General features: G+C 41.5%; 1 protein-coding gene across 1 annotated transcript; it reads left to right on the forward strand.

Annotated features, from left to right (window-relative positions):
- Positions 1 to 19,480: 19,480 nt before the first annotated feature.
- On the forward strand, positions 19,481 to 55,089 carry LOC140727290 (NXPE family member 3-like). The gene is made up of 5 exons (XM_073044550.1): positions 19,481 to 19,630; positions 35,095 to 35,870; positions 37,942 to 38,015; positions 39,385 to 39,594; positions 54,536 to 55,089. Exons 1-5 carry the CDS (start codon positions 19,514 to 19,516, stop codon positions 55,087 to 55,089), a joined length of 1,731 nt encoding a protein of 576 aa, XP_072900651.1. The 5' UTR covers positions 19,481 to 19,513.
- Positions 55,090 to 72,089: the final 17,000 nt, after the last annotated feature.

The raw sequence follows: 72,089 nt of genomic DNA on the forward strand, positions 1-72,089 counted from the left end.
ACATTTTCATACCTTCTTCTCGAGGCAGCTCGCTAGTGCAACATTTAAATTAACATTTGCCAATGCTCCTCTCTTTAAGAAGAGAGAGAGGCAAAAGACAGGGAAATCTAGGCCAGTTAACCTAATTTCAGTGATTGGCAAAATATTATAGTCCATTACTGAGGATGAGGTTTTCAGATACTCAGAGATTCAGTATGTGATAAAATAGCCCAATATTAGTCAAGCCAAGTCAAGTCAACTTTTATTGTCATTTGGACCATAACTGCTGGTACAGTACATAGTAAAAATGAGACAACATTTTTCAGGAACATGGTGTCACATGACACAGTACAAAAACTAGACTGAACTACGTAATTAAAAAAAATGCAGAGAAAGCTACACTAGACTACAGACCTACACTGGACTGCATAAAGTGCACAAAAAACAGTGCAGGCATTACAATAAATAATAAACAGGACAGTAGGGCAAGGTGTCAGTCCAGGCTTCAGGTATTGAGGAGTCTGATAGCTTGGGGGAAGAAACTGTTACATAGTCTGGTCGTGAGATTCAAATGCTTCGGTGCCTTTTCCCATACGGCAGGAGAGCGAAGAGATCGTATGAGGGGTGCGTGGGGTCCTTCATACTGCTGTTTAATTTGCGGATGCAGCGTGTAGTGTAAATGTCCGTGATGGCAGGAAGAGAGACCCCGATGATCTTCTCAGTTGACCTCATTATCCGCTGCAGGGTCTTGCAATCTGAGATGGTGCAATTTCCGAACCAGGCAGTGATGCAGCTGCTCAGGATGCTCTTAATACAACTCCTGTAGAATGTGATGAGGATGGGGGGTGGGAGATGGATTTTCCTCAGCCTTCACAAAAAGTAGAGACGCTGCTGGGCTTTCTTTGCTATGGAGCTGGTGTTGAGGGACCAGGTGAGATTCTCCGTCAGGTGCACACCAAGAAATTTGGTGTTCTTTACGATCTCTACCGAGGAGCCATCGATGTTCAGCGGGGAGTGGTCGCTCCATACCCTCCTGAGGCCAACAACCACCTCTTTTGTTTTGTTCACGATAAGAGACAGGTTGTTGGCTCTGCGCCAGTCCGTTAGTCGCTGCACCTCCTCTCTGTAAGCTGACTCATCATTCTTGCTGATGAGACCCACCGCGGTCACGTCATCGGCAAACTTGATGATATGGTTCGAGCTGTGTGTTGCAGCACAGTCGTGGGTCAGCAGACTGAACAGCAGTGGACTGAGCACACAACCCTGGGGAGCCCCCATGCTCAGTGTGATGGTGTTGGAGATGCTGCTCTTGATCCAGACTGACTGAGATCTCCCAGTCAGGAAGTCTAGGATCCAGTTGCAGAGGGAGGTGTTCAGGCCCAGTAGGCTCAGCTTTCCAATCAGTTTCTGATGGATGATTGTGTTGAATGCTGAACTGAAGTCTATGAACAGCATTCAAACGTATGTGTCTTTTTTGTCCAGGTGGGTTAGGGCCAAGTGGAGGGTGGTGGCAATGGTGTCATCTGTTGAGCGGCTGGGACAGTACACAAACTGCAGGGGGTCCAGTGAGGGGGGCAGCAGGGTCTTGATATGCTTCATGATGAGTGTTTCGAAACACTTCATGATGACGGATGTAAGTGCAACGGGACGGTAGTCATTTAGGCAGGACACTGAAGACTTCTTCGGCACGGGGACGATGGTGACAGCCTTGAAGCACATTGGAATGATGGCGCTGATCAGGGAGATGTTGAAGATGTCAGTGAGAATATCTGCTAGCTGGTCTGTATATCCTCTGAGCACTCTACCAGGGATGTTGTCTGGTCCAGCAGCCTTCCGTGGGTTGACCCTGCGCAGGGTTCTTCTCACATTGGCCATGGTGAGACACAGCACCTGGTCATTTGTAGGAGGGGTGGACTTCCTCGCCGCCATGTCATTTTCCACCTCAAACCGGGCGTAGATGTTATTCAGTGCATTTGGGAGGGAGGCATCACCTGCACAGTCAGGTGATGTTGTCTTGTAATTGGTGATGTCCTGGATGCCCTTCCACATGCGCCGCGTGTCGCCGCTGTCCTGGAAGTGACTATGAATTAGCCGGGCGTGTGCATGCTTTGCCCCTCTGACGGCTCGGGACAATTTGGCCCTTTCTGTTGTTAGAACTGCCTTATCGCCTGCTCTGAAGGCAGAGTCGCGGGACCTCAGCAGCGCACGCACCTCTGCGGTAATCCATGGCTTCTGGTTGGCACGTGTAGTGATGGTCTTGGACGGAGTAACATCATCAATGCACTTGCTGATGTAGCTGCTCACTGATGCTGTGTACTCCTCTAAGTTGGTAGAGTCGCCATCAGTTGCAGCCTCCCTGAACATGTGCCAGTCAGTGTACTCAAAGCAGTCTTGAAGAGCAGAGATGGCTCCTGCTGGCCAGGTTTTCACCTGCTTCTGAACTGGTCTGAAGCGCCTGACGAGCGGTCTGTATGCTGGGATTAGCATAACAGAGATGTGGTCTGAGTATCCGAGGTGGGGGCGGGGCTCTATCCGGTACGCGTCGGGGATGTTTATGTAAACCAGGTCCAATGCGTTCTCCCCCCTTGTTGCAAAGTCCACTTACTGATGGAATTTGGGGAGCACTGACTTAAGGTTCGCGTGGTTAAAATCACCGGCGACGATAAACAGACCATCAGGGTGTGCGTTCTGCAGTTCGCTAATAGCCCCGTACAGTTCACAGATGTAGTCCATTTTATTGTCCAGGGAGCAGACATTGGAGAGCAGAATGGATGGGAGAGCCGGCCGGCTAGGGTTTGCTTTTGGCCTGGCATGGACTCCTGCCCGTTTGCCTCGCTTCTGCTTCCTCGCACATCGCTTTCAACATCTTTTCCATCTCCGGTTACCAGCATCAGGCAAGTCTGAGGAATGTAGGCCCGTTCCCCTCAGCAAGCCGATGTCCCGTAATTCAGCCAGCAGGTCTTTGTGGAGGTTTGTTTTTGAGCGATCTCTGTATTGTAGTAGTATCTGGCGATGGTAGATAGCCGCTCTGTTACAAACTTCAAATAGAAAATTAAATTAAAGTAATACCAGTGTCGTTTCCTTAAAGGAAAACATTGTCTGACAAAACTGTCGGAATTCTTTGAGGAAGTAACAGGAAGTATAGACAAAGGGCAGTCAGTGGATAATTTTTTCTTGAATTTTGAAAGGTTTTTGACAAGATGCCCAGATGAGGCTGCTAAACATGATAAGAGCCCATGGTATTACAGGAGGTCCTGGGTAATGCTATTACCCGAGTAATCAAATTGTCAACAAATAAGCTTTTCTCAGGCTTCCAGCTAGATATGGCCATCGATTTTAAATGACATTTCGATAACAAACTCTGTTTTTCATTGAAACATTGGTTAAAACTGATAACTGCACCCGGTTGTAAGCCCGAGAAGGGTTTATATACATATACACTGGGAAAGCACTAGATCCTTCGTCACATTGTCAAGTTCGTTGATGACACAACAGTGGTGAGACTCTTCACCAACAACAGTGAAACTGCCTACGAAGAGGAGGTGGAAGAGCTTGAGGCCTGGTGCAGGCAAATAACCTCTTTCTCAATGTCAACAAGACAAAGGAGATGGTTATCAACTTCAGCAGAACTCGCAACACTCACACCCCTCTTTACATCGGCAGCACAGCAGTGGAAACTGTGAGCAGTTTTAACCTCCTGGGAGTGCACATCTCACACAACTTCTCATGGTCCCAGAAGACATCCCTCACAATCAGGAGAGCTCACAACTGCCTCTACTTTCTGAAGAGGCTGAAGAGAGCTGGACTATGCACATCTATATGCATATCATTCTACAGATGTGCAGTAGAGAGCATCCTAGGATGGTGGATCACTACACAAGGCATAAGCTGCAGTGCAGCAGACAGGAAGGCTGTATGACGGGTAGTCAAAACTGCCTAAGGTATCACCAGCACCAGCCTGCCCACCATCAAGGACATATTTTCAAACACATGCCTGAAAAGGGTCAGTAGCATCATGAAGGACCCCGCCCATTTGGACCATTTGCCCCACTCCCATCAGGGAGGAGGCTACATAGCATCTATGCCAGGGCCACCAGACTCAAAGAAGAGTTATTTTCCCCAAGCAGTAAAACTGATTTCCACCTCCACCCATTAACCAACCCCCACACCCACCCCAGCAGCACTATATCATTTCCTGTCAGAGTCACCTTATATACGGACACTCCTGTGCCTCGGGTCTCTCTGTGGACATAGAATTAACGTATGTATGTAACACTTACCCAACAGGCTGGTATATGTCTAGGGGAAAAGGAGATCCAGCCACTCACCAACCCCACCTCCCGTACAAGCAGGTGCTGTGAGAATCAAGTTTATGCCGCGTGCACACACACCATATCAAACTCACACCAGATACCGTTATGGAATACACTTTAAAGATTTTACTAAAAGAGTACTATGCAATACAGTATATATGAAGGAAAAGAAAATAAAGTAAAAGGCGCCAACTTATCAAAGTTCAGTCAGTTTAGTGCACATCGTTGGAGCTCAACCATCGAACCATTCGACCCCTCGTCACTTTCCTCCGACCTCCACGTCCTCGCACCTGGGACCACCCTGGTGGTCGACCGAGCAGTGCAGCGCACGTCCACCTTCCTCAGCATCTTCTTCCCGACTCCCCTGAAAAGACCGCGAAAACCCCCAAGCTTCGAGCCCCACAAGACAAAATAACATTCCCCCATTGGTTAACAAATGAATACAACCCCGATATCTGCAAGTCTAAAGCTAAACGACTGCGAGAGAAAGCACTTATCATACAAAGAAGCATTCCTTCTCTTAACAGAGAAGCCATTTTGATTAACATACACAGTACATTGTACATGTGTAATTATCTTATATATTTACATTTACTGTGTTTTTATTATTTTTGTGTTCTTCATCTAATTGAGTTTTTATTTGTTTACATATCATTTTGTTCTCCTCTACGCTCGTGTACTGGAAATGACATTAAACAATCTGGTACTTGAAAGATATTAACACGGATTGAAGATTGGCTGACTGGCACAGAATGGGAATGAGGATCTTTTGTGGCTGGCTGCCAGCGACTGGTGTTGTTTCCCAGGGGTCAGTGCCAGGTCTGCTACTTTTCACATTATACAGTAATGCTTTGGGTGATGAAATTGATGGCTTCGTGGCCAAATCTGCAGTCGATACAAAGAAAGTTAGATGCTCACAGATGTTTAAAGAAAGCTAGATGTTCACACATAGAGTGGTGGGTGCGTGGAATGTATTGCCAGCGACGATGGTGCAGGCGGACACAATAAAATCTTTTAAGGGTCTCTTAGATAGGTACATGCAGCTTAGAAAAAATAGAAGGCTATGCACTAGGGAAATTCTGGGCAGTTTCCAGAGTAGGTTACATGGTCGGCACAACATTGTGCGTCGAAGGGCCTGTAATATGCTGTAGATTTCTATGTTTCTACGTTTTTATGTATTAAATTGAATAGAATTGTCTTTATTATTTACATCCTTCATATACATGAGGAGTAAAAAATCTTTACGTTACATCTCTGTCTATATGTGCAATGTGCAATTTATTATAAATAGAATGCGCCACAGAACAGTCAATATAAAATAGAAATACAGTTGTGTCAGCAAGAATCAATTGTCACTGAATTACTACACGGTGAAGCCTCTTCCAGAGATGCCCACCTTCAATAAGATTAAATCTTCCAAGAAGGTTTTTAGCCCCAAACATCGACTGTACTCTTATCCATAGATGCTGCTAGGCTTGTTGAGTTCCTCCAGCATTTTGTGGAGATTCTCTGCAGATTTTCTCCTGTTTACAATATGTTTGAGTTCAGCTTGAAATTTGAAAGCAGAAAGTCAAGATTGACGAGTAGTTTTTCAGTGGAGTAATGGAAATTACATTGGTATGAGAGAGGAGTTGGCCAAAGTAAATAAGAAGGAGGTGCTGGCAGGGATGACAGCAGACAAGCAATGGCTTGAGTTTCTGGGGAATATTTGGAATGTAAGATAGATGTATTCCAAAAAAGAAATTCTCAAATGGCAAAATAATACGACCATGGCTGACAAGGGAAGTCAAAGTTAATGTAAAAGCCAAAAAGAAGGCCATTCAACAAAGCAAAAATTAGTGTGAAGTCAGAGGATTGGGAGACTTTTAAAACCCTACAGAAAGCTACTTAAAGAATCATTCGAAGGGAAAATATGAAATCTGAAAGCACAGTAGAAAACAATATCAAAGTGGATACTAAAAGCATTTTCAAATTTGTGAAAAATAAAAGCAAGGTTAGAATGGACATAGGACCGCCAGAAAATAAGGCCAGATAAATAATAACGGTGGACACTCTGGAAGAAACTACAGGGTGCCGGAAATTGACGGGAGTGAGGGAAGAGAAGTGAGTGCAGTTACTATTACAAGGGAGAAGGTGCTCAAAAAGCTCAAAGACCTAAAGGTACACAAGTCACCCAGATCAAATAAACTGTACCGTAGAGTTCTGAAAAAGGTAGTGGTAGAGATTGGGGAGGCATTAGTATTGATCTTTCAAAAAATTATTGGACTCTGCCATGGTGGCAGAAGACTAAAACAATGCAAATATCACTCCACTCTTTAAGGAAGCAGGAAGGCAGCAGAAAGGAAATTATAGACCAATTAGCCTGACCTCAGTGGTTTGGAAGACGTTGCAGTCAATTGTTCAGGATTTAGTTATAGAGTATTTGGTGACACAGGACAAGATAGGACCAAGTCAGCATGGTTTCCTTCAGGGAAAATCGTGCCTGACGAACCTGTTGGAATTCTTTCAGGAGATTACAAGTAGGATTGATAAAAGGGATGCAGTTGTATTGTTGAATATTTGGACTTACAGAAGGCCTTTGACAAGGTGCCACAAATGAAGCTGCTTACGAAGTTAGGAGCCCATGGTATTACAGGAAGGTTACTGGCATGCTTCATGTATTTGGCTGATTGGTAGGAGACAGTGAGTGGGAATAAAAGCATCCTTTTCTAGTTGGCTGCCAGTCACTTGTGGTGTTCCACAGGGGTTGGTGTTGGGACTGCTTCTTTTTTTGCTATATATATCAATGATTTAGATGATGGAATAGATGAATTCGTTGCCAAGTTTGCAGATGATATGAAGATTAGTAGAGGGACAGGTAGTGTTCAGGAAACAGGTAGGCTGCAGAAGGGAAATGGGCAAGAAAGTGGCAAATGAAATACAATGTTGCTCAGAGATAGTGTCACTGCTGCAGAAAAGGAAGAAGTCATGGAGGGGTTGTCTATGGAGTCTCTGTGGGTGGAAGTTAGGAATAGGAAAGGTTCAATAACTCTACTGGGTGTTTTTAACAGACCACCCAATAGTAACAGGGGCGTCGAGGAGCAGATAGGGAGACAGATTCTGGAAAGGAGTAGTAATAACAGGGTTGTTGTGGTGGGAGATTTTAGATTCCCAAATATTGATTGGCATCTCCCCAGAGTGAGGGTTTTAGATGGGGTGGAGTTTGTTAGGTGTGTTCAGGAAGTTTTCTTGACACAATATGTAGATAAGCCTACAAGAGGAGAGGCTGTATTGATCTGGAATTGCGGAAAGAACCTGGTCAGGTGAAAGGTCTCTCAGTGGGAGAACATTTTGGAGATAGTGATTACAATTCTATCTCCTTTACGATAGCATTGGAGAGGGATAGGAACAGACAAGTTAGGGGACTTTTTAATTGGAGTAAGGGGAACTATGAGGCTATCAGGCAGGAAGCTGGAAGCTTAAATTGGAAACAGATGTTCTCAGGGAAACGTACAGAAGAAATTTGGCAAATGTTCAGGGGATACAGGTGTCTCCCCCTTTACAAAGTTACAGTGTTCCTATGAAACCTTTCTTAAGCCAAAATGGCGTAAAGCGAAGAACCGTTAATTTATATGGGAAAAATATTCTTAAAAGTGAAAATCATCGTTGTAATGCGAAAACAGGTGACTAATGAAGGTCTTTTGTCAAATCGAAGTGGCATGAAGTGAACATTCGTAAAGCGGGGACACCTGGATTTGTGTGGGGTTCTGTGTAGATACGTTCTACACAGGATATAAGGTACAAGGAAAGGATGGTAGGGTACAGGAAATGTGGTGTACAAAGGCTGTTGTAAATCTAGTCAAGAAGAAAAGAAGAGCTTATGAAAAGTTCAAATAGCTTGGTAATGATAGACATCTAGAAGATTATAAGGCTACCAGGAAGGCTACTATGAATGAAATTAGGAGAGCCAGAAGGGCCAATGAGAAGTCCTTGGTGGACTGGATTAAGGAAAACTCCAAGATATTCTACAACTTTGAAGAACAAGAGGATAGGACATGAGAGAATAGGACCAATCAAGTGTGACAGTGGAAAAGTGTGTATGGAACCGGAGGAGTTGGAAAAGGTACAATGAATATTTTGCTTTAGTATTCACTATAGAAAAGGATCTTGGCGATTGTAGGGATGACTTGCAGCAGACTTGAGCATGTCGATATTAAGGAAGATAATGTGCTGGAGCTTTTGGAAAGCATCAAGTTGGATAAGTGACCGGGACCGGACAGGATATACCCCAGGCTACTGTGGGAAATGAAGGAAGAGATTGCTGAGCCTCTGGCAATGATCTTTGCATCATCAATGAGGATGGGAGAGTTTCCAGAGGATTGAAGGGTTGCAGATTTTGTTCCCTTATTCAAGAAAGGGAGTAGAGATAGTGCAGGAAATTATAGACCACTGAGTCTTACTTCAGTGGTTGTTAAGTTGATGGAAAAGATCCTGAGATGCAGGATTAATGAACATTTGGAGAGGCATAACATGATTAGGAATAGTCAACATGGCTTTGTCAAAGGCAGGTCATGCCTTACAAGCCTGATTGAAATTTTTGAGAATGTGACTACACGCATTGATGAAGGTAGAGCCGTAGATGTAGTGTATATGGATTTTAGCAAGGTATTTGATAAGGTACCCCATGCAAGACTTATTAGGAAGGTAAGGAGGCTTGGGATCGAAGGGAACATTGCTTTGTGGATCCAGAACTGGCTTGCCCATAGAAGGCAATGAATGGTTGTAGGTGGGTCATTTTCTGCATTGAGGTCGGTGTCCAGTGGTATGACTCAGGGATCTGTCCTGGGACCCCTATTCTTCATGAGTTTTATAAATGACATTCTGGAGGAACGTTGTCTCATTTTTTAACTGATTGAAATTTTTGAGAATATGACTACACACATTGATGAAGGTAGAGCCGTAGATGTAATGTATATGGATTTTAGCAAGGCATTTGATAAGGTACCCCATGCAAGAGTTATTAGGAAAGTAAGAGGGTTGGGATCGAAGGGAACATTGCTTTGTGGATCCAGAACTGGCTTGCCCATAGAAGGCAATGAGTGGTTGTAGGTGGGTCATTTTCTGCATTTAGGTCGGTGACCAGTGTTGTGACTCAGGGATGTGTCCTGGGACCCCTATTCTTCATGATTTTTATAAATGACATTCTGGAGGACCGTTGTCTCATTTTTTAACTGCATTGCATTTGTGGTTTCTAAATGACAATAAACTGAAACTGAACTGAAAACTGAACTGGATGAGGAAATGGAGGGATGGGTTTGTAAATTTGCTGATGACATAAAGGTTGTGGATGTTGTGGATAGTGTGGAGGGCTGTCAGAGGTTACAGTGGGACATTGGGCTGAGACATGGCAGATGGAGTTCAACCCAGATAACTGTGAGGTGGTTCAGTTTAGTAGGTCAAATATGATGGCAGAATATCACATTAACGGCAAAACTCTTGGCAGTGTGGAGGATCAGAGGGATCTTGGAGTCTGATTCCATAGGACACTCAAAGCTGCTACGCAGGTTGATTCTGTGGTTAAGAAGGCATATGGAGCATTGGCTTTCATTAGTTCTGGGATTGAGTTTAAGAGCTGAGAGGTAATGTTGCAGCTATATAGGACCCTGGTCAGACCCCACTTGGAGTGCTGAGCTCAATTCTGGTCGCCTCATTACAGGAAGGATGTGGAAACCATAGAAAGAGTGCAGAGGAGAGTTACAAGGATATTGCCTGGATTGGGGAGCATGCCTTATGAGAATAGGTTGAGTGAACTAGGCCTTTTCTCCAAGGAGCGACGGAGGATGAGAGGTGACCTGATAGAGGTGTTCAAGATAATGAAAGGCATTGATTGTGTGGATAGTCAGAGGCTTTTTCCCAGGGCTGGGAAAAACATCCTGAGCAGCTGTATCATTGCCTGGTTTGGAAATTGCACATCTTGGATCACAAGACCCTGCAGCGGATAGTGAGGTCAGCTGAGAAGATCATCGGGGTCTCTCTTCCCGCCGTCATGGACATTTACACTACACACTGCATCCACAAAGGATACAGCATTATGAAGGACCCAATGCACCCCTCATACAGTCTCTTCTCCCTCCTGCCATCTGGGAAAAGGCTCCGAAGCATTCAGGCTCTCACGACCAAACTATGTAACAGTTTCTTTCCCCAAGCTATCAGACTCCTCAATACCCAGAGCCTGGACTGACACCTTGCGCTATTGTCCTGTTTATTATTTATTGTAATGCCTGCACTGTTTTGTGCACTTTACACAGTCCTGTGTAGGTCTGTAGTCCAGTGTAGCTTTCCCTGTGTTGTTTTTTTTTACATAGTTCAGTCTAGTTTTTGTACTGTGTCATGTAACACCATGGTCCTGAAAAACGTTGTCACATTTTTACTATGTACTGTACCAGCAGTTATGGTCGAAATGTCAGTAAAAGTGACTTGACTTGAAATGGCTAGCAGAAGAGGGCATAGTTTTAAGGTGCTTGGAAGTAGGTACAGAGGAAATGTCAGGGGTACTTTTTTACACAGAGAGTGGTGAGTGCGTGGAATGGGTGCTGTCAGCAGTGGAGGAGGTTTTTTTAGAGATTGCAAAATGGATGGATGGAGCTTAGAATAATAGAGTACGATGGGTAAACCTAGGTAATTTCTAAAGTAAGTACATGTTCGGCACAGCTTTGTGGGCCGAAGGGCCTGTATTGTGCTGTAGGTTTTCTATGTTTCTATGTTGGAAAATGCATCGTCATGTACCTTGGTAGAAGAAATAAATGTGCAGACTATTTTATAAATGGGAGAAAATCCAAAAATCTGAGATACAAAGGGACTTGGAGTCCTAAAGGTTAACTTGCAAGTTGCGTTAGTAGTGAGGAAGGCAAATGCCATGTAAGCATTCATTTCAAGAGGTCTAGAATACAAAAGCAGGGTTGTGATGACGAAGGTTTATAATAATGGTCGCCAACTCGTTGATCGCGATCGACTAGTCGATCTTGGAGACTTTTCCAATAGATCTCGGAAAAAAAAGAAAAATAAATACACAAATACTGTTGAGAGACTGTTTCAAGGTTGCGGGGTTTTAGTTCCGTTCTTTCCGTCCAGCACGCATGCGTGTAGCTCCCCCACCCCCGCACTACACAGTGGTCCCCAACCACCGGGCCGGAGGAAACAATATGAGTCAGCTGCTCCTTTCCTCATTCCCTGTCATGCCCACTGTTGAACTTGAATACACGCAAGGTCATTACCCAAGCGAGTCAGGGATCACTGGTTGGCCTCGGGTAACCAGCTGGTGAGAAGTGCCTATGCTACCGGCCCGGAGTGCGGACAGACGGGCGCCGTCTCGGAACCTGTTTAGCCCTCTGAATGTTCGTGGGGAACCTGGTACTAAAATATTCACAGACCTCATTCGGACTCAGGGTTTCATATGCAACAGAGCAGCTACCTCGCTGCGATCTACTGAAACAAACTTTTGTCGGCCAATAGATCCTACAAGGGGGGCGGGTGCGCATCCGAATGCACTCCTCGCTCGGTCGGTCGGTCGCTCTTTCTCCGGACTGTGATCGCCGCAGCCCCGGTACAGGAACAGACGCACCTGACCAAGGCGGCGGGCGAGCGGGCGGGAGGCTGTCTAATGAGGCAATGAAGCCCTCAAAACTGCTTCGGTACCTTGAGTCCAAGCACCCCCCACTGAAAGACAAACCCATTGAGTTTTTTTTTCCAGTGGAAAAAACGTGAACAAACGGAACAGGAGCTGAGAGCCACGTCAACTAAATTGCAGAATAGACTGGACATAAGGAGCGTGCTTCGAGTATTGCTGTATTCCCGTCGCGTTTAACACCAACCCCCGCCCCGCCCCCCCCCCAGTCAGCCGGTCCACAAGAACATTGTCAATATTAAACCGGTCTGCGGTGCAAAAAAAAAGGATGGTGTTTATACATTATTTCTGCTTCTGGGTTGCAGGGTTTTACTTCTGGTCTTTTCTGTCCCAGTGTGCATGCGTGAAACTAATAGATTTGGAGTCGATCTTGTATTCACTATGGCTGAAGCAGGGGATCTTGGGCTTAAAAAGGTTGGTGACCATTAGTTTATAAGGCACTAGTGAGGCCTCACCTTGATTTTTTGATTAAATGCTTCCGTCATCTAAGAAAAGATTTGCTGGCATTGGAGAGGGTTCAGAGGAGGTTCACAGGATGATTCTGGGAATTAAAAGTTATCATACAAGGAACATTTGACAGCTCTAGGTCTGTACTTGCTAGAATTTAGCAGGATGATGGAGATCTCATTGAAACCTTTCAAATGTTAACAGGCCTAGACAGTGTAGATTTGGAAAGGGTGTTTCCTATGGTTGGGGAGTCTGGGACAAGATGGTACAGCCTCAGAACAGAGGGGTATCCATTTGAAATGATGCGAAGACATTTCTTTAGCAAGAAGGTTGTGAATTCATGGAATTTATTACCAGAGGCAGCTGTGGAGGCCGGATTATTGGGTGTATTTAAGACAGCTTGATTGGTTCTTGATTGGCCACAGCTTCAAAGGTTACATGGAGAAGAACGGGGGCTGCGGCTGAGGAGGGGGAGAAAAGGATCAACCATGATACAATGTTGGAAAATGCATGGTCATTCACTTTGGCAGAAGAAAGAAATGTGCCAGCTAGTGAAGTTGATGTTATCATTTGTTAAGGTACTCACTTGATACCAATTCCATAACCAGACTAAACTGTATTTAAAAATTACTATTGCAGAATCTTAACACACTGGATCATTTATGGAACTTTAACCTATAACTTTTATCCAATGCAAGGATCACTACATAACTGAGTAATGTACTAACTGCTTACTGCTACCATTAATCATGTACAATTCTGAGAAAATTGTTGGTTATTTCAGCAACCGTGCTATTAAAAAGTCAGCTCCCCCAATGTTTACTTCAAATACAATGTTCTTTACTGATAATTTTCATCCTTTGCCAGTGTCACTAGATAAGGTTACTTCCAACAATGTGCAGTGCAGGTAAGTAAGTTTGATGTCTTATCTGATTTTGCATTTACATCCTGTTCTCATATACTATAAAGAAAAATTTGGGTATTATGGCTTTCTTTAATCTCTTATCATAATAGCAGCACTGCTTTCATCCTACCTCCATTCAAAAATTTATTGAATAATTTATTAACTGCCTATCCCTCCCTCTCTGTAAATTAAACCATATCTTATAGCAATTGTCTATAATTCTGAGATAAATTGTGCTTATTTCAGCAACGGCCCTTTTAATAAGTCAACTCCTTCCATGTTTAAGACCATAAGGTATAGGAGTAGAATTAGGCCATTTGGCCCATCGAGTCTGCTCCACCATTTCATCATGGCTGATGATTATTCCTCTCAGCCCCAATTTCCTGCCTTCTCCCCGTATCCTTCATGCCCTGATCAGTGAAGAATCTATCAACCTCTGCCTTAAATATATATAAAGAATTGGCATTCACAGCTGCTTGTGACAACAAATTCCACAGATTCACCATTTTCTAGCTAAAGAAATTCCTCCTCGAGGGGTTGCGGTGATGTCATTGTCCAGAATAGCAGCTTAAGTCAATAGCTCCTCCAGAAAAATGCATATTTTGCCCCGTTAATCCATCAAATATAAGATCTTTCAAAAATATCTGAATTGATAAAGGGGGCAAGAATGGAGATAAAAAAGTGTCACTGTGGAGCCTATGGATGAGATGAAACAGCAACTAAATGATATCAAGTCAGAGCTCGCCAACATCAGTCAAAAAATAGCGGTGGCAGAGACATGAATTGAGAAGGTGGAAGATCACGTGCAAAACATGGAACAGATACTAAGTAAGATGATAAAAATATTAAATCAACAAGAAAGTAAACTGCTTGACCTGGAGGGAAGATCACAACGGAAAAATATCAGGATATACAATGTTCCTGAAGGAGCGGAGGGTTTGTCCGTGATGGAGTTTTATGAAAGTTGCTGCAGGACACGCTACAGATTCCTTTGACTATGGAGCTTGAAATTGAGAGGGCACATCGTGCACTCGCCCCATGGCCTACTGGAGACAGAGAAGATAAGCCACGCTCAATAGTAATTAGATTCCTTCAAGACAATACCAAGGCAGAGATTCTACAAAGGGCCTGGGGAAAGAAATGGGTGTGAAATTGAAAAGGATGGGAAATTGATATACTTTGATCGGTTACCCCCCAGTGGTCCTGCAGAGATGTAAAGAATACTCTGAAGTAAATTGAATATTAAAGCAAGGGAAGTATAGATTCCAAACCCTGTACCCTGCTAAACTGCGAGTGTTTTATGAAGATGGGATGCAACTATATCGGACAGTGGAAGAGGTGAGTACAGACGTAAAGGCCAGAGAGTTGCCTGTTAGTGGGATCAAACCAAAGGAAAGCCTGGCTGAGCAGTTATCCCGATCTGCTTGGGAAATAGTGAGAGAATCGAGAAAGCAGGGGACGGGAGGAGGGCGAGAAAAGTATATCAGGAAGAGACTGTGAGTTTTCTGAAGACAGCACTCACCCCCTCCAGAAGAGCCGTAAGGTTTGGCTAACTTTAAAATATTGAGAAGCTAAACGGAAGCAAAAATAGATGGTGATATACCTATCTGGAGAAATACTTATTACAATGTGGATTTTATATTACTCAATTATTCTTTTTTATTCATTCATTCACTCCTTTTATTCCCACCCAAATGAGAATATATATATATATATATATATATATGATGGGAATACACTGGGAAATCTTTTCTGTGTAATGGATATAAATTTATTCACTTATTTTTATGGGTACTGCAATGGGGGCCCTCAACTCACAGGTAGGAGGGGCTATCCCCCACAGCTAGACATTTCATCCAGCTCAACCCAGGGTCATATACTAGAGACTTCAGGCTTGGAATAACTCCTTTGTTGCCTTTTTTTAATTATTTGCATTTCTTGGTTCTTATTTGTTCAGGGAGTAGATCGATTAAGTTTTATTCTGCTAATTTAAATGATATATTGACAGATAAATACACATGGCTAAGGACGAAGTAAAATTCATTTTTTAATGTTGATGGGCTATTAAATCCAAGCAAACGTAGTAGAATTCTATCCAAGATGAAAAAAGAACAAGCCCATGTAGTATATTTACAGGAAACTCACTTAAGTGATATTGTGTATGGAAAACTAAAGAGAATGGGCTTCACTAATTTGTTTTTCTCCTCATATAAATTAGGACATAGGAGAGAAGTTGCTATTCTGATCTCAAGCAAGCTAAATTTTGAAAAAGTATTTGAAATGGGAGATAAGGAGGGCAGATATATTCTGGTAAGGGGGAATATAGACAGAAATTCAGTTGCTCTATTGAATATATATGCACCCCAGGAAGTGATACTAGTTTCTTTCAGAAAATTACAAATATTATAGTAACAGAAACAGAGGGTCTCCTGATATGTGGGAGACACTTAAATTTACAATTACAACCAAAGTTAGACTCTTCAAATAGAAAAACCTATGAAACAATGTCCTTACATAAGAAAGTTAATACACTTTTGAGGGTGTTGGTCTAATTGATATATGGAGGGACCTCTTCCCCAACAGAAGGGATTACACTCATTCTTCTGCCCCCACATTCTGTATATACAAGAATAGATTATTTGGAAAAGACAAAGACAAAATAAACACCTGTGGAATTGGGACAATAGATGTAAGTGACCATGCACCTATATATTTATCTGTTGATTTTGACCTACAACTAAAGAATACCATTTGGAAACTAAATTCAAGTCTACTCAATAATCCCTACTTAAAGGAACAAATTAAAAAGAAATTGGTCTTTACTTAGAGTTCAATGATAATGGAAATGTTTCACCTCCCATTCTATGGGATACTCTGAAGGCTATTTTAAGAGGGAAAGTTATAGCGATATTTTCATTTAAGAAAAAAATAAGGAATAAAACATTAGAGGAATTACAAAATAGGCTGAAGGAACTAGAAAAAACACAAATTGAATTTGGCACAGGATACACTAGAGGATATTTTTAAAATTAGGAATGAAATTAATAGTTTGGCTACACAAGAAATTAGGAAAAATTTAATATTTCTGAAACAGAGACATTATGAAATTGGATCGAAATCTATGAAAATACTGGTGTGGAAACTGAAAAAAAAGCAGAAAATGCAATTCATAGAATTAGGGACCCAAGAACGAAAGCAATAAAAGATAAGCTAAGTGAAATTCAAGAAGCTTTTGAAGTGTTTTACAAAACTCTGAATTCTAAGGTTCCAGGGGGAAGCATAACCCAAACTGACACCTTCCTGAATTCTCTAGAGTTACCCACTTTAAGCAAAGAACAAAATAGAACGATGACTGCTGACATAACTGAAGTTGAGCTAAAAGCTGCAATTAGTATGCTTAAATTAAGCAAATCACCAGGATCAGATGGGTATATCGCAGACTGGTACAAAGAATTTAAAAATTAGTTAATTCCTGTTTTACTCCCCACACTGAACTGGGCTCTTAAAAAGTCACAAATGCCAACCAGCTGGAAGGAAGTGATAATCTCAGCTATAGCGAAAGAAGGCAAGGATAAAATGGAATGTGGGTCAGTTAGACCAATATCCGTTCTTAATGTAGATTTAGAAATGTAGATTATTTACCTCCATCATGGCCAAACAATTAGAAGAGTCTCTACCCATACTGATACATAACAATCAGACTGGTTTTATACAGCAATGCCAAACACAAGACAATATATGAAGGCCACATCACATTAAGGATTATATACAAAAAAAAAACAAAGCAATAGCGATAAGAGTGGACACAGAAAAGGCATTTGATGTGGTTAATTGGAAATTTCTTTACAGAATTTAACATAGATCTGGTTTCCATGACACAATTATTAAAACTATACGGACACTATATGACAACCCTACTGCTAGGATTAAAATCAATGGATATTTATCAAATAGTCTTAACCTAGAAAGGGGCATGAGACAGGGCTGTGCATGGTCACTGCTACTGTTCGCATTATATCTGGAACCATTAGCTCAATACATCAGACAAAATGAAGATATCAGCCGAATTACTATTAAAGGGGCAGAGCATAAATTGGCTTGTTACGCAGATGACATTTTGATCTATCTAGGGTAATCAACTTACTCTTCATATAACTATAACCCACGAAGAGAAATTTAAAGTAGATATCGCTGGGCATGGCAAACAGATTCTTTCAAATATTTGGGCATCATTATGCCAAAAAATTTGGCAACATTATCAGAATGCAATTATCAGCCTATATATAAAAGAAATTAAGGAAGATATAACAAGAAGGAACCTAATTCCTTTTTTAGTCTCAGTTCAATGATTGAATCTATTAAAATAAATATACTGCCCAGACTATTATATCTCTTTCAGATCATACCAATAGAGATTAATCAAAATCAATTCAATGAATGGAGCAAAATGTTATCAAGGTATATATATAGGTATAGGACTTATAAATCACAAGGCTACCCAGTGCTGTGTCACTCTCATCATTATCAGATTTTTATCAACAGCATGCTGATTAGTGCTGTTGTTGAAACTGCAACTTGACATTTTATCTTTATGTCTTCACTGTGCAGTCCATATATTTTTGTCAGCCCAAAATATTCTTCCTATTTTATTTAATTTCTGCAAGTTTTGCCTTTAAACCTGCATCTGTTTGCTGTAAGCTAACACAATTGTTCAACCAGGCAGATTTCTGTTTAGATGTTGCAATTTTGCTCACACTCAATTCCATTCCTGTTTGCAACTCAGATGTGTCTCTCACTGCTATTTCTATTGATACATTGATTCCAACTGCTCTTTTAAATGTGAGTTCTTCTTCAGTTAGGAGCATTTAAGAATGCTTTCTTGTAAGACTACACAAACTATACAATATCTTTCTGCATCATTAAGCCCATCACTGAACTGACAATGCTCTGACAATCTCTTCAATTCAGCCTAGTAAGTTGAAATATACTTCCCCTTCCTTTTGATTCCTCTTACGAAACCTGAAGCATTCTACAATCAACAATGGTTTTTTTCCCGCATGATATTAGCAAAGCATATTTCAGCTAGTTTTGTTGGAGCAGTTAAACTTCGAAGCAAACTGTATATTTTTCCACCTATTGTATGCAGCAAAACTGGCATTTGCTTTTCATCGGCTATTTCATTCACTTCAAAAATATTACTCAGCTTGTTCAGTATACATTATCCATTTATCTGTTGTGCAATCAAACACGTCTTTCTTTATGATGCAGCCAGCCACTTCTACTTTATTTATTTATTATTTTTATTATCATCCAGTACTCACTGTTTATGAACCCATGAATTTTGTCCATTTTATGCCTATTTTTTAACTCGACCATCTTTCTCCCCATCCAAAGACATATATGCATACTATTTTAAACTCTAAAATCACTCCCTCTCCTTCTTCTTCTGAAGAATGAAACATAGGTAGTAACCTTGGGCTCATTTTAAAACTACCTTGTTGCCATCATTATGTTTTGTAATTCCAAAAACTAATCAAAAGAAAAACACAGGAGTCCAGGGATAACGTGTCTACTTTGTTTTATTTTAGTGGGTGTGCACATACAACAGGGTGGCATAATGACGTATGCCATTCACACTCCTCTTACAGATAACCAATAAGGCATAACATATAAAATTATGTATAACAACAAAGAATGCTTAATCAAACAATATATTTACAATATTACTTAAATGTTATTGATATATTAAATACACAACATATCCTGCCTGTTATTTCCTCAATGATTTCCAACAGATTTGTCAGGCAAGATTTCCCATTAAGGAAACTATGCTGACTTTGGCCTATTTTATTATGTGCCTGCAAATATGAAGAGAGAGAGAGAGAGAGTGCAGGATTCGACCAAGTGAGATATTGAAGGGCACAAGGAATAAACAGAGTATGGGATTCAACAAGCAAATGTTGCAAATGTTGGAAATCCAAAATAAAAACAGAAATGCTTGGATTCATTTGAGGAAAGACAAGAGTATTCGTGGATGACAAAATTGTTTGAATGTTTGTTTGTAATGGTGCTGCCAATTAAAATGAAAATTTGCATATGAATTACCATTATAGCATTGTCAGACTGGGTTTCAATGTTTGTTCTGTGCTATTGCAGATTTAAGCTCCAGAAGTGATTACTAACACAAACTCACTGTGAGCTCCAAACATGGAAGATCAACACTCAAAAAAGTCCACCCCCTTTTGTTCACCTTTCCGTTGGGGTTTTGTCCTGTTGTTACTCATTGGATTGATGGCGATGGTTCTAAATTTTCAATGGATGAAGGTGTGTAGAATAAATGCAACAATATGTTCATGATGTAGATAGATGAAACAAGAATTTGACATGTTGAGTATAACAATGCAATGTTTATGTATGGTGACTTCTTGCTGCAATCTGAATATTTGACTTTGTGTTAAACCTTTTCATTGGGATATCTGATTTAATTACACATACTGTTTCTACAACTTAATATCTGATTGAAATGTGTTACCTGTCTTTTGCCCATATGTCTTTATATCTCTCTCTGTTCACCTATGCAAATTCCAAACTTGCATACTTGATTTTCCGAAATTCACATGGTCTGTGCCTTCTTTCTGTTTCCACTTTCCCGAAATTACTGTATAACTAAAATATATTTGCTTAAAGTTCTCTGGATTTGGAATTCAGAATACAATATTCTCATTTCCTTTTTTAAAGTCTTTGGAAATCAACTGTTCTACAGAATACACCCTTCTTTACTATAATTGGCCCAGATTTTTCAGTTGTAATGATGCAATTTTCCATACTTACACAGTGAAATGGTGAGCACCTTCAGGATATCTGCTCATGAACTTGAGTTGACAATCCTGAAGTTTCAGCCAAAGGCTTATTGTTTCTCAGTAGATTATGCTCTTTTGAATCTTTCTGCAATGTAATCAAAAGAAAAATAATCTGAATTGTCAAAAAAGAAGTCTTTATGAGCCATTTGCTGTTAAATATCCAGAACATTTTAGGTGTTTGTTGTGAGGTCTCAGAATTTAAATGCTATAAGAGCAACAGGCTTTCTTCTTACAGAAACATCCGCATGATGATAAGCTAGAACACATCATCAGTGATATTACCTGGGGTCATCAGGTGTTTCGGCTCTTTCAACATCATACACCCTCACCCAGTCGACCCGACCGGGGTTAATCAGATCCCGGCCTGTGCCGAAGTGGATCTGCCCTCTTTATCCAGAGCATCTTGACACTTTCTCTGCTGCGTCTGTGGTGATAGAAATGGCTCCTCTTCTTGTCTCTCCCATGATTCCAAGTGCAGTGTATACTTTGCAGAGTGACTTTAATTACTGCTTACAGTGAGATGCTATGTATGTGTATTGTAATTTCTTCACACAAATAGCTATAAAGACAAAAATTGTAAGGTTGGCTGTATTTCAGCTTTTATGATACAAATATTCAGTTTTAATTAAGTGCTCCTTTAAATATTTAAAATATCAGTTTCCTTTCCTTCTTCATTGATCCCTTTCTATGAGAATTCTTTCATGTGTTTGGCTGTTCAGCTGTTTTTTGCCTGAAGTCGATTGTGTGAACATGAAGAAAAATTGTAAAAGGTCAAAGTTAGAGTTCTTTGCCTAAATTTACCAACATTTTGTAACAAGTTAAGTGAACTGATAGTAGAAACAAGCATAAATATGAATGAATAGATATTACAGAACCAAGATAGCAAGATGACAAACTGGATACTGAACATTTTGGATAATTTAACAATTTTGAAGAATATGCAAAAATAAAAAGGAAGTTGTGAGCTTCTGTTAACAATGAATGACGGTGCAGGAGTGAAAAATGATGGTCATTTGGAAGATCAAGTTGTAGAGTCACTTCGAATGAAAGAGAAAAATTGCAAGGGAAAGCAGCTACTGATGGCAATGATCTATAGACTCTCTAGGGCAGAACATAAATCAAGCAATTACAGGAACGGTAAGAAAAGTTACGGCAATAATTGTGGGTGTATTTAATCTTCATATATGTCAATCAATTGGCAAGGTAAACATGGTGTGATGTAACTTTACAAATTGTTCATGATTCCTAGTACAATGCATTGTGGAACAAACCCGGTATGAAATATTTTAGATCTGCAAGTATTCGATATACTTTATAATGATACAGAATCAGTGATGGTTGCTTAGTAAAGAGTCTTCATGGAGAGAAAAGGATTTCATTTTCACTTTGAGAATAATAAAATTAGTTCTACAACTAATAATTTAAAATTGAAATAAATTTACAAAGGTGTAAGGTATAATTGCCCAAAATAGACTGTGAAAATAATTAAAATAATAAGGAGGGGCAAGTATTCACATAAAATCTCAATGAAGGTGTATAAAATGAAGTACAAGGAGGATGATCAATCCATGACTAAGTAAAGAATCAGAATCAGTTTTATTATCACTGGCATGTGGCATGAAATTTGTTAACTTAGCAGCAGCAGTTCAGTGTAAAACATAATCTAGCAGAGAGAGAGAAAAAAATAAAATAAAATGTAATAATAAATAAACAAGTAAATCAATTGCGTATATTGAATAGTTTATAAAAATGTGCAAAAACAGAAATACTGTACATAAAAAAGTGAGGTAGTGTCCAAAGCTTTGTGTTCCAAAGAATTGTGTTACTAACAAAATAACTGTGAATAAAAAGTAAGTGCTACAGCACACAAATATGAAAGTACTGAGACAGTGCAATATGAGTGCAATACTGCTTAGCACTGTGATGTGAGGGTCAGCAGGGTCACAGCCTCAGGGAAGAAGCTCTTCCTGTGCCTGCTGGTGCAGGAGCAGAGGCTCCTGTAGCAACTACCAGATGGGAGGAGAGTAAAAAGTCCATGGTTAGGGTGAGATGCATCCTTGATAATGTTTTTCACCCTGCCCAGGCCGCATTTATGGTAGATGATCTCAATGGTGGTCAATTGGGTGCTGATAATCCACTGGGCAGTTTTCTCCACATGCTGGAGTTCTTTGTGGTCTGATACGGGACAATTGCCATACCACACTGAGATGCAGTTGGTGAGTATGCTCTCAATGGTACAGCGGTAAAATTCCGTCAGTATCCTGGGACAGGGGTGACCTTTCTTGATGCTCCGCTGGAAATAAAGGCGCTATTGTGCCTTTTTGATTAGGATGGAGGAGTTCAGGGACCAGGTGAGATCCTCGGAAATGTGTATACCAAGGAATATAGAAGTTTTTGATTGTATTTGTTGACATTCCAAATCTCTTCAGACACCTAATAAAGTATATCCGCTGTCTTGCCTTCTTTATGACTACATCGATGTGTTGGGACCAGGTTAGATCCTCAGAGATCTTGACACCCAGGAGTTAAATCAATCACATAGTGACATATAAAACAGAGCACATAAGGACAGCAGATACTTTCTGAAGGATGTTATTAAACAATGGGTTTGTACACCAAACTGGTATATGAGAATATTGGAAAAACTAGCCTCTTAAGCTGCATTTAATTTACTGAATGTAAATTTTTGTGCTGTCATGATGGCATTTTTTAATAAAACTTTGATCATTAGAGTTGTTTTGCTGAAATACAGTATCTGCCGACTGTTCACAACAGGAACAGTGCAATGATTGGAACAAAATATCTACTTTTTACAATAACTGAACAAGTGTTCAAACAAGTGGTTACCGAAACCAGTTTGTTTCCTAAAATATAGCTGAGCAAATACAGTCAGCTGGGGCAGTCAAAGAACATGTTCATTTGATTTCTGGGTACCCGAGACAGTAGTTGAATTGGAATCGGTTTATTATTGCCACATGTACTGAGATACAGTGAAAGGCTTGTCTTACATACTGTTCATACAGATAAAATTATTACACGGTGCATTTAGACAGAGCAAATTGGAACAAGAAATGCTGAATAAAGTGTAGCAGGTAAAGGGAAAGTGCAGTGCAGTTAAGCAATAAGGTGCAAGATCAGAACAAGGTATTTTTGTGGTCAAAGAGTTCATCTTACCATATCAGGGAATCATTTAATAGACTTATTAATGTGGAGTAGAAGCTGTCCTCGACCCTGATGGTACATGCTATCAGTTTTTTAAAATCTACTAAAAAAAACACCCTGTATTGGTATTGGGTTTTCTGACCATGAAATTCTAAACTCAAACTAAGATCTTAAGCCCTATCCAATATAGCTACAGGTACACTCACAAAAGGGAGGTTATAGAGTAGCCCCCTACTCTTTAAAGTCTAGATCATGTCCCTGTTTATCCTCCACTGTGGGCTTAGCTGTCAACACCCACTATTTGAGCGGTGGATCACCCCTCCCTACCAAGGAGCATCTACTTCCAGCGAACAAAGTCGTTTAAACACAGTTCATTAATTTTAGGGATTAATTTTAAATCCAGACAAACTTTTAAAACACATTTAAAACTCACAGAGATTTTCTATCTTATAAAAGATTCCCAAAACACAAAACATTTCCAAAACGCAGGTAAAATTCCTATAGATTAAGCAGACTTCAACTCATTTTAATGAGTTGTAGATGAATAAGTCATCCATCGCAGACATTGGAAGTAGAGGAATGATTTTTTGTTCCTTGCCTTTCTGTCATTCTTCTTGATGTTACTTGATCATTCCTAACAAGTCTGACTGCACTGTAACATTTATACTGGTTTTTTTTTTTGCTCTTTGGATAACTTCTTACACATATAATATTTTTGCATTTACCTTTCACACTGATGATAGAAACATGGAAAGCCTACAACATAATATAGGCCCTTTGGCCCACAATGCTGTGCGGAACATGTACTTGTCACGTATCCTGTGACTGGGTTACCAAACCAGCAGAAATGGAATGATATGTTGGAGTCTGGTGGTACTGTAACTAAAGGTGTTTATTATTAAACTAAGTATTACAGTATCAAAAATGCAAATATACATATAAAACAGGTTAGCAATGAGAAATATTGAAGTGTAGGAATAAGAATCAAAACCAAGCTCTAACATAGTCTAGGGGTAAATAAATAGTCTTAAGATAATGCAGAGTTCAGTTCAGTTCTGTTTGGGTTGAGGTAGTTGCTGTTGTGACGTTGGAGAGAGAGAGAGTGAGAGATGAGCAGCTGCAGCAGGCAAACCTTCCGTTGTCTTCTTGTTCCATTGTGCCATTGTGGTCACCGATTATGACCCCTCCGTTCCAAGCCAGACCGTTCTTCAGTGGTGGACTCGTCACCCAGGCGCGGCTGGATACACACACAAGCCCCCACCGGCCTGGTTTTAAATTTTACATCCTTGTGTCTCTCTCATTATCAGTATGTGTAGCATGGCACCTCTCCCCCTCTTTATCTCTCTCTTGTTAGCAGCATAGTTCACGGGGGTCAACTCTGGACCCCATCTCCCCATGGTTTGCTCATCACACATAACATACTGAATTAGAAATAAGATACATAGAAACATATAAAATCTACAGCACAATACAGGTCCTTTGGCCCACAAAGCACTGCCGAACATGTCCTTACCTTAGAACTACCTAGGCTTATCCATAGCCCTCTATTTTTCTAAGCTCCATACATCCATCCAGGAGTCTCTTAAAAGACCCTATCATTTCCACCTCCACCACTATCACTGGCAGCCCATTCCATGCACTCACCACTCTCTGTGTAAAAGAACTTACCCTTGCCTTCTCCTCTGTACCTACTTCCAAGCACCGTAAAACTGTGTCCTCTCGTGATGGCCGTTTCAGCCCTGGGAAAATGCCTCTGACTATCGACACAATCAATGCCTCTCATCATCTTATACACCTCTCATCCTGTGCCACTGCAAGGAGAAAAGGCCAAGTTCACTAAACCTGTTCTCATAAGGCACGCTCCCCATTCCAGGCAGCGTCCTTGTAAATCTCCTCTGTACCCTTTCCATAGCTTCAATTTTTTTAATGTCTTTTATTACCTCACAGCTCTTAAACTCAAACCCATGGTTGATGAAGACCAATGCTCCATATGCCACCTTAACCATATAGTTAACTTGTGCAGCAGCCTTGAGTATCCTATGGACTTGTATCCCAAGATCCCTCTGGTTCTCCAAACTGTCAAGAGTCTTACCATTAATACTGTATTCTGCCGTCATACTTGACCTACCAAAGTGAACCACCTCACACTTATCTGGTTTGAACACCATCTGCAACTTCTCAGCCCAGTTTTGCATTCTATCATTGTGCTGCTATAACCTCTGACAGCCCTCCACACTAACCACAACACCCCAACCTTTGTGTCATCAGCAGATTTACTAACCCATCCCTCCACTTCCTCATCCAGGTCATTTATAAAAATCATGAAGAGAAGGGGTACCATAGAACCATAGAACACTGCAGCACAGTACAGGCCCTTCAGCCCTCCATGTTGTGCTGACCCATATAATCCTTTAAAAAGTACTAAACCCACACTACCCCATAACCCTCCATTTTTCTTTCATTCATGTGCCTGTCCAAGAGGCTCTTAAATACCCCTAATGTTTTAGCCTCCACCACCATCTCTGGGAAGTCATTCCAGGCACTCACAACCCTCTGTGTAAAAAACTTACCCCTGATGTGTCCCCTAAACTTCCCTCCCTTAACTTTGTACATATGCCCTCTGGTGTTTGCTATTTGTGCCCTGGGAAACAGGTACTGACTATCTACCCTATCTATGCCTCTCATAATTTTGTAGACCTCTATCAAGTCCCCGTTCATTCTTTTACACTCCAAAGAGAAAAGTCCCAGCTCTGCTAACCTTGCTTCATATGACTTGTTCTCCAAACCAGGCAACATCCTGTAAATCTCCTCTGTACCCTCTCCATAGCTTCCACATCCTTCCTATAATGAGGTGACCAGAATTGAACACAATACTCTAAGTGCGGTCTCACCAGAGATTTGTAGAATTGCAACATGACCTCTCTACTCTTGAACTCAATCCCCCTGTTAATGAAGTCTAGCATCCCATAGGCCTTCTTAACTAGCCTATCAACCTGTGCAGTGACCTTGAGGGATGTATGGATTTGAACCCCAAGGTCCCTTTGTTCATCCACACTCTTAAGTAACTGACCATTAATCCAGTACTCAGTCTTCTGGTTTGTCCTTCCAAAATGCATCACCTCACAGTTGTCTGGTTTGAACTCCATCTGTCATTATTCTGCCCAACTTTGCACCCTGTCTATATCCTCTTGTAACCTTCAACAACCTACAGCTCCATCCACAACTCCTCCAATCTTCGTGTTATCTGCAAACTTATTCACCCATCCTTCCGCCTCTACATCCAGATCATTTATAAAAATCACAAATAGCAGGGGTCCCAGGACAGATCCCTGCAGCACTCCACTAGTCACCAACTTCCAGGCACAATACTTTCCTTCCACAACTACCCTCTGCTTTCTTCCTTTAAGCCAATTTTTTATCCAAATAGCCAAGGTTCCACTTATCCCATGCCTCGTGACTTTCTGGATGAATCTCTCGTGAGGGACCTTGTCAAATGCTTTGCTAAAGTTCATGTAGAACACATCCACTGCTATACCCTCATCAATTTGTTTTATTACCTCTTCAAAAAACTCAATCAGACTCATGAGGCATGATCTTCCCTTCACAAAGCCATGTTGACTATCCATGAGTAGACTGTACTTCTCCAAATGCTCTATCCTTAAGAATCCTTTCCAGTAGTTTGCAGACCACCGACATAAGACACACTGGTCTATAGTTCCCAGGTTTCTCCCTATTACCTTTTTTAAACAAGGGAACTACATTTGCCATTCTCCAGTCCTCTGGCACTTCCCCTGTAGCCAAAGAGGATTCAAAGATCATAGCTAATGCTCCTGCGATCTTTTCTCTCAATTCCCACAACAACCTGTGGTGTATCATATCCGGCCCTGGGGATTTATCAATCTTAATGTTTTTAAGAAGATCCAGCACTTCTTCTTCCTTAATCTCCACACTGTCCAGCACAAAGGCCCGCTCTACTTCAACCTCATCCTGATCACGATCTTTCCACTTGTGAATACTGAAGCAAAGTGCCAGAATAGATCCCTGAGGCACACCACTGGTCACTGACCTCCATGCAGAATATAATCTGTCTACAACCACTTCTGTGGGCAGGCTATTTCTGGATCTACAAAGCATGGTCCCCTTGGATCCCATGCCTCCTTACTATCTCAATAAGCCTTGCATGGAGTACCTTATCAAATGCCTTACTGAAATCCATTTACACTACATCTACTGTTCTACCTTCATCAATGTGTTTAGTCACATCCTCAAAAAATTCAGTCAGGCTCGTAAGGCATGACCTGCCCTTGACAAAGCCATGCTGACTATGCCTCTCTAAACGTTCATAAATCCTGCCTCTCATGATCTTTTCCATCAATTTACTAATCATTGAAGACTCACTGGTCTATAATTTTCTGGGCTATCTCTACTCCCTTTCTTGAATAAGGGAATAACATCTGCAACCCTCCAATACTCTGGAACCTCTCCTGTCCCTATTGATGATGCAAAGATCATTGCCGGAGGCTCAGCAATCTACTGCCTCACCTCCCACAGTAGCCTGGCTACATCTTGTCCCATATTGGTGACTTATCCAACTTGATGCTTCCAATAGCTCCAGCACATCCTGTTTCATAATGTCTATATGCTCAAGCTTTTCAATCTGTTGTAAGTCATCGCTTCAATTGCCAGGATCCTTTTCTGTAGTGAATGCTGAAGCAGCTGATCTGAAAACTTCTGGTGACAGAGTTCCTAGGTACCCATAATTAATGCTGGGAATTCTGACTCTGAGTACACAACCCTTCCAACTATTGACAGATCAGTTATGTGATGTGCTATGTGATGGTATCAATCTGGTCTGCAAGCTTCCTTTCTAGGCAAATTCCTTGTCTGGTTTGATCCAAGTTCAATTAGTACAACATTGTTGACTTCCACTACATCTAGCCCAGTTCTGGGGGCCAGCATCCTGTGTTCGATAGACAGTGCTGTTTTATTTGGAAAGTAGTCCTTTTAACTTCAAACCAATTATTGCTTGCTACTTACTTCAAAAACCAAAGACAGGTTCTTGTTTAAGACAATGAATATTGGTTAGAAATCTAACATACTCAGAACAACTCTTTGGTCTCTGGAAGCTCACAGCTGCAAGGTTAGAAAGCTGAAGTTGGCAAAAAGGCTGACTGGCCCTGGACAGTGATTATACATCACAAAACAATGTCACTTTATATGCATACAGTCTATGTATATAACAGCACTTGTACATTATGTTTACCGGATTGTTTTTATTTTTATATATCATGTCTTTTAGTTTGTTATTTTTGTGTTCTTTATGTTTTTTATGCTGCATCAGATCCAGAGTAATGATCATTTCATTCTCCTTTACATCTGAGTACTCAGGAATGACACTAAACATTCTTGGATCTTAAATCGTCCGTCTGATGGAAGAGGGGAGAAGAGAAATTACTTGGGCTGGGTGGGATCTTTGATAATGCTGGCTGCTTTACCGTGGCAGCAAAGTGTACAGAGTGAGTCAGTGGAGGGGAGGCTGGTTTATATGTTGTGCTGAGCTGCATCCACATCTCTGTAGCTTCTTGTTGTCATGGGCAGAGCAAATGCCCCATTGTGCATCCATACAGGATGTTTCTCGTGGGGTTAAATTGATAAGGCTGATGGGGATGTGTCAAATTCCTCTTGCTTCTTGAGGATATCAAGGAATTGTTGAGCTTTCTTGGCCATGGTGTCTACATGGTTGATTGAGGACAGGCCATTTGTGATATTCACTCTCTGGAATCTGAAACTCTCCACCCACTTGACACCACTGATATAGGTAGGACTTCGGTCACTTCCCCCTTCCTAAAGTCAATGACCAACTCTTTTGTTTTGCTGACACTACAGGAAAGATCATTGTCATGACACCATGCCACTAAACACTATACCTCCTTCCTGTACTTCAACTCTTTGCTATTTGAGATACAACCCACTATGGTGGTATCATCTGCAAATTTGTCAATGAAGTTAATACAGAACCTGGTCATAGAGTCATGTGTGCACAGGGAGTAAAATAAGGGGCTGAGGACACAACCTTAAGGAGCAATAGTGTTTAGAATAATTGTGGTAGAGATGTAGCTGCCTATCCTTACTAATTGCCGTCTGTTGGTCAGGAAGTCAAAGATCCATTTGCAGGAGTAAATGTTGACCCCAGAGTTCAGAGTTTGCAGATGAGTTTGCTTGGAGTTATAGTACTGAAGGTGGAGCAGTAGTTAATAAACTACAATCTGACAAAGGTGTTTTTATTGCCCAGATACTCCAGAGATGAATGTAGGATAGGAGATGTTATCCACTGTTAACCTATGTTGGCAGTGGGTAAATTGTAATGGGTTGAGGTTGTAGGGAAAGCTTGACTTAATAAATACCATGACCAGCCTCTCAGAGCATCTATGATAGTGGATATTAGAATTACTGAGTGGTAGTCATTGGGCATATTGCCATGTATTTCTTGGACTCATGGTTGATAATGGCCTTCTTAAAGCAGTTGGGAACAACAGAAAGAAGCAGAGAGAGGTTAAAAATGTTTGCAAATACCCCCACCAGCTGTCTGCACAGGATCTAAGTACACATCCAGGGACACCATCTGGGCCAAATGCTTTCCACAGGTTCACTCTGCAGATGGCTAATCTAATACCTGCGATGGTGACTGTGGGTTCAGCTGCACTGTCAAGATGTGTGGTGATGTACTCATTCCCCTCTGTTCAAAACAAGCACAGAATGTGTTCTAAACACATCAGGAAGGGAAATACTGTTGTCAGCAATGCTGTCTGATCTAATTTTGTTGCCTATTAAGCATGTAAGCCCTGCCATAATTGACAGCTGTGTTGGAACTCAATTTTTGTCTGGTGCAGTTACTTGTCATCTTTAATAGCTTTTCAGAGGTCATATTTTGGTTTCTTGTAAAGGTCAGGTTTAGTTGATTTGAATGCGGCAGAGCTGAACTTTTAGTAGGGTTGTATCTCCCAGTTCATTTGTGGATTTTGGTTTATCCTTTTTGGTACAGTCCTTAACATGGTGTGTGAAGGAAGAGAAGCTGGTGCAGTTACTATTACAAGAGAGAAGGTGCTCAAAATGCTTAAAGACTTAAAGGTACATAAGTAACCCAGATCAGATGAACTGCACCCTGGGGCTCAAAGGTAGCATTAGAGATTGTTATGGCATTAGAAATGATCTTTCAAAAATCATTGGACTCTGGCATAGTGCCAGAGGACTGGAAAATTGCAAATGTCACTCTGCTCTTTAAGAAAGGAGGAAGACAGCAGAAAGGAAATTATAGACCAGTTAGCCTGACCTCAGTAGCTGGGAGGATGTTAGAGTCAATTGTTAAGGATTAGGTACTGGAGTACTTGGTGACATAGGACAAGATAGGACAAAGTCAGCATAGTTTCCTTCAGGGAAAATCCTGCCTGATGAACCAGTTGGAATTCTTTGAGGAGATTACAAGTAGGATAGATAAAGGGGATGCAGTAGATGTTGTATATTTGGACTTTCAGAAGGCCTTTGACAAGGTGCCACACATGAGGCTGCTTACCAAGTTAGGAGCCCATGGTATTATAGGGAAGTTACTAAGATGGTTAGAGCATTTGCTGATTAGAAGAAGGCAGTGAGTGGGAATAAAAGGACCCTTGTCTGGTTGGTTACCAGTGACTAATGGTGTTCCACAGGGGTTGGTGTTGAGACCACTTCTTTTGATGCTGTATATAAATGATTTAGATGATAAAATAGAAGGCTTTGTTGCCAAGTTTGCAGATGATATGATGATTTGTGGAGGGGCAGATAGTGTTGAGGAAACAGGCAGGATGCAGAAGGACTTAGACGGTCTAGGAGAATGGACCAGGTAGTGGCAAATGAAATATAACGTTGGAAAATGTATGGCCGTGCCCTTTAGTAGTAGAAATAGATGCACGGACTATTTTCTAAATTGGGAGAAAATCCAAAAATCTGAGATGCAAGAGGCCTTGGGAGTCCTTGTGCAGAACACCCTAAAGGTTAACCTGCAGCTTGAGTCAGTGGTGAGGAAGGCAAATGCAACGTTAGCATTCATTTCAAGAGGTCTAGAATACAAGAACAGGGGTGTGATGCTGAGGCTTTATAAGGCACTGGTGAGGCCTCACGACTGTTGTGAACAGTTTTGGGCTTCTCATCTTGGAAGAGATGTGCTGGCATTGGAGAGGGTCCAGAGGAGGTTCACAAGGATTATTCCAGAATACGAGGAATGTTTGATGGCTCTGGGTCTGTACTCACTGGAATTTAGAAGGATGAGGGGTGATCTCATTGAAACCTTTCAAATGTTGAAAGGACTAGACAGAGTAGATGTGGAAAGGATGTTTCCCATGTGGGAGAGTCTAGGACAAGAGGACACAGCCTCAGGATACAGAGCCACGTCCATTCAAAACAGAGATGCAAAGAAATTTCTTTGGCCAGAGGATGGTGAATTTGTGGAATTTGTTGCCACGTGCAGCTGTGGAGGCCAGGTTGTTGGGTGTATTTAAAGCAGAGATTGATAGGTTCTTGATTGGATATAGCATCAAAGATTACAGAGAGAAGGCGGGGAAATGGCATTGAGGAGGAGAGAAAAAGGATTAGCTATGATTAAATGGCGGATGATACTCGATGGGCCAAATGGCCTAATTCTGCTCCTATTTCTTAAGGTCTTAAAAATCGGTAATGCAACTGTCTATGTTCTCTGCACTTGGGCCCACTTGACACAATATGTAGATAAGCCTACGAGAGGAGAGGCTATACTTGATCTGGCATTTGGAAAGAACCTGGTCAAGTGTCAGATCTCTCAGTGGGAGAGCATTTTGAAGATAGTGATTATAATTCTATCTCCTTTAGCATAGCATTGGAGAGAGAAAGGAACAGACAAGTTAGGAAAACATTTAATTGGAAGTAAAGAGCAATATGAGACTATCAGGAAAGAACTTGGAAGCATAAATTGGGAATAGGTGTTCTCTAGGAAATACATGGAAGAAACGTGGCAAATGGTCAGGGGATATTTGCATAGAGTTCTGCACAGGTACGTTCCAGTGAGACAGGGAAAGGAAGGTAGGGTACAGGAACCGTAGTGTACAAAGGCTATTGTAAATCTAGTCAAGCTGAAAAGAAGAGCGTACAAAATGTTCAAAAAACTAGGCAATGATAGAGATCTAGAAGATTATAAGGCTAGCAGGAAGGAGTTTAAGAAAGAAATTAGGAGAGCCAGAAGGGGTCAAAAGAAGGCCTTGGTGGACAGGATTAAAGAAAACCCCAAGACATTCTACAAGGATGTGAAGAGCAAGAGGACAAGATGTGAGAGAATAGGAATGACAATCAAGAGTGACAGTGGAAAAGTATGTATGGAACTGGAAGAGATAGTACAGGTACTTAATGAATACTTTGCTTCAGTATTCACTAAGGAAAAGAATCTTGGTGATTGTAGGGATGACTTACAGTGGACTGAAAAGCTTGAGCATGTAGATATTAAGAAAGAGGATGTGCTGGAGCATTTGGAAAGCATCAAGTTGTATATGTCACCAGGACTTGATGAGATGTACCCCAGGCTACTGTGGGAGGTGAGGGCAGAGATTCCTCAGCCTCTGACGATGATCTTTGCATCATCAATGGGGATGCAAGAGGTTCCAGAGGATTGGAGGGTTGCAGGTGTTGTTCTATTATTCAAGAAAGGGAGTAGAGATAGCCCAGGAAATTATAGACCAGTGATTCTTACCTCAGTGGTAGGTAAGTTGATGGAAAAGATCCTGAGAGGCAAGATTTATGAACATTTGGAGAGGCATAATATGCTTAGGAATAGTCAGCATGGCTGTGTCAAAGGCAGGTTGTGCCTTATGAGCCTGATTGAATTTTCTGAGGCTGTGACTAAACACACTGATGAAGGTAGAGCAGTAGATGTAGTGTATATGGATTTCAGCTAGGCATTTGATAAGGTACACCATGCAAGGCTTATTGAGAAAGTAAGGAGGCATGGGATCCAAGGGGATCTTGCTTTGTGGATCCAGAATTGGCTTGCCCACAGGAGGCAAAGGGTGGTTGCAGATGGGTCATATCCTGCATGGAAGTCAGTGACCAATGCTGTGCCTCAGGGATCTGTCCTGGGACCCCTACTCTTTGTGATTTTTATACATGACCTGGAAAAGAAAGTGGAGGGATTGGTTCATAAATTTGCTGATGACCAGTTCTTGGAAATGTTTTAAGTTGCTTGGAAGTATGTACAGAGGGGTAAGTTTTTTATGGAGAGAGTGGTGAGTGCGTTCAATGGGCTGCCGGTGACAGTGATGGAGGCAGATACGATAGGGTTTTTAAGAGACTCCTGGAAAGGTATATGGAGCTTAGAAAAATAGAGGGCTATGGGTAACCCTAGGTAATTTCTAAGGTAAGGACATGTTCGGCACAGCTTTGTGGGCCGAAGGGCCTGTATTGTGCTGTAGGTTTTCTATGTTTCTATGTTTCTAAGCCTTGGTTAGTAAGTTTGCAGATGACACTAAAATGTGTGTAATCATGGATAGTGAAGATAGCTATCTAGAATTAGATGGTATCTTGGTCAGCTGAGTAAGCAGGCTGGGGAATGGCAAATGGTTTAGTTCAGATAGGTGAAAAATATTGTATTTTGTTAGGACAAAGGGGTAGGACTCTCACAATGAATGGTAGAGCCTCCAGGAGTGTTGTAGAACAAAGAGTCCTCGGATTACAAGTACATGAATCACTAAAAGCAGTATCTCAGGTGGGCAGGATGGTGAAAAAGAGCATTTAGCATGATAGCTTTCATCGGCTCGAACATTCAGTATGGAAGCCAGGATGTTATATTGCAGTTGTGTACCGTATTGCTGCCGCAAAATAAACTTCACAGCGTAGGTGAGTGATAAACATAGTTTTCATTCTGATTTGGAGTAATGCTTTTAAATGTGGTCGCCCTGCTATAGGAGAGATGGTATTGATCTGGAAAGGGTGCAGGGAAGATGTACAAGGATGTTGTCAGGATTTGTGTGACTGACATAGAGAGAGCTTGAGCAGGCTAGGACTTTATTCTCTGAAGTGTAAAAGAATGTGGGGTGATCTTTCAGAGGTATATATAGTCATGAGGGCATAGAGAGGATGAATGCATATAATGTTTTACTCTAGGTTAGTGAATCAAAACATAGAGGGCATAGATTTAAGGAGAAAGGGTAACACACACAAAATGCTGGAGGAACTCAGCAAGCCAGGCAGCATCTATAAAAATAAAATACAGTCGGCATTTCAGGCTGCGGCCCTTCAGCATGTTTTGGGTGTCAGCCCAATGTGTCAACTGTATTTTTTCTCCATAGACACTGCCTGGCCTGCTAAGTTCCTCCAGCATTTTGTGTGTGTGTTGCTTGGATTTCAAGCATCTGCAGATTTTCTCTTGTTTGTGATAGGAGAAAGGGTATCTAGGCTGAATTGATGTATCTGAGACAAAGTGCTTGCTTCCTTCCGTATGAGTCTGTTTCTGTGATCTTATTTTTACTACAGCCATCTATCCATCTATATCTCTTCCCTGTAATACGATTTTACATCTATACTCTGAGATAACTTTCTAAGTTCAGTTCTTTCCTTCATTTTTGACCTTCTATCTTCCTGTCTGGCAAGATTCTGAACAACTCTCTTAGGGTATTAAAATCCTTGCATTTTCTGAGGCTTCAATTTGGTAAGTTAAGAAGATGAACCTTATGTACAAATATAGTTATTTTACTAAAATATTCCATTCTACAGTTTGGAGATGAAACAAATGGAATATGGAAGAAATATCCAGATCCAAAGTTTAATCACACAGCAGAGCAGCGAAAGGAAGAAACTCCGTCATCTTGGACTGACAGACTTTTAAAATGTGGCTATCAGAATCACAGCTTCACCCCTGAAGAAAGATTAGAGGGTGTGGTTCTGATCAAAATGATTGAATGGCCAAAGCCTCCCAGACCTAATGTGCCTTTTCAGAAAAGCAGTGACCCATCACGTGCATATTTTGTTATTTTAAATTCTGGAAAGACTTTCTATGTTGGAGATCAGTTACAGGTGATGGTGCGTATGTACGATTTTGAAGGAAATCCGAAGCAATACGGGGGTGACTATCTCCAAGCCCGGATCCACACTCCAGAGTTGAAAGCCGGTTCAGCAGGAACGGTTATAGATCTCCAAAATGGAACTTATCACATCAATTTTACCCTACTCTGGCCAGGAGAAGTCCACGTGTCTGTTTCTTTGGTTCATCCCAGTGAAGGGGTTCAAGCCCTTAAAAGAATACGGAAGGAAAACCCAGACAGAGTGTATTTTAAAAGCACTTTCAAATCGGGGAATACCTCGCAGATCACTGTGTGTAATTTCTGTTTGTCTCAAACTAAACCGCTCTGTAACTTTACTGATCTCAGGACTGGGGAGCCCTGGTTCTGTTACAGACCAGAGAAGCTTCCCTGCTCATCTCGTGTCAACCATGCGATGGGAGGTTATAAGAAGAACCTCTTAATTGGAGAAGAATTGCATTATTTTCAAAGGTATGGAAATCATTCTCATTCGATACTGGCATTCATTTTCTTCACATCTATAAACTGATTTCATAAACTAATCAAATTAATTTCTTTAAAAGAGCAGTGTGATTCATCTCTGTAAACTGAAATCATGCATCTGGCTGAAATTCTCATTGAGCTTAAGGAATACAAGGGGTGGCAGGTGCTGCAAAGATATTGAACTGTCGATGCTGATGCAGGGTCTCAGCCTGAAACGTTGACTAGCCCTCTGCCTCCACAAGTGCTGCTTGGCATGCCCACATCCTCCAGCTGTTTAGTTTTTGCTTTCTTTTATCCCTTCTGAGGATGGGAGATTATTGTTGATCTGGAAGTATAAGCACTTAATACGGGAAACCTCCAAAACTGTGGTGGTAGTGGGCATAATCACACTCAGATCACGCCAATCTGCCTACCACGAAATGTTGTAGATGGTCTATAAAAACCAATTTCTATTGGAGCCTGCTAATGTCTGACCTGTTGCAAGATTCATGTGGTAATCCTGTAGTCTGAAACCCAAGCAAGACTTGGTTCCATTGCCAGCCTTTGGGCATTGGTGGTTTGGTTATTCGTAAATAGATGTGTCTTAGCAGAAGTACCCATGACACCTTTCATCACTAGTGACAATTCACAGAATAAAAAACTGACAGTGTAGTAAATCACAGACATGTGATTCTGCAGATGCTGGAAATCCAGGGTAACACGCACAGAATTCTGGGAGAACGCAGCAGGTCAGGCAGCGTCTATGGAGTGGAGTAAACAGTCATCATTTCAGGCTGAGACCATTTATCAGGACTTTCTATCCCTGTCCAATGCCTCGGTAAAGCTCATGAAGTTGTGGTCACTGACTCTGAATTGCTTTTCCACTGAGAGATCTCCCACCCGACCAAATCTACTATGGCCGCCTCTATCAGCCTGTATATATAATATGCAAGCAGTCCTTTCTGGACGCATCTAACAAATTCAACCCTATCTAAACACTAAGGTGCTGTCAATTAATATTAGGAAAGTTGAAATCACCCATGACAACAACCATGTTACTTTTGCAATTTTCAAAAATCTCTCTCCTGATCTGGACTTAGTGTCTCTAATGTTTTTGGATAGCCTATGAATGCTCCTAGTAGAGTGATAGCTCCCTTCATATTCTTTACTTCCACCCACACTGACTCAGTGGACATCCTCCCTTTCTGCAGCTTTGAAACTATCCTTGATTAGCAATGCCATTCCCTATCTCTTTTACCTCCCTCCCTTTTGAAACAGCTAATTTCTGGAACATTCAGTAGCCATTTCTGACCTTTTGACAGCCAAGTCTCTGTAATGGCCTTAACATTGTAGCCCCATGTATTAATCCATGCTCTAAGTTCATTACCCTTGTTCCTCATATTTCTGTCACTAAAATAGACACATTTCAACCCATCCAACAGACTGCATTAATACCCTATCCACTGCCTATCCTTCCTCACAATCGCTCTGCACACTGAATCTACCTTTACAACAACTGCCCCATCCTCTAACTTATCATTCAGGTTCTCATCCCCCTACCAAACTCGTTTCAACCCTCTCCAACTGCTCTAGCAAACCTGTCTGCAAGGATATTGGTCCTCCTCGAGTTCAGAAGTAACCTTTCCTTTTCATACAGCTCATACCTTCCCCTGAAGAGAACCCATGATCCACAAGTCTGAAACCCTGTTCCCTACACTAGTTCTTCAGCCTCATACTTATTTGCCAAATCATCCTACTTTTACCCTCACTGACACATGGCAGAGGCAGCAATCTAGAGATTGTCATCCTTGAGGTCCTGCTTTTCAAGTTCTTCCTTAGCTCCTCATATTATTTCTTCAGGACCTTATCCCTTTTCTTAGTTATGTCATTGGTACCACAACTTCTGGCTTTCACCCACCCCCTTGAATTAACAATCAGTTGTTGCTGGCTCTGTCTTTGGGTAACAATATGCTCAAATGATAAACTATCCTCTTTTATCTCTATGCTTCCTACAAAATTAAACATTTATATGTCACATTTCATGGGTGCAGTAGATTAAGAAATAATAATATATTTTCAGTCAGAAAAATATCAAGAGGCCAATATTACCCAAAGATCAAGGTTATGTAATTGTAAAGCCTTCACCTCATTCAGGTAAGATAATACTAATATACTGACTTAACAAATTAGAGATTTGTGTATGAGGGATTATGTTAGTAATGTCGGGAGTAGTTCTTCCATGCTGAAAATTCTCTTATATCCTAAACTGAATTTAATATCTTACATAGATTTTTATTAATTTTAGGAACATATTAGAAACAAATACTGTATTTTGTTTGTTGCAACATGAATTTACTTGGTTGGTCAATACAAATAGGATTGTGTTGATGAATTTGCTTTTCTTAAAGTGGAAAATTCTCAAGTGCTTGAAGCTCCACATGTTATCCTGATCCTAATTTTTAATTTAAATAAGTTGTCTGAATATCTATGCTGTCTATGAAGTATGAAGGAATACTGCACTTTTGCAGATGCTATGCATTGAACTGGGGCTGGCTCTATCTCCTCAGGTAATTTTGGCATCCCAAAGCATATGTTCAAAGAGGAGGAGGGGAATGGTTGTTCAGACACTTTCAGCCAGCATTACTCTGACAGATTGTCTGGTCATTATTAGAGTACATTTGTTGGTCTTTGCCAAATTAACTCCAAAATTTCTCATTTTACAATGGTGATTGCACCCTTTTTAAAGTCCCTACATTGGCTTTAGATTGCACTGAGAGACACTGAAGTGAACATGAAAGATGCATTTGAAATTCATGTCATTTTTTTTTACTACATTGACATATCAAGCACAATTTTTAGGAGCTTGTTTACTTTCTATGTTATTCCATCTAAATAATTTCATTTCATTTTCCCACATGTTGTCATTGCTTATATTCCTTCTGGTAGCCCCCAACTTGATGTTATAAAGATCGAGGTCTCGAATTTCTGGTAATTGCTCCCCCTTCACCATTCCCATTTTCTGTTTCCATTTCTCACCTTCTCACCTTGTCTCCTTACCTGCTCATTGTCTCCTTCTGATGCTCCTCCCCCTTACCTTTCTTCCATAGTCTTCTATAGTCTCCTATCAGAGCCCTTTATCTCGTTCACCAATCAACTTCCCAGCTCTTCATTGCACCCCTCCCCTTCTCCCGGCTTCACCCATCACCTACCACCATGTACTTCTTCCTCCCCCCTCCCCACTTTCTTACACTGACTTCTCCACTTCCTTTCTAGTCCTGAAGAAGGGTCTCAGCCTGAAACATAGACTGTTTACTCTTTTCCATAGAAGCTGCCTGGCCTGCTGAGTTCCTCCAGCATATTGTGTGTGTGTGTTGGTTTGGATTTCCAGCATCTGCAGATTTTCACATGATTTTCATTACTAATTTTCTGTCTAATATTCTCTTGAAGTTTGACATTAATGCTTTTAAACAGTGGATTATAAATCAAAGGCATTGTACTTAAATTTCTGTCTCCTAATTTCTAGGCAAAAATCTCAGTGAATGTCTCCCTGGCAAGCCATTCCTTTCACCAGCTGGATTTTATTATCAGGATAAATGGATATCAAAGACCTGTAGACTTCAAAACTTTGACACGCCAGCAAATGTTATCAGCTGTCTTCGTGGGAAAGTTGTTTATATTTTTGGAGATTCCACTATACGCCAGTGGTTTGAGTATTTGATACATTTTGTACCAGGTCAGGATTCCCATTTCTCATTATTCATTGTAGTCTAATGCTTTAAGCTTTATATTTACTCCAATTCATAATCAAGTCTGTGTTCTTCTCGTGCAACTTACACTTTCTTGCACATGAACATTTTATGCTTCTTGAGGATGAATAGCGTTACCATTTCTCCATAAAACACCTGAGCTGCAAGGACATGTAAAATCTCTGAATTATACAAAATAGGCAATAATACTTCCACACAGAAAAAAAACCTGACAAATATTATAATAAAATCCACCAGTTAAAGGTAGACAATTGGAAACTTTGGGTGTGCATGCAAAGACAGCTCATCATGAACCCACCAATCTCAGACTTGCACACTGGGAGGAAAAGCTGTAATAATTCATGGAATTCAAAGTGCTGACAATTATGAGGTATTTTTTCAATAAAAGAAATGTCTTCAGTTTGAGCTTCTCCAAGGACAACCATATTTTTAGCCTGTCCAAATTACATGAATAGATCTTATTTGGTTCTAGCCGGGTAATAGCTCCCAGAAATACTTTCAAAGGGCTTAATGTATGATCAGTTGAGAACAATGCTTGAAACAAGTCAATTATGTTCTACTTGCTAAATATACCAATCACAATATCTGGGCTAACAGTAACAGAAAGTAGCAAAGCCTACAAAAAAGTAGTGGATATGGCCCAGTCCAACACATGAAATGATTTTCCACTATTGAGCACGTCTACACAGAGTACTGTTGAGTGAAAGCAGCTTCCATCATCAAGGAACCCCACCATCCAGGTCATGCACTCTTTTCACTGCTGCCATCAGGAAGAAAATACAGGAGCCTCAGGACCCACACCAACAGTTTCAGAAACAGTTCTTACTCCTCAACTTGAGAGGATAACTTAACTCAACTTCACTCACCCCATCATTGAACTGGTCCCATAACCTCTGGAAGCCTTTGCTTTCCTTTTGTGTTTGCACTGTTTGTTGTTTTTCGTATATTGGTTATTTGTCCGTCCTGTTAGATGCGGCCTTTCATTGATTCTATTGTGTCTCTTGTAGAGGGGTTAGTGGTGGGATGCATTCCGAGAAGATAATCCATCTCACAGTTTTCCATAGCATGAAGCTGTGACCACCTGCACATGCATCAAGAACCTACATTGGAAAATAATGTATTTATTTATTTAGTGCCTTCCCTAAATAAATTCCATGAGAGCAAATTTCCTACTGTACCTCAAAATATTGAATTGTGATTCATAAAGTCTATAAAGACAAATTTACATTATTCCAATGGTTGTAACATGGAGGTCACCTGTGTACTTGGAATTAGAAGAAGGAAAAGTGGTACAAATCATGATTGAAAGCTCTTCATCAGAATGTACGCATCATTCATAACAAGTGATTCTAAATGGGAACCATCTAATAACTTTTACCGGAAGATGATTGTAAAATGATCATTGTTTTTAAATATTCCATGATGCTTAACTTTGAGAGGAGAGAGGCAAAATGTTAAATATGAAAGAACTCAGAGGAATGGAATATGGGCAGTAGTGGTGAAGAATTATAAATCAGAAAATAAAGTAAATTTAGTTTTGATGGAAAAAAAAGTGGGAGGAAACGTTTTGGGTTGAAATGTCATGAAGTCATGATGTCTCCCACAGATGCTGTTCAGACCACTAAGTTCCCCCAGCAGATAGTTTGTTGGAAATGATAATGTAGGGTATTAAATAAATTAGGAAATTGGAGACAGGAAATTGTGACAAAGTCAATACAATAATCATAGGTGACTTTACATATAGACTAGATTTATCAAATTAACAATATAGTATAAGGATGAATTCATAGAGTATAGAACAGATGTCTTCCCACAGCAGTGCAATAAGGAGTCAGTGAAGGAACAGAAACTTTTAAATATACTGTAACACTAAGTATCTGGTGATCTCCCTCTACACCAATGACTGCACCTCCTCCAACCCCTATGTGAAGCTTTTGAAGTTTGCAGACGACACTACTGTCATCGGACTCATCCAGAATAGTGATGAGTCTGCATATCGACAGCAGGTGGACCAACTGGCGCTCTGGTGCAGTCGGAACAATCTGCAGCTGAACACGCTCAAGACAAAGGAGATGATAGTGGATTTCAGGAGATATCCCCCCGCTATGTCTCCCCTCACAGTCCTCAGCAGCCCTGTGTCCACCGTGGAGAACTTCAGGTTCCTGGGAACCACCATCTCTCAGGATCTGAAGTGGGAGCAGAACAACAGCTCCATCCTGAAGAAAGCCCAGCAGCAGATGTATTTCCTGCGGCTCTTGAGGAAATTTGGTCTGCCTCAGGAATTGCTGCTGCAGTTCTACACTGCAGTCATTGACTCTATCCTGTGCACCTCCATCATTGTGTGGTTTGGAGCCGCCACCAAGCAGGATAGAACCAGACTACAGCGCACAGTGAGGACTGCCGAGCGCATCATTGGAGCCTCCCTGCCCTCTATTGTGGACCTGTACTCTTCCAGGTTGAAGAAGAGGGCGGGGAACATCATAAAGGACTCCTCCCATCCTGCGCACGGTCTGTTTGATCTGCTTCCATCTGGTAGGCGCTTCAGATCCCTCCAGACTAAGACTAATAGGCACTGGAGAAGCTTTTTCCCTACTGCGGTCACTTGGCGGATAACTGTCAGCTAACTATTACTTGGATTGCACTACCTGTATGTATAATCTATATTTTCATTTATATTTATCATTATTATTGTTATGAGCAGAGAGACAACATCTGCCGGAAGTAAATTCCTTGTATGTGCATAGGTACTTGGCGATTAAAGTCTGATTCTGATTCTGATTCTGATTAAGTAAGCAATTTTAATGCCCTGGTTACGATTTTTCCTGCTGTGCTTTGAGGTATTTCATTTTACTATTTATCTGTAAAACTAGTATGTCCTGCTGGTAGAATGTTTTGGTTTCAGCTAAAGACAAGGAGCCATATTGTTCAACTTAGGAATGTTGTGTCAGCCAATCAGGATGGTAGGATCGGGAGAAGGTTCTAGGGAGAGCTAGAATGAGAGAGATTTGTGATGGACAGTGGTGGGGTTTGTGGTCTTTTGGCGGGAGATGCAGAGAAGAGAAGATCGGGAAGAGGTGATTGGAAGGAGTGTTTTGTGAGATGGAGTCCAAGATGGGAAGCTGTACTGGTGACTGGTGATGAGAATGCAGTGCTGTGAGTAATGGTTATACCCAGCTTTTGGAAGAGATGGGCTTCAACGGTCATGTGCACATTTAGATCTGTCTAACTGTAAAGGGCCCTTTAATTTTATTCTTTATTTTCTTTTTCTTAATAACTGTTTGATAAAGCTGAAATTGGTAACATACTTTCATATTTTATGCTAGTGTGTGATTTGTCATTTCTTGGTGATGGTTAATTCCGTATGGGCAATATTTATGCAGCATTAGCTCAAATCCGGGTACTGATAATCAGAATATCCCAACTCCCCTGTTTGGTTAAGCTCCAATCATACAGACTCTAGACTTATATTGTTATAAAGGTGGCCTCTTCACTGCTGACTCACATGGCAGTTAGCAGAGTTAGTTATCACACCAAATTTGTATATGAGCCCGGTGAGAGGGTTACATTTGTGGGAGCTTGTCCAGGATTCGGTGAATAATATGTGAGTGCTGTTTAAGTATTGATTAAGTGGTTTGTGTATTTAAGCCTGTGTCAGTGAAAGTGATGAAGGTAGTTTATTATGGACGCCACAGGAATTAAGGTATGTTGTGATTTGGAGAGATTATCCACAAATAATACTTGTGTTCTGAGCGGGGTGGATATTCAAAGTCCTGATGAACTGCTAATTAGAGTACGGAGTTCTGTAAAAGTATTGAGGAAAGTCACATTGGTTGAATGGCAGTTAGATCAATTGGCTGGTAAGAATGTCATGTTAATCCAGACTAGTAGTGACGTAACTGAAGTTGCGCTGCCTGGAGAGGACCATCCTTAATTTTAGAGAAGTGGCCATGTAGCTGAGGGTAAAAACGTTAAAGATGAATTGTAAGTTGCTGAGAGTGAAGACTTTAAAGACAAGCTGATCTCGTTTCTGCAAAGTGAGAGATAGAAGTTGTCTGATGTGAAAGGTGGAATAGGTCCTTGTGCAGCTGAATTAAATTCTGAGCTGGTTTCAACAATTACTATTGATAAATGCAACACATACCTGTGGAGACTCAAAGACCATAGGTTGAGAGTGTTTTCTGGAGTCAAGCCACACAGATGGGAGTTTCGCAGGATGGAGTAAAAAACCTGCAAGCCGAGGTTTCTTGGTTGATGTCGGCTAGTGCTGCCAACAAGCGTGACAAGTCCAATAAGAAAGTGAACCCACCAGTAGGATATACTAAGCAGAGAGCTGCTGCTGACAGTGGCTCTGAGCAAGGGAAGCGACCAGTATTTTACATTACCACTGTGGTGAGGATGGACATTTCAAGCAGGAGCGCAAAGGACAAGAAAACCTTTGGAAAATAACTTTAAAGTTGCTTAAACAGAAAAGGAAGTCAGGAAGCTTCAGAGAGACCCAGTAAGAGAACAACCTGGCACCTCGAAGAACGGGAGTGCCTCTAGTGTTAAAGCATGTGCGCGTTTTCCATAGTGGGGAAATCAGAGGCAAGACTATGGCAGGATAGAGCTGTGGATCATTTGAGAGCTTCTGGTTGTGCTATTCCACAGGCATATTGCAACTTAACTGCTCTGGATACAAAGCAGTTGCCTGCCTTGAGTCCTGTGGAATTGGCAGCAGCCCAACCCTTGTACAGTAAAGGTGCCATTTAGTCATCTGTTCCCAAAGGGAGTATGGCCCAACTTGAAAAGACAAAACACCCTACCAATGAGGGAATGGAGCAAGCTGGAGTTGAGGAACCAAGTTTTATACAGGGTCACATCTCCTCCAGATAATCCTTGATGTTCCCAGTGGTTTCAGGTAAAGATACGGAGCCGTATTGTTCAACTTAGGAATGGTTAGTCAGCCAATCAGAATGATGGGATTGGGAGAAAGTTCTAGAGAGCTGGGCAGAGAGAGATTTATGACGGACAGTGGTGGGGTTCATGGCCTTTTGGTGGGAAATGCAGAGGAGAAGGTAAGGAAGAGGCTATTGCAAGGAGTGCTTCACGAGATGGAGTCCAAGATGGGAAGTTCTGTCAGTGATTAGTGATGAGAATTCAAAGCTGTGAGTAATGGCCATACCCAGCTTTTGAAGGAGATGAGGCTCCAATGGTCTTGTGCACATTTAGACTGGTCTAACTGAAATGGGGCCTATTAGTTTTGTTCTTCCTTTTCTTTCTCTCATTATCTGTTTGATAAAGCTGAAATTGGTAAATATACTTTCTTTATAATTTTATGCTGGTGTGTCATTTCTTGGTGATGGGTAATTCTGTAAGGACAGCATTCACTCAAATCAAGGTTCTGATAATTGGAACATCCCAACTTTCCTGTTTTGTTGAACCCCAAATCATACTGACCCTAGATGTATATTGTTATAAAGGTGGCCTTCTCACCACTGAGTCACATGGCTGTTTACAGAGTTAGCTACTGAGCCAGGTTTGCATCTGATCCTGGTGAGAGGGTTACACGATGATCATAATATAGAATTTTATATAAAGATTGAAAGTGATTGAACACAATTGGAAGCTGTCTTCTAGCTGAATATAGCAAACTGAACAGAGTCAAGGGAATGTTGGGAAAGGGCTTCACTGACTATTATAGGTTGTCCATGGCAAGAGAAAAAGAATAAACACAAGCGATTTTGCAAATGCTGAATATTCAGAGCAACACACACAAATGGTTGGATGAACTAGCAGGTCTATGGAGGAGAAAGCAGTCGATATTTCAGGTTGAGTCTCTTTGTCAAGACTGCAATCGAAGGGAAGAAGCCTTTTTACTGAGAAAGAATTTGCTGCAATGTCTACTTAGGCTGCAAGTAAAGTATTATTTATAAAGAAACAATGGCTAACTTTAAAAAGAATCAGAAATAGCTGACAAGTAATATACAAATATTGAGACAAATAAGCTAGGACAGTGGTAAAGCTTTGGCATGTAAAGGTAATATCGATTCAAATGAAAAGTGTACCCTGCTGAAAAGCAGTAAGTCTGAAGACTGGGGACATTTCAGAAACCTGCAGAACAATACAGATGGAAAGAAAAAGAGTGTGAGGACTTCCATGGAAAAGTAAAAATGAAAAGATTATCCAAAATATGGCTCCTTTATAAATTGAGACACAAAATATTATACCAGGCATAATGGTGAACTGTAAGGAAGTTAAATAAATATCATGAAATAATGCAAGAGTAGACTCTTTTTCATGAATTCTACAGAGCCCCAATGAGACTTCATGTGGGAAATAGTGTGCGGAGGAAGAAGATACTTGTGTGAGATGGAGTTTAGTGAAGATTCACAATTGATTTCTGGGAGCTTGGATCTGTCATAATAAGAGAGATCATGTTGATTAACCCATACTTTTCTGAGTTTAATAGAATGCATGGCTCTGTCATGGCAACACAGAAAATTCTTAGGGACAGTCAGGGTAATTTCTGTGGAGTGTCCATAACCAGAAGTTACTGTCTCAAAACATGGGGCTGGCCATTCAGGACTGAGATGAGAAAACATTTGGTCACCTGGCAGACAGTGAATCTTTGGTTCTCACAAATAGGTTACCCAGAAGAGCTGCAACTCCTCAGATGAAGTGTGTTTTCAAGAAAAAGACCATAAGACATAGGAGCAGAATGAGGCCATTTGGCTGCTAGTGTGCCTTTCCAATCATCTTTGGCCAGCTCCCCTCTCATGCCTCTTTCATCCTTCTACTCCACTGTAATACTGATACATTCGACTTTAGCTGCTCCCTCTCAAATAGCAGGACGAATTCTATCATATTATGATTACCTTTCTTCTGAGGGCTCCTCACCTTAAGCTCCCTAAGCAAATCCAGCTCATTACGCAACACTCAGTCCAGAACAACTGATCCCCTATTGGGCTCAATCACAAACTGCTCTAAAAGCCATCTTGTAGGTATTCTACAAATTGTCAGTTGTTGCTCCTTCTCACACCTTGGGCAGTATGTTTTGCCATTTCCATAAGACCATTAGACACAGGAGCAGAATCAGGCCATTTAGCTCATCGAGTCTGCTCCACCATTCAGTCATGGCTTATCCTTTACTTTTCCTTCTTCAGCCCCACTCCCCACATTCTCCGCATAACAATAGACAATAGGTGCAGAAGTAGACCATTCGGCCCTTCGAGCCTGCACCGTCATTCTGAGATCATGGTTGATCATCTACTATCAATACCCGGTTCCTGCCTTGTCCCCATATCCCTTGATTCCCCTATCCATAGGATACCTATCTAGCTCCTTTGATGCAGTGTCCAATCAAGAACCTATGAATCTCCATCTAAAATACACCCAGTGACCTGGTCTCTACAGCTGCCTGTGGTAATAAATTCCACAAATTCATCACCCTCTGGCTAAAGAAATTTCTCTGCATCTCTGCTTTAAGTAGACACCCCTCTATCTTGAGGCTGTGTTCTGTTGTCCAAGATTGCCCCACCATCAGACAAAATCCTTTCCACATCAACTTTATCTAGGCCTTTCAACATTCTTAAGGTTTCAGTGAGATGCCCCCTCATCCTTCTAAGTTCCAGCGAGTACAGACCCAGAGCTGTCAACCATTCCTCATATGTTAACACTTTCATTCCTGGAATCATTCTTGTGAAAACCCTCTTCAATACCCTCATTCCTTTTCTTAGATGTAGAGCCCAAATCAGTTCACAATACTCAAGGAGAGGCCTTGCCAGTGCCTTATAAAGCCTCAGCATCACATCCCTGCTCTTGTATTCTAGACCTCCTGAGATGAAAACCAAAAAAAGGATGCTTTCATCCCCACCCACTGCCAATGCTCTAACCATGCCAGCAACTTTCCGATAATACCATGGTTCCTAACGTGGTAAGCAGCCTCATGTGTGGCACCTTTTTAAAGGCCTTCTGAAAGTCCAAATATACAACATCTACTGCATCCCCTTTATCTATCCTACTCAAAGAATTCCAACAGATTCAACAGGCAATATTTTCCCTTAGGGAAAGCATGCTGATTTTGTCCTATCTTGTCCTGTGTCACCAAGTACTCCATCCCCTCATCCTTAACAATTGACTCCAACATCATCCCAACCACTGAGGTCAGGCTAACTGGTCTATAATTTCATTCCTGCTGCCTTTGTCCTTTCTTTAAGAGTGGAGTGACATTTGCAGTTTTACAGTCCTATGGCACCATGCAATAGTCCAATGATTTTTAAAGGTCATTACTCATGCCTCCACAATCTCTACCACTACCTCTTTCAGAACCCTAGAGTGCAGTTCATCTGGTCTAGGTGATTTATGTACCCTTAGGCCTTTCAGCTTTTTGAGCCGTCGTTGTCATGACTATCCCTCGAGGTCAAGGATGATGGTCTTCGTTCCATTGATCTATCGTGGCCCACAGAGTGAAGACACCTATGCGTGTATTTGTTTAATGTGTACTTGATGTTGCACTCCAAGGAGAACACGATACTTCACAGATCAACCAACTGATTCCAATGGCATGGAAACCACGACGATTGGAGCTGATGAGTTTGTTGCAGCCTTCATCTGCCTTCACAGCCATTGAGTTCGAAATAACATCATCAGTCTGTTCCAACGTTGAGGTCTTGTTCAGATTGTTCTTTTTCAGGGACCTCACCCTTGACCTTACCGCCATGGGTGACCCTACTAGGAGCGTAGCTCCAGTCGGCATCGCTCTCAGAATCTCAGGACCACACAAACTTCTCCACCACGACAAGGTGGCAATCCACGGAGAAGCTTTTTGAGCATCTTCCCCCTTGTAATAATAACTGCAATCACTTCTCTTCCTCACCCACTTCAACATTTGGCATACTGCTAGTGTCTTTCACAGTGAAGACGGATACAAAATACTCATTTAGTTCATCTGCCATCTCCTTGTCCCCCATTATTGTTTCTCCTGTCTCATTTTCTAGCAGTCCTATATCCACTCTCATCTTTCTTTTATTTTTTACGTACAGTGGAATGTAAAAGTTTGGGAACCCCTGGTCAAAATTTCTGTCACTGTGTATAGTTAAGTGAGCAGAAGATGAACTGATCTCCAAAAGTCATAAAGGTGAAACATTCTTTTCAACATTTTAAGCAAGATTAGTGTATTATTTTTGTTTTGTACAATTTTAGAGTGAAAAAACGGAAAGGAGCACCATGCAAAAGTTTGGGCACCCCAAGAGATTTGAGCTCTCAGATAACTTATACAAAGGTCTCAGACCTTAATTAGCTTGTTAGGGCTATGGCTTGTTCACAGTCATTGTTAGGAAAGGCCAGGTGATGCAAATTTCAAAGCTTTATAAATACCCTGACTCCTCAAACCTTTTCCCAAAAAGCAGCAGACATGGGCTCCTCTAAGCAGCTGCCTAGCACTCTGAAAATTAAAATAAATGATGCCCACAAAGCAGGAGAAGGCTATAAGAAGATAGCAAAGCTTTTCAGGTAGCCGTTTCCTCAGTTCGTAATGTAATTAAGAAATGACAGTTAACAGGAACGGTGGACATCAGGTTGAGGTCTGGAAAACCAAGAAAATTTTCAGAGAGAACTGCTCGTAGGAATGCTAGAAAGACAAATCAAAACCCTTGTTTGACTGCAAAAGACCTTCAGGAAGATTTAGCAGAATCTGGAGTGGTGGTGCCATGTTCTACTGTTATTTTGAAACTGTAAAAGATGGAAATAAAAAAAGTAATCTTGCTTAAAATATTAAAGAAATGTGTCATCTTTAACTTCATGCCTTTTGAAAATCAGGTCATCTTTTACTCACTTAACTATTCACAATAACAGAAATTTTGACCGGGGTGTCCAAACTTTACATGCCACTGTACTTGAAAAAACTTTTACTATCTACTTGATCTTGTTGTTAGCTTGCTTTCAGATTTCATCTTTTCCCTCCTGATAATTCTTTTAGTTGCTCTCCGAGGTTTTTAAAAGCTTCCCACTCCTCTATCTTCTGGCTAATTGTTGCTTTGTTGTACGCCCTCTCATTTGCTTTACTTCCCTTGTCAACCACAGTTGTACTATTTTGCCATTTCAGTATATCTTCATTTTTGAAATACATCTATCCTCTTCCTTCCTCATTTTCCCCAGAAACTCACACCATTGTTGCTCTGCTGTCATCCCTGCCAGCATCTCCTTCCAATTTACTTTGGCCAACTCCTCTCTCAAACCTCTGCCACTGAAATACTGTTATGTCAGACATTACTTACTCCCTATCAAATTTCAAGTTGAACACAATCATATTGTGATCATTGTCTCCCAGGGTTCTTTTACCTTAAGTTCCCTGAGCGCCACCAGTCCATTACATAACACCTAATCTAGTATAGCTGATCCCCTAGTAGGCTCAACAACAAACTGTTCTAAAAGGCCATCTCGTAGGCAATCAACAAACTCACTCTCTTGAGATCCATTACCAACCTGATTTTCCCAATCGACCTGCATGTTAAAATCTCTTATGACTATCATAACATTGCCCTTTTGACATACCTTTTTTATTTCTCATTGTAATCTGTGGTCCACATCCCATCTACTGATGGGGTTCTTTTACCTTTGCAGTTTCTTGACTCAACCCCCAAAGACTGAACATTTTCCAATCCTACATCACACCTTTCTTCCTCTTTGATGCCGTTCTTCATCAGCAGAGCCATGCACCCCCTCTACCTACCTTCCTATCCCTCTGATACAACGTGTAACCATGGACATTCTGCTCCTGACAACAACCATCCTTCAGCCATGACTCAGTGATGGCCACAACATTATACCTGACAATTTGTAAAAGTGCAACAAGATCATCCACTTTATTTCCTATACCGTATTTGCTACCCTTTTTGATTCTGCATCCCTCATGCACTGATACTCACACTACTGGCTCCAATTTTCTCCTATGATCTGCCTGCCTTTCCAGACAGTCTGACTGTATGCTATCTTTGTTATTTCACCATCCGTCCAATCCTGAGTCCCTTCACTCTGATTCCTATTCCCCTGCCAAATTAATTTAAACACTCCCCAACAGCTGTAACAAACCTGCCCATGAGTATATTGGTCCCCCGACCCTTCAGGTGCAACCCGTCCTGTTTGTACAGCTCATACCTCTCCCAGAAGAGATCCGAATGATCCAAGAATCTGAAGCCCTGCCCCTGCACCAGCTTCTCAGCCACACATTTATCTGTCAAATCATCCTGTTTCTACCCTCACTGGTGTGTGGCACAGGCAGCTATCCAGAAATTACTACCCTGGAGGTCCTGTTTCTCAGCCTTCTGCCTAGTACTCTAAATTCTCTCTTCCGGACCTCTTCTTTTCCTTCCTATGTCATTGGTACCAAGATATCTGGCTGCTCTCCCTCCCCCTCCAAAATGCAGTGGGTGCGATCCAAGATGTCCCTGACTCTGGCACCTGGGAGGCAACATAGCATCTGGGTGTCCCGTTCACATCCACAGAATCTTCTGACTGTTCCTCTGACTATTGAGTCCCCTCTCACTACCACTCCCCTCTTCACCCTCTTTGCCTTCTGCACCACAGACACATGCACAGACCCAGTAACCTGGTCTCCATGGCATTCCTCTGGGAGGTCATCCCCCAACACATTATCCAAAACAGTATACTTATTATTGAAGGTAATGACCACAGGGGTGCCCTACACTAGCTGCCTATTCACATTTCCATTTCTCCCAACAGTCACTCAGCTACCCAGCTCCTGCAACTTAGGGGTGACTACTTCCCTATAATGATCTCCTCGATTATCTCCTCACTCTCCCGTAAAAGCCGAAGGTCATCCAGCTGCTGCTTCAGATCCGTAACATGGTCTTCAAGCAGCTGCAGCTGGATGCACTTCACACAGATGTAGTTTCCTGGGAGACTCTGGGTCTCTCAGGACTCCAACATCCGGCATGAAGAACACACAACAACCATTTACTACACTCAGTACAGTAAGAGAAAAAAAGACTATGATGTTTAGATATGAGTGGATTTGGAGATGGTACTGGAAATAGGAATTGGGGTTACCCATGATTTTATTGGATGAGAAAACAATAATATAGAGTTAAATGGCCTACTCCTGCTCACTTTCTTATTTTACGAGTTTCCTTCCAGTGGCTTGGCTGGCTCTCTGCCTCTTCTGCCACAGCAGAACACTGCAACATGACAGGATCATTATTGCTCCAGGAGAGAAGCATTGACTTGCATGATGGTCTTCATATGGATCAAACATAGTGTGAACATTGAGGGGCTCATTGCAGGGAGGAGTACCTCTCAACACAACACACAGACAAATGGCCATTTTCAGTGAGATCAGTCAAAATCTTATTGAATGTCGGAGCAGACTCAAGGTGCCAAGTGGTTGAGTCCAGCTTTGATTTATTATGTTCTTTGTTTTGTTATGAGTGATGAACAGACCTGATGGACAATGGGGTGCAGAGTTAACCATTCCCAACCCCCCCCCCCCGAGAACCACGAACTATTGCTGTTGCTATGCTGCTCATGAGAGAGAGAGATAAAGCCCAGGCAAGAACATTTGCTACAGATAAGAGGGGGAGAGAGACTGTTGATTTACTGTATTATGACTCTTCCTGGATTATTTACCTTCCACTACAAGGACTTTACTTTGCTCATTAACATTCCTCAGGAGATAGCAGGAGTGGCCTGATTTGATGGACACGGTCATTCAGAGTTGATGGATAGCTGAGACCCCGTGAGTGGGGATAAAAAGACAGGTCTAGAGAGACACCCTTCAGACACACCAGTGGACACTGACTGAGTGTTGGGAACCCACAGAAAGTTGGGGGCTTTGGAGACCGAACCAGGATATCGGTCAGTAAAGCTCACAGTGTTACAGCAGGGCTGGTGGGGACTTGTGTGAGTGTCCACTCATGCCAGAGTGACGAGTCCACCACAGAAGAACGGTCTAGCTGAAGACCAGAGGGGTCATAACTGAATGACCACAACAACACGACGGATTAAGAAAGAAATAGAAGGTTTGCCTGCTGTTGCTGTTACATCTCACTCTCTCTCTCTCCAACGATTTCAATACAACAACCATAACCACCTCAGCATTTATGAACTGAACTGAACTCTATACTTTCCTATGACAATTCATTTACCCCTAGACATCGATAGAGCTTGTTTATTATTGATTATTATTATTCCTACACTTTTAGGTTTATTACTGCTAACTTGTTTTATATGTATATTTGCATTTTTGATATTGTATTGTTCAGTTTACTAATAAACACCTTTAGTTTGGTACCACCAGACTCCAATGGATTCTTTCTCTGCTGGTCAGACACCCAGTTATGGGTACGTAACAGTTTCCTGCAGGGAAGACTTCACATCACAGGGTAAATGGTTTATGCAGCAGCCTGAAGAAATAAATTAACCAGTAACTGACCTGTAGGGAGTTGATTCCTTTAAATGGTACAGGTAGAGGTCCCTTCCTCCTGTTGAGCAAGTGTTGCTCTATATGTGGTTAAAGTTTAAGCCAGAACTTGAATTTCAATTGAACAGTGCTGTAATCATGCTGGTAAATGGCATGTTCTGCTAATTCAATAAACATACTTCCAGCAGACATTCATTGCTGCTCAACAACTTCAACCTGACTGCATCTTCAGCTGTTCTGCCTGGAAATAGTTATGCTCACTGCCTCTTCCATTCTGAGAATCTAAGACCTCTCAAAAGCAGATGTAAAAATCTGAATTTTACACGACAGAATTCCATGAGATGCAAGCAAAGTTCAGCATCAAATCATTGTATTATTTCAATGCACTAAATATTACCACAAACAGAAGGTAACAAATGGTTGAAATTATTTTGAATTTGGTTCCAATTAATTACTCACTAATGACATCCTCTGTGAAAGTTACCATGGTTGATTAGTTTTTGACAATGTATTTCACTCCATAATTCATCCTAGCCATGTCTCATCCTTGGCAATCCAACCATAGCCTGAGTACTTACAACACTGTAGTTTCTCTTTAAATAACAACTATTTAATTCTATAATCTTTCATATCGCTGTCATTGACCATCTTTGTCTTCAACACGAGGTACATTGGTGAAATTTTCTGAAGAGGTGACATGAAGTTTAACATCATGAAGACCAATGCTTTCAGCCTCTCCAGTACTGGACATAGAATGAAAAGTGTACACTACTGTGCAAAAGTCTTATGCATGTATATAAAGCTAGGGAGCCTAAGATTTTTGCACAAACAGACAGACAGACAAACAAACATACTTTATTGACCCCGAGGGAAATTGTGTTTCCTTACAGCCGCGCCAACCAAAAATATTGTAGAAATATAGCAATATAAAACCATAAATAATTAAATAATAATAAGTTAATCATGCCAAGTGGAAATAAGTCCAGGACCAGCCTATTTGCTCAGTGTGTCTGACACTCTGAGGGAGGAGTTGTAAAGTTTGATGGCCACAGGCTGGAATGACTTCCTATGAGGCTCAATGTTACATCTCGGTGGAATGAGTCTCTGGCTGAATGTACTCCTGTGCCCAACCAGTAGATTATGGAGTGGATGGGAGTCATTGTCCAAGATTGCATGCAACTTGGACAGCATCCTCTTTTCAGTACAGTATACGTTGTCTTTCCAGTTACTAAATAGCACTTACTACCACTGAGCTAATATAAAAATAAGTACTCTTATCGCAGCTCTCCAACCAACCTTCTGTGTTAAACAGTATACAATACTTTGCAGAAGTCCTAGGCACCCTAGGTATATATTTAAGCCTAAGACTTTTACACAGCACTGTAGCTCTAGTTTTACACATTGATCTTTGAAAGGTTATGCTGGTAAAATATTGTTTTAGTTGTCACTTAATAAATTATTACTCAGAATTGTTTAAATCATTTTCTCTTCAGGCCTCAGAAAGTTCGATCTGGGCCACTCATTGAAAACTGGACCCCATCTTGCTCTGGATGTGGACAACAAGATCAAGATAGATTATTTTGCGCATGGGAAACCAATACGCATCCAGCCCATATCGAGTCAGGACCTGCAATTCATTCCAAATAAATTGGATGACATTCAAGGAAGAAAGAACACAGTTATATCCTTCACTATCTGGTGTCATTTTAATACTTTTCCGGTGGAGCATTACATCCCACGACTACAGAACATTCGGAGGTCAATTCTACGCTTGCTGGGTAGAAGTCCTGATACAGTAATTGTAATAAAGACAGCCAATGTCCAGGCCCTTTCACAAGGGATTAGTCTCTATAATAGTGACTGGTTCTCCTTCCAGCTTGATTTAGTGATGAGAAGGATGTTTGAGGGCATCAATGTGGCATTTGTGGATGTAATAGAGATGACTATAGCCCACTATCTGCCACATGAACTACACCCCAAGGGAATCATCATCAAGAATGAAGTATCTGTGTTCCTTTCATATGTGTGTCCTTTGAAAAAGGGTTAAATGCTACCTGAACCTTTTTCATTCTGAGAATACTATATGTTTATAATTTGAATTCCAAGAACGATTTTTAAAAAAAAAATATGTCATACAGGTATTTTAAAATAATCAAAAAATTGTAAACTCTTCCCTTTCTGTTCTGATTTTAAAATTAATCATTTTCCACATTATGATCAGGACTTAGGTGAAACAATGGGAGTATGGGACATTGTGAATCTATTGGGAAAAAGTAGCTGAATCAAGTTAATACAGAATGGAATCAGAATCAGTTTAAGGTTTATTATAACTGAATCATGATGTGAAATTTATTGTTCTGTAGCAGCAGTACAGTGCAAAGACATTATTTTATAAATTACAAAATAAATAAGTATTGTAAAAAGAATAATGAGGTTATGATCAAAGACTGGATGAGCGTGGCTCTTTCGGCTTCTGTACAGTACTGGGTAAAAAATCTTAGGCACATATATATTGCTAACTTTGCACAGTACTGTATTTCTCAATGAGGAGCATTGTTAATCTGGCGGGAGCAAAACATGTCGGGAATGGCAAAGGTGGAGTCCCACAGGAGAGGTGTGGGACAGGTGGCAGAGAAGGAGTTCCGGGGGTGTTGGTGCTGGTGCAGACACACCCAGACCTGAGACACCAGGCAAAGTCATTTGATTCCAAACAATTGTTTTATTGATCATCATAAAATGTCTTTCTGGTGCTTCCTGCTCCCTCCCTTTTCCGTTCCCTTTTTTCCAACCACGATTCCCCTCTCCCTGTCACCTTCCCACTCTCAGTCCACAGTAGAGACCCATATCAGAATCAGGTTTATCAGCATTCACATGTGTTATGATTTTTTATGTGTGGCAGCAGTAGAGTGAAATACATGAAATTACTAGAGTACTGTATAAAAGTCTTAGGCACCCTAGCAATATATAAGACCATAAAACCAAAAGATATAGGGAAAGAATTAGGCCATTTTGCCCATTGAGTCTGATCTGTTATTTCAACATGACTGATTCATTTCCCTCTCAGCCCCAATCTCCTGCTTTTTCCTTTCCTTGTATCCCTTCATGCTCTGACTAATCAAGAATCTATCAACCTTTTCCTTAAATATACCCAAAAACTTGGCCTCCACAGCCACCTGTGGCAATGAACCACAAATTCACCACCCTGTGGCTAAAGAAATTCTTCTTCATCTCCATTCTAAAAGGAAGTTCCTCTATTCTGAGACTGTCCTCTTGTCTTGGACACCCCCATCATCCTCTTCACATCCACTCTATTGAGGCCTTTTAACATTCAATGAATTTCATAGAGATCCCCCATCATTCCTCTGAATTCAGTGAGTACATGCACAAATCCATCAAAAGCTCCTCATACAATTGGCCTTTCAATCTAGGAATCATTTTGATGAATCTTTCTTGTATATCTTCTTTCTTATATAATGGGCAAGTTAATGCTCAAACAACAAAGACAAGGTTTTCTTTCGCTTAAACAACTTTACTTTCATCGACAACTTCCAATAGGGGTGCCATCTTTTTTACCCACAATACCCCCTTTCCCCCTCGTGTGCATGCCCATAACAGGGAAAGTGCACATGCCTACTTAATACTTAGATAACCGAAATGAACAGAACTGAACAATCTCCTATCCTTTTTCGTATATTCATTTTTAAAAATTAAAAACAATTTAAAGACAATTTAAAAATAATTCAAATGTCCATTAGGACATGAGATCTAGTTCTAGCCCTTGATGTTGATACAATTCTTGAGGTGCCAAATGTCTTCACTAAGTGCCTTTAATGGCACAAGAGCTGGCTCTCCCTTCTTTGTGAAACGGTCAGCAAGTTTTCCTTTGTAGTTGACTATAGTGCGTGAGAGATTTTCTGTGTTTAGACAAGTTTCTTGATGCTGCTCATCTCTTGACAAATCCTCTTTTCTGTAACTGACTGGGTGGATTTGATGGTAAAGAGTATTTGTCTATGACACAAGTTATTTGTAGACGTCCTTTGGTTCACCATGGAAAGGCTCAGAAGAGAGTGTGGCCAGATAAACAGTATTGTTACTACCTTCAGATTTTGCGAGGGTTTCTCCTGCCAGTGTACTACTGTCCTTACAACTCTTTCAATCCTTTTTGATTGTCAACAATCTTCCCTCTTCTCCCATCAGTACAATAAAATGTCCCCTTGAGTCCCTCCATCTGGAAGACTCCCAAGCAAGGCAGCACTGAAGACAACGAGCCTCAGTGAGCTATCTTTTCCAAGCTGTTGCAACTTCAAGACTACCTTTTCAGATTGAATTCTGCACATTATTTTGTTTGCCTCATGTGAAATTTGCACTGTGGCATTTTTGTGCTGGATGTCAAGTTGCAGGCATCAAAGATGATGTCAGGTCTGCTCTGACTTGCCGCCCAAGGAATCTGACCCATTTTTGACTTAAGTTGCTTAGCTTTAGCTTCAACGTATGGCACGTGAGGATTCCATGCGGATTGTATGAAATTTCCTTCTTGGTGCAGTTGTACTGTTCTTTCATAGCAAGGCTGTCTGTCCCCACATAGCATTTCATGTTCCTCATGTCCAACCTAAAAGGCTGACTTTAGCTGAGAGATACCTGTTGTGGCAAAGTTTTCTGAGCCTCCCCATATGAAGTTATCTATATGACAGGCAAGTACTCCAATCACATGACATTCTGAATCCCAACACTAAAAACCAGCTAGATCTACTTGTGGCATCCTTCCTCCTGTTTTCAACATTATTTCCTTGATCTTTTAATACAAGCAGAGTGACGCATCTGCTAGACCATATACACACTTTTTGAGTTTCCACAGTGTTCTTTCACTTCTGGCTTCACGTAGGGGTTGAATGTAAATATCATTTGACAGACCGTTCCCTATAAGAATGCAGATTCTATGTCCATGCAATGGGGTTGCCAATGCTTTTGATGTATCACTGAGAGAAGTACACGGAGAGACTCTGTTGCACATGTCTGTGAGTCTTTTCAGAGTTCTTTTATGTTCAGTTCCTCAAAACCACTAGCCACCAAGCTAGTGTAATTCCTGTTGGATTCACTATCAGGGTGCACACCCATCTTGTAGACATTGTCTTTTGAATCTGGTCTCCTCAAATACTCCATTACTTCTGAAACAACTGATTTCATCCTGTTTTGCAGATTCAAGCAACACCTCATTAGTGCATGCAGTGCTGAAGTATGTTTCCCAACCTATTCACTCCCTATAGGGCCCTCTAGAGTAGGTGGCCTGTCAACCAGTACAGTGGGAACATTACTGCAAGAACTGTATGCTATTGTTGTCTTTGTTTCAATGTTAAAGTTCTCTGCTGTATTTCTGTATTCAACATTGTTAAATTCACCGCTGTTATCACTAAATACTTTCCAAGTGGGCCTTGCACACTTGTCCAAGAATGGCTGAAGTTTTTTAAACTATATCTGAGCTCTCTTTGTGCTTACAATGCTACCAGCACTGAAACGTGTGAACTCATCAATGATGTGGAGATACTACACTCCCTGCTCCAGTTCATGTAGGTCTATGGCTCCTGTTTCATCGTATTCAGATGCTGGTGGCAGACCAACCTCAGACTTGATCTTTCCAAACTTTTGGCATGTCTGATAGCTTTAGAATGGAAACATGATCTGCATTTTTGTCCCCTGAACTCTTAAGCAGTTCCTGAAGTCCAGCTTGTGTGTGTCCAAACTGCTTGTGAAGTTTGAGAACAGTTTATATTTCTCATTTACGTTCATGTTTTCTGTGACAGTACTTCATTCTCACATTGATTCTCAGTAATGTCTTTATCTTGAATGATCACACAGTAATGTCCAGGGCTGGTGAGCTCAAGAGACACTGGTTGTTAAGTCTCTTCAGTTTGCCAGACCTGGCCATTACTTGTTTGCTCATTCTCCATACCCAGGATTGCCCCTGCTTTCTTTGGGGAGGATTTACTCAAGAATAATAGAATGTTCATTGTTACCACCTTTGTTTGGATGTAACATTTTGTCTGCCTTATTTTTGTGTGAATTTTCGCTCTTTCGCTGGAATGTATATTCTTTCCATCTCTAAATTTGAATGCTTTGATACTAAGTGTATCTGTGTTCAACAGTTTCTGCACTTCATTCTGGTTTAGTTCACTTACATAGTTTTCAAGCCATTTTTCTCCACACACTGTGCATGCGTATGCAGTATCAATATTAGTGACTCTATCATCAAAATCTCTGCCTCAGATTTCTCTGCATTAGTAAGTGATTCCTTTGTGATCTGGCACTCTTCTACATCTTCACATTTGCTATTTTCTTCAGCTAGCCTAAGTTGTCTATCCTGTGCAGAGAGTTTCTTGCCCAGTGGTAAATACTTTGATATACCACACATTTTGATCTTCTGCCGTACTTGTTTATTAGACTTGTGCCAGAATTAGAATGGCGCCCTTGTCTGGTCCCTCTGAGACCTACTCTTGCTATACTCTCGCTTCTATTGAGTGAAGTATGTCGTTTCCTGACTCAAACTAATTCTGACTGTTGTCTTGGCAGCCTTTTCTCCAAAAAAATCCTCTTCAATGCCGACTTCAGAGATAAAACTACAAGTTCTGTACATGCAGTTAACCCTTTCTGTCCATTATGTCTATGTATGCAGTATCCAACAATTTAAAAGGAACACAGTATCAGGAAGTTCCATTTATGTTTACACATGCAACTGGACTTCAGTTAAAAATCAATAATATAATCAGTCATATTTTTAGAATTGTCTCTGTAAGTTGTGTTGAAGTCTAGATATGACTCATAAATCTGATCCTTTCCTTGCTTCAAAAAAACATAGTCGAGTATATTTATTAGCATATTCATACCATCATCTTTGTTCAAGTCTTCCACCAAAATTCTCATCCTGGTCTCTTTTGTTCTTCCCAAAAGCAACAGCACAATGGTAAGGGCCTGCTTGTTCTTTTTGAGCTTCGTAACAAGAGTCCATATTCCAATTTCATTTCTCCAGCTTTCGAAAGGCTTGCTCTCTTCGAATTCTGGCAGGATCCTAGAATTGGAAACCATCCTCTGCTACCACTGTTAACACTCAAACAACAAAGACAAGGTTTTCTTTCACTTAAACAACTTACTGTCATCGACAACTATTGGGTTTTGACTATTGACTTTTATGACTTTTGGCTTGTTGTTATTGGGTAGTCTGGGTGTGTTAATGTCGAGTTACACAGTGTTGAAAAAACACTTAGAGCACATTATGCATGGAAGCATTCTGGGTACTTGTATAGTTTAAACTGTCCTTCAAAAATGTGTTAGATTTAGATCTCTCTCTCACACACACACACACACACACACACACACACACACACACACACACACACACACACACACACACACACACAGACACACACACCTCTGTCTTTGATATATTTTTACAGGAGAAATAATCTTTAACAAGTTACACAGCTGATAAACAGTTTCACAAGTTGAAGTATCTTTGTTTTGCCAACATTCATTCTGTGATCTGCTTGGTAGGATATCAAACAGTCCCCTCTGCTGGACAAACAGGATATAAGATAATACAACTGAAGCTTTTACCATTCTTTTTTACTTTCCTTTTAAGTTTGAGCTCCCAAGTGAAACACTTGGAGTCATACAGGCACTTGTCATAGAAAGAGGTCCTTCTTCCTCTGGTCTATACTTACCCAGACTGGCCTGGATTTAGCCTTATCCCTCTAAACCATTCTTATCCATGTACTTGCCCAGGTCCCTATTAAATGTTGTTATTGTGCCTGCCCCGACCACTTCTTCTGGCAGCTCATTCCATAAACTGACTGCATTCCGGGTGAAAAAAAAGTTACACATCAGATTCCTATTAAATCTTTCCCCTTTCATTTTAAACACAAATCCTCCAGTTCTGGATTCCACAATTTCTTCAGGGTGTTAGGTTCTAATTTGAAAGATACGACGTCCAGGGTTCTGATCTCAGGATTGATACCCATAGACCATAAGACCATAAGACAAAGGAGCAGAAGTTGGCCATTCAGCACATCGAGTCTGCGCCGCCATTTCATCATGAGCTGATCCAATCTCCCCTTTAGTCCCATTCCCCCGTCCTCCTACCATAACCCTTGATGCCCCGACTACTCAGATACCTATCAATCTCTGCCTTAAATACATCCAATGACTTGACCTCCACAGCCGCCCATAGCAACAAATTCCATACATTCACCACCCTTTGGCTAAAAAAAATATTTCGCATCTCTGTTCTGAATGGGCACCCTGCAATCCTCAAGTCATGTCCTCTCGTACTAGACTCCCCCACCACGGGAAACAACTTTGCAACATCCACTCTGTCCATGCCTTTCAACATTCGAAATGTTTCTATGAGGTCCCCCCCTCATTCTTCTAAACTCCAAGGAGTACAGTCCTGCCCCAACCATACTACCCATGCTACCTATGGCCTGAAGTAGAAAGATAATACAGTTTAACATGTTGCTAAAGAGATAGTGCAGTCGTGAGGATCATTGGACTCTCTTCCTGGGAAGGTGGGACCTGTAGAGATGTTGCAGGCTGCACAGCAAACTGAAGGGTAACTAATATCCTTGCTGAAAGGTTTGCTAGTGTTGCTCCAGCGGGGCTGAAACTAGAGTTACAGGGGATCGGAACCAGAGTGCTGGAGCAGATAGTGAAGTGATTGTGAGAAAAGATGTTATTAAACCTATATGCAAAGGCAGGAATTAAAAAGTTAAGCATGGTGGGAATAATGTTCTGAGTTTCATTACAAGGAGTACTGTAGGTGAGGCAGATGAGCTTAGAGAAAGGATCAGCACACAAGATTGTGATATTGTAGACATTGGTGAGAATTGGTTGCAGGAGGGACAAGACTGTTTCAGGGTTCCATTGTTTACGATGTTACGATCTTGAAGTTCTATAAGATGTTGATAAAGCCTAATTTGGAGTATTGTGTGCAGTTCTAGTCACTAGGAGCAGCCTGTGGAATATTCCGTCAGTCCCCGGGGAGTTACCGTCCTAATGTATTTTAACAACTCCAATACCTCCTCTCCCTTAATATCAACATGCTCCAGAGCATCAGCCTCACTCATACTGTCCTCACCATCATCAAGTTCCCTCTCATTTGTGAATACTGAAGAGAAGTATTCATTGAGGACCTCACTCACTTCCACAGCCTCAAGGCACATCTTCCCAACTTTATCTCTAATCGGTCCTACCTTCACTCCTGTCATCCTTTTCTTCTTCACATAATTGAAGAATGCCTTGGGGTTTTCCCTTACCCTACTCACCAAGGCCTTCTCATGCCCCCTTCTTGCTCTTATCAGCCCCTTCTTAAGCTCCTTCCTTGCTACCCTATATTCCTCAATAGACCCATCTGATCCTTGCTTCCTAATCCTCATGTATGCTGCCTTCTTCCACCTGACTAGATTTTCCAACTCACTTGTCACCCATGGTTCCTTCACCCTACCATTCTTTATCTTCCACACCGAGACAAATTTATCCCTAACATGCTGCAAGAGATCCTTAAACATCGACCACATTTCCATAGTACATTACCCTGCAAAAACATCATCCCAATTCACACCCGCAAGTTCTAGCCTTATAGTCTCATAATTTGCCCTTCCCCAATTAAAATTTTTCCTGTCCTCTCTGATTCTATCCTTTTCCATGATAATGCTAAAGGCCAGGGAGCAGTGATCACTGTCCCCTAGATTCTCACCCACTGAGAGATCTGTGACCTGACCCGGTTCGTTACCTAATACTAGATCTAGTATGGCATTCCCCCTAGTTGGCCTGTCAACATACTGTGACAGGAATCCATCCTGGACACACTTAACAAACTCTGCCCCATCTAAACCCTTGGAACTTATCAGGTGCCAATTAATGTTAGGGAAGTTAAAGTCACCCATGATAACATCCCTGTTATTTTTGCACCTTTCCAAAATCTGCCTCCCAATCTGCTCCTCGGTATCTCTGCTGCTACCAAGGGGCCTATAGAATACCCCCAATAGAGTAACTGCTCCTTTCCTGTTCCTGACTTCCACCTATACTGACTCAAAAGAGGATCCTGCCTACTTTGCCCACCCTTTCTGTAGCTATATTAGTATCCCTGACCAGTAATGCCATTCCTCCTCCCCCTTTCCCCCCTCTCTATCCCTTTTAAAGCACTGAAATCCAGGAATATTGAGAATCCATTCCTGCCCTGGTGCCAGCCAAGTCTCTGTAATGGCCCCGACATCATAATTCCATGTATGTATCCAAGCTCTCAGTTCATCACCTTTATTCCTGATGCTTCTTGCATTGAAGTACACATACTTTAGCCCTTCTACCTTACTACCTTTATACCCTTTATTCTGCTTCTCTTTCTTCAAAGCCTCTCTATATGTTAGATCTGGCTTTACTCCATGCACTTCTTTCACTGCTCTATCGATCCGGGTCCCATTCCCCTCACAAATTAGTTTAAACCCTCCCGAACCATGCTAGCAAACCTACCAGCAAGGATATTGCTCCCCCTCGAGTTCAGGTGCAACCCATCCAATCTGTACAGGTCCCACCTTCCCCAGAAGAGATCCCAATGATCCAAAAATCTAAAATCCAGCCCCCTGCACCAACTCCTCAGCCACGCATTCAACTGCCATCTCCTCCAATTCTTACCATCACTATCACATAGTACCATCAGCAATCCCGAGAACACCACCCTTGAGGTCCTATTCTTCAGCCTTCTGCCTAATTCCCGAAACTCACACTTCAGGACCTCATCCCTCTTCCTGACTATGTTGTTTGTACAAACATGTATCACAACTTCTGGTAGCTTTCCCTCTCGTACCAGGATGTCATGCACCCGGTCAGAGACATCCCGGACCCTGGCACCCGGGAGGCAACAAACCATGCGGGTGTCCTTCTCAGGTCCACAATATCTCCTGTCTGCTCCACTGACTATAGAGTATCCAATGACAACAGCTCTCCTCTTCTCCGTCCCATCCTTCTCCACCACAGGGTCAGACTCAGTGCCTGAGGCCCTGCCACTGTGGTTCACACCTGGTCGGTCGTCCCCACCAACAGTATCCAGGACAGTAAACTTATTATTCAGGGTAATGTCTACAGGGGTGCTCTGCACTACCTGTCTACTCACCTTCACTTTCCCCCCTCTGACTGTCACCCAACGACCTGCTTCCGGCAGCCTAGGTGTGACTACCTCCCTGTAGCTCTCATCTATGACTGCCTCATTCTCCCTTATGACTCGAAGGTCATCCAGCTGCTGCTCCAGATTCCTCACACGGTCTTCCAGATCGCCGAGCTGCAAGCACTTCTGGCAGATGTGGCTCTGCGGGAGAGGGGAGTTCCTCCAGGACTGCCATATCTCACAGTACAGGCACATCACCGTCTCAGGAGGCATTGTAAAGACTAACAGGGAACAAGCTTGTCCTCCACCTCTTCTCATTGAAGCCTCTTGAGTCAAAGCCCCAAAGTTCCACTCCTTCACTGACCCACTCACTCACTGGCCACTTCCCTTTGACATCATCTCTGTACCTACTCCCCAGCACCTTAAACCTGTGTCCTCTTGTGACAACCATTTCAGCCCTGGGAGAAAGCCTCTGACTATTCACATGATCAATGCCTCTCATCTTCTTATACATCTCTATCAGGTCACCTCTCGTCCTCTGTTGCTCCAAGGAGAAAAGGCCGAGTTCGCGCAACCTATTCTCATAAGGCATGCTCCCCTATCCAGGCAACATCCTTGTAAGTCTCCTCTGCTCCCTTTCTATGGCTTCCACATCCTTCCTATAGTGAGGCAACCAGAACTGAGCACAGTACTCCAAGTGGGGTCTAAGCAGGGTCCTATATAGCTGCAACATTACCTCTCAGCTCCTAAATTTAATTCCACAATTAATGAAGGCCAATACACTGTATGCTTTCTTAACTACAGCATCAACCTACGCAGCTGGTTTGAGTGTCCTATGGACTTGGACCCCAAGATCCCTCTGATCCTCCACACTGCCAAGAGTCTTACCATTAATACTATATTCTACCATCATATTTGACCGACGGAAATGAACCACCTCACACTTATCTGGGTTGAACTCCATCTGCCACTTCTCAGCCCAGTTTTGCATCCTGTCAATGTCCCGTTGTAACCTCTGACAGCCCTCCACCCTATCCACTACACCTCCAACCTTTGTGTCATTAGAAAACTTACTAACCCATCCCTTGACTTCCTCATCCAGGTCATTTATAAAAATCATGAAGAGCAAGGGTCCCAGAACAGATCCCTGAGGCACATCACTGGTCACCGACCTCCATGCAGAATATGACCCATCTATAACCACGCTTTGCTTTCTGTAGGCAAGCCAGTTCTGGATCCACAAAGCAATGTCCCCTTGGATCCCATGCCTCCTTATTTTCTCAATAAGCCTTGCATGGGGTACCCTATCAAATGCCTTGTTGAAATCCATATACACTCCATCTACTGCTCTACCTTCATCAATGTGTTTAGTCACATCCTCAAAGAATTCAATCGGGCTCGTAAGGCACGACCTGCCCTTGAGAAAGCCATGCTGACTATTCCTAATCATATTATACCTCCACAAATGCTCACATTTCCTACCTCTCAGTTTCTTCTCCATCAACTTACCAACCGCTGAAGTAAGACTCACTGGTCTGTAATTTCCTGGGCTAGCTCTCCTCCCTTTCTTGAATAAATGAACAACATCCGCAACCCTCCAATCCTCTGGAACCTCTCCTGTCCCTATGATGATTCAAAGATCATCGCCAGAGACTCAGCAATTTCCTCCCTCACCTCCCACCATAGCCTGGCGTACATCTCATCCAGTCCCAGCGACTATCCAACTTGATGCTTTCCAAAAGCTCCAGAAACATCTTCTTTCTTAGTATCAACATGCTCAAGCTTTTCAGTCTGCTGCAAGTCTGCACTACAATCACCAAGATCCTTTTCCATAGTGAATACTGAAGTAAAGTATTCATTAAGTACCCCTGCTATTTCCTCCGGTTCCATACACACTTCCCACTGTCACACTTAATAGGTCCTATTCTTTCACGCCTTATCCTCTTGCTCTTCACATACTTGTAGAATGCCTTGGGGTTTTCCTTCATCCTGCCCACCAAGGATTTCTCATGGGTCCTTTTGTCTCTCCTAATTTCCTTTTTAAACTCCTTCCTGTTAGCCTTATAATCTTCTAGATCCCTAACATTACCTAGCTCTCTGAAACTTTTGTAAGCTTTTCTTTTCTTCTTGACTAGAATTATTACAGACTTTATAAGTCATGGTTCCTGTACTCTATCATAACTTCCCTGTCTCATTGGAACATACCAATGAAGAACACACAAATATCCCCTGATCATTTGCCACGTTTCTTCCGTATCTTTCCCTGAGAACATCTGTCCCTAATTTATGTTTCCAATTTTCTACCTGATAGTCTCATAATTCCCTTTATTCCAATTAAACGCTTTTCTAACTTATCTGTTCCTATCTCTCTCCAATGCTTTTGTAAAGGAGATAGAATTGTGATCACTATCTTCAAAATGCTCTCCCACTGAGAGATCTGACACCTGACCAGGTTCATTTCCCAATACCAAATCAAGTACAGTCTCTCCACTTAGGCTTAATATGTAGGCTTATCTACATATTGTGTCAGGAAACCTTCCTGAACACACCTAACAAACTCTACCCCAACTAAACCCCTTGCTCTAGGGAGATGCCAATCAATATTTGGAAAACTAAAATCTCCCATCACGACAACTCTGTTAATATTACACCTTTCCAGGATCTGTTTCCCTATCTGCTCCTTGATTTCCCTGTTACTATTGGGCGTCCTATAAAAAAACATCCAGTAAAGTTATTGACTCCTTCCTGTTCCTAACTTCCACACACAGAGACTCCTTAGACTATCTCTCCATGGTGTCCAACTTTTCTGCAGCTGTGACACTATCTCTGATCAACAGTGCCATGCCCCCACCTCTTTTGCCTCCCTCCCTGTCCTTTCTGAAACATCTAAAACCCGGCACTTGAAGTAACCTTTCCTGTGCCTGAACCATCCAAGTCTCTAATGGTCACCACATCAGAGCGCCAAGTACTGATAGGCACTCTAAGCTCATCCGCTTTGTTCACAATACTCCTTGCATTAAAATAGACACATCTCAAACCGTCCATCTGAGCGCATCCTTTCTCTATCACCTGCCTATCCTCCCTCACACACTGTCTCCAAGCTTTCTCTATTTCTGAGCCAACCTCCTCTTCCCCAGTCTCTTCAGTTCGGTTCCTACCCCCCAATAACTCTAGTTTAAACTCTCCGCAGTAGGCTTAGCCAACCTCCCCGCCAGGATATTGGTCCCCTTCGGATTCAAGTGCAACACGTCCTTTTTGTACAGGTCACACCTGCTCCAAAAGAGGTCTCAATGATCCAGAAATCTGCATCCCTGCCTCCTGCTCCAACCACTCTGCCATGCATTTATCCTCCACCTCATTCTATTCCTATGCTCACTGTCGCATGGCACAGGCAGTAATCCCAAGATTACTACCTTTGCATTCCTGCTTCTCAACTTCCTTCTTAACTCCCTGTAGTCTTTTTTCAGGACCTCTTCCTTTACCCTGCCCATGTCATTGGTACCAATATGTACCACTACCTCTGGCTGTTCTCCCTCCCACTGTAGGGTATCTTGGATGTGATTTATAGGGAAAAAGTTATAGGGAAAAGTTGAATAGCTTTGGACTTTATTCCCTGGAGTGTAAAAGAATGAGGCCAGATTTGATAGTGGTATACAAAATTATGAGGGATATGGATAGCATAATTATAAACAGGGTATTTCCACCATGGTTGTGTGAGACTAGAACAAGAATTAGCACACACAAAATGCTGGAGGAACTCTACAGGTCAAGAAGCATCCATGGAAAAGAGTCTCGAAGAAGGGTATCAGCTTGAAACATCGACTGGCTATCCTCGACTGAAATCACCCTGGGTCCAAGGTTGAAGTCCAACAAGCCCAGTAAATATGAGTTCCACAAGCACAGAGACAAGCAAACTCTTTGATCCTTTGTTCTAACACATTAACTCAGCCCAGCTTCTTTCATTCAAACAACATGTGTTCATTAACAGAATGTTCAGCATAGCCTTATAAATCCATAGTCACTTTAAAGGACACTGCTCATTCATTATTCACTATTTTTCTGGACACAATATTCCTTGGACTTAGAGAAAGACATACATTTTACATATAATCAATAAGCCCGAATCCAAAAAAAGAGTCCATCAAGTCAATTTGACAGGCGTTGAGAAAGAATGCATCAATTTAGCTCCCTACAGACATTTTGTCATTACCAAACATCCTCATTTTAATGAGGCCAGAGTCTAGGAAAGAATCCAGTGGCTATCAGCAACATTAGACATTAACAAACCTGCAGTGTTTACTTTGCAATGACACTCTACATGCTGCAAGTTCAGAAAGAGTTACATTTTATTTTGAACTGTTCAGACATTCATTCAATGTGTTACAAAATTAAATACAACACAGGAGGACATACAAGGATAGTGTCTGCACGGTTAGTGGTAGGGCACTGAGGATTGCAGTGCACAGAGTGATCTGGATACACTGATCTATAATTCCTTGATCATGGTGTCACAGGTAAATTGGGATATATATATATATATATAAAAACAATTCTAGTATATTTGTCTTTGTAAATCAATGCATTGAGATATTATCTTGAAGTTGTATAAAATGTAGGTGAGGCCTAATTTGGAGTACTTTGTGCAGTTCTGGTCACCTGCCAACAGGAAATATATAAATAAAATTGAAAAAGTGCAGAGACAATTTGCAAGAAGTTTTCGAGGATTTAAGGATCTCAGTTAAAGCTTGATCAGATTAAGATTTTATTCCCTAGAACGTAGGAGAATGAGGGGAGATTTGATAGTGGTATACAAAATTATGAGGGGTATAGACAGGGTAAATATAAACAGGCTTTTTCCTCTGAGGTTGGGAGGGAGTAGAAATCATACTTTAAGGATGATTTTGTTCATGCCGATGAGGGTGGTGAGAGTGTGGATTGAGCTGTTACCAGAAGACCTAAATGTGGGTTTGATTGCAACACTTAAGAGAAGTTTGGATAAGTACATGGATGGGCAGGGTATGTATGGTTATGGCCCAGGAGCTGCTCGACAGGACTAGGAAGAATAATAGTTCAGCACATACTATTCAGCCAATGAGCATGTTCCAGTGCTATAGTGCTCTATGTGTATCTCGGTAGGTTCTAGTCAATAACTTCCAGTGAAGGATCATATTCTAGCTAACTAAAGTAGTTTGATTGCACCTACAGTATGATTTATATTTGGCTTGTTTTTATTGGGTAGTGTGGGTGTGTTAAAGCAGAATTGCACAGAAATGTTTGAGAATCACTGATATAGCACATTATGCATGGAGACATTCTATGTGCTTGTGTAGTATAAAATGTCCTTCAAAAATATGTTAGATTTAGATTCATACATTCAGTCTGAGCCAGAATTAGATCTTTTAAAACCCTCTCCTACTTGTCACTAATAATGGTTATGGCAAGTTATTTCATTGTACTGATATACACTTACAAAAACCAGTTAGATCATTTTTGTAACCAGCCTCTCTGTACTTCCAAAAAAAAAACATTTACTTCACCAAAAGATTGGAAAACTGTGGAATAATGATACATGCTCCTTGATATTTCTTGGTGACCTGGTCATATAACTAATTTTGTATGGCTGATATGGAAAGGGTGGTGTATGAGCTAACTGAAAGGTTGCACATGAATTTGGTGACCAAAATAGCAGGTGATTTATTAAAAATCTGGTGCACACCAGGAAACCAGTTAAAGATGATGTACCTGAGCATGAATTTGGTACAGTTTTTACATTCTCAGTTAACAAGATTACTTGTAAAACTATATTTTACTAACATAATGGTGGCTAGAGGGAGATTAATTAATAGGTAATCATTAATTAATTAATTATTAATTAATTAATAAGTATATTAATTATTAATTAATAGACCAGGTCCTAATTATAGAATAAAATTGTCCAGAAGACTGCACTCCTGGTCGTCACAAGTGGGTAATCACTTCCCCAGCTATAGGTTGACTCATAGAGCCTAATGGCCGAGGTAAGAATGACCTCATATAGCACTCTTTGGAACAGCGCAGTTGTCTTAGTCTATTACTAAAAGTGCTCCTCTGTTCAGCCAAGGTAACATGCAAAGGATGAGAAACATCGCCCAGATTTGCCAGGATTTTCCATAGGGTCGTTTGTTCTACCACAGCCTCCAGTCTTTCCAGTTTGACTCTTATAGCTAGCCTTTCTAATCAGTTTATTGAGCCTGTTGGCATTACCCATGTTGATGCCATTGCCCCAGCACACCACTGCATAGAAGATTGTACTGCCAACAACAGACTGGTAGAACATGTGAAGGAGAGGTCTGTACACTCCAAAGGACCTCAGTCTCCTCAGGAAGTAGAGGTGACTCTGGTCCTTCTTGTGCACAGCCTCGGTATTGGTGCTGCACTCAAGTCTGTCATCCAGGTGCACCCCGAAGTACTTGTAGGTCCTCACCACATCCATGAGCTCACCATCAATAGTAACAGAGAGCAGTGCAGGCTTAGTCTTCCTTACGTCCACACCCATCTCCTTTGTCTTACTGATGCTGAGCTGCAGTTGATTCAGCTTGCACCATTCAAGGAAGTACTCCACCAGAATTCATCCTCCTCCTCACCCTTTATACGCCCAACTACTGCTGAGTCATCCGAGAATTTCTGCAGATGAAATGACTCACTGTTGTATCTAAAGTTCAAAAGACTGCTAGCAGTTACAGAAAGTTGTAAAATTAATCAGGTCCACCTTGGGTACTTGCCTCTTTAGTATCCAAGACGTCTTCAAGGACCGGTGCCTCAGAAAGGAGGCGTCGTCCATCATTAAAGACATACCCTCTTCTCATTGTTACCATCATGGAGGAGGTACAGAAGCCTGAACGCACACACTCAGTGATTCAGAAACAGCTTCTTCCCCTCTGCCATACAATTCCTAAATTGAATCAATGAACACATCTCACTTTTATTATTGAAACGCAGCAGGCCAGGCAGCATCTATAGGGAGAAGCACTGTCGACGTTTCGGGCCGAGACCCTTCATCCCTATAGATGCTGCCTGGCCTGCTGTGTTGCACCAGCATTTTGTGTGTGTTGCTTGAATTTCCAGCATCTGCAGATTTCCTCGTGTTCAATTTTATTATTTCTGTTTTTGCACTTTTAAATTTAACTATTTAATATACATATGTAACAGCCATGTAAAAATTTCACTGCTATGTTGTAGGGGCTGTCTGCTTTCAGCTTATCAGGGTTTGATCTAAGATCGGGGGTTTTGTTGCTCAACTTAGGAATGTAGTGTCAGCCAGTCAGGATGGTGGAATTGGGAGAAGCCTCTAGAGAACACCTGGCAGAGAGGTTTCTGTCACAGACACTGGTGTGGCTTGAGGTCTTTTTGACGGGACCTGGGACAAGACAGGAGGGAAGGTGACTGAGGATGCCGTCCCTGTGGCACAAGTTGCTTTGTGCAGATGAATGGCCTCAAGGAGGAAGGTCCAGTACTCCTGTGGGGGAGCCCATTTATTCAAGATGGATTGTGAACAACATTCAGAAGGTGGTGTGTGTTTTCACGCAGCCCGTGGGTCCAGCGTCTGAGCAACAGACAACTTCAAGATGAGGATATCTCTGAGTTCACGGAGGGTTCACGAGTTTCATCCAGAAGTGTATCGAGGATGTTGTTCCCCAGAAATCAGTCAGGGTCCATCCAAACCAAAAACTCTGGATTAACATTTACGTGCGAGTGGCACTTATCGAACGACACGGAGCCTACATTGTCAGTAACCAACAGGAACTCAAGAAATGCAGCTACGATGTGCGCAAAGTCATCAAGGCAGTGAAATAACAATACAGGTACACGATCAAGACACAACTCTCCACCAACAGCGCACACAGCTTATGGCAGGGTCTGAA

Source organism: Hemitrygon akajei, chromosome 5 (genome assembly GCF_048418815.1).
Source record: "Hemitrygon akajei chromosome 5, sHemAka1.3, whole genome shotgun sequence".
In the NCBI taxonomy this organism is placed as follows: domain Eukaryota; kingdom Metazoa; phylum Chordata; class Chondrichthyes; order Myliobatiformes; family Dasyatidae; genus Hemitrygon; species Hemitrygon akajei.

Bases quoted from the DNA above. Each gene is read 5' to 3' on its own strand.
- LOC140727290 (XM_073044550.1), top strand. From the start codon at position 19,514: ATGGAAGATCAACACTCAAAAAAGTCCACCCCCTTTTGTTCACCTTTC. The intron at 38,016-39,384 runs GTAAGATAATAC...CCTAATTTCTAG, and splicing joins AAAGCCTTCACCTCATTCAG to GCAAAAATCTCAGTGAATGT. The intron at 39,595-54,535 runs GTCAGGATTCCC...TTTTCTCTTCAG, and splicing joins TTTGATACATTTTGTACCAG to GCCTCAGAAAGTTCGATCTG.